This window comes from Lissotriton vulgaris, chromosome 2_1 (assembly GCF_964263255.1).
Source record: "Lissotriton vulgaris chromosome 2_1, aLisVul1.2, whole genome shotgun sequence".
Classification (NCBI taxonomy): Eukaryota; Metazoa; Chordata; class Amphibia; order Caudata; family Salamandridae; genus Lissotriton; species Lissotriton vulgaris.
In genome coordinates, this window is record NC_141687.1 from 963,666,143 (window position 1) to 963,738,231 (window position 72,089).

General features: G+C 44.0%; 1 protein-coding gene and 1 pseudogene across 1 annotated transcript; both read right to left on the minus strand.

Moving 5' to 3' along the window:
• Positions 1-18,386: 18,386 nt before the first annotated feature.
• LOC147731493 (28S ribosomal RNA) lies at positions 18,387-21,732 on the minus strand (annotated as a pseudogene).
• Positions 21,733-28,805: 7,073 nt separating this feature from the next.
• LOC147731494 (gap junction beta-5 protein-like) lies at positions 28,806-53,349 on the minus strand. Its single transcript, XM_086956545.1, has 2 exons — positions 53,214-53,349; positions 28,806-30,065 (listed from the first exon to the last, which is right to left on the minus strand). Exon 2 carries the CDS (start codon positions 30,041-30,043, stop codon positions 29,216-29,218), a length of 828 nt encoding a protein of 275 aa, XP_086812671.1. The 5' UTR covers positions 30,044-30,065; positions 53,214-53,349; the 3' UTR covers positions 28,806-29,215.
• Positions 53,350-72,089: the final 18,740 nt, after the last annotated feature.

Below are 72,089 nucleotides of genomic sequence, written 5' to 3' on the forward strand. Positions count from 1 at the left end.
AAACAACTCAACATAGTCAGAAAAACATGCAAGAAAAAAGCCTGCCGAGCTGAGGTATGTTTTTAAATGTCTTCCTCACCAGTGACACGGAGTGATGCTGCCTTGAGGTATATGCGGTTTCCAAGGAGTCCAACCTGGGCTGGTACAATGAGCTTGTGCAGAAGGACCAGCTCTGCATATGACCTTCACGGTCATGTTGTGTATTTCTATGCCGGCAGCATGCTCAGTGGAGCACTGCAACTGCTGGCAGCGATTTTAAAAGGGCCTATGAATAGTTAGTTCCTCGACTTGTGCAATGAGACAGAAAGCTGCACTCTTTAATAGTTGGGACACTTGTACCGACACTGAACATAGCTCCGCTACTAGACAACCACTGGCGAGCAATTTAAAGTCCACTGCAAACTTAAATTTTCAGGTCTTTATATAGAGAACTCCATAACACTCGGGCTGTTTCTAAGCTTTAAGAGTTTGGTGGCTATGACATATGATGAACAGGCCTTGTGTAGCGCTTCGAGGTAACGGGGCAACAGACAAAGAACAAGCATTGGCCAAGGGGTCTCGCCTTGGGACCTTATAAGTATTTAGTTATGCAGCACAATATCCTTGGTGCAACATCATCAACTGTAGAATGGCTAAACACTCATAAGGTCCCAAAGGCGAGACTTTTTGGCTATGCTAATGCTTGTTAGCTGGGTTCCGGTGGATCTCTCGCATTGGATCTGTCCTCGTTAGCCAGGTGGTGGAATCGGCACTGGCTTACCCTCCCCCTCCTCCATCCCCCCATCCCCGCCGTAGCCCAATGCTGGATCGGCTGTGCCGTGCACCGCTGGTAAACAGTGAGTGAGTGGAATTGGTAAATAAAGCAGGAGTTGATTGCACATTGTTTTCATGTTACCCTTTCGCTATTATTTCCTGTCATTCCTCCCCTCCTTTTCCTTGATCTGCAGCTGCTCCATTCTTCAAGTGTCAACAACACTTTATTAACAAAAAATTTATTTAAAAAAAACTTTTATTTAGCATACAAATAAGGCATAGAGAGTGGTATGAAAACTTTAAATATTATAATAACAATGTTTTTTTTTACATCAGCCACTTTCCTAGAAGAAGGGGTGTGCAAAACTTCAGACCCACAAAAAGGTCGACTGAGCGGTACACACAGATGCATTATCAGGTACTCAGAACTCTTATATTGCCACTAACATAGAAATTAGCGTAGAAATATAGACTTCGGCTACTAATGGTGACTACTTTTTATCAATAGGATAATTCCAGATTTTAACAGAGTGAACTAGATCAAGGCGGCAATTAGTCCCCGATGAACAAGCACCTTAGTAGGTATTTATGAGTCACAAAGGCAATTAGCTATATAATTGAATGGATATATGCACTTTGAGAAGCCTATTCATAATTAATATATGGAATGTTTTACAACTTACAGTGTAACATTTACCTCAGAAGTTTATAACGAGTGAACACTAGTAAAAGGATCCTCACCTATGTGCGAGTGTACAGGTGAGTTGTCATCTTTTTAAGTATAAAAGAGGAATGGCTGAACAATACAAGAGTGGTGTGAATGTGGACATGAGTGTAGTGAAATACTGTGAAACAATTGCAAACGTAAAAAGATGGGGATCGAGGGATGGGTCTACCTATTGTGGCAAAGGGATAAAAGACGGGCCGTTATTGTAGATTGTAAAGGAATGTGGAAAATACTATGAAATAGGGTGTTATCAAAGTTTATTGTTATAAATAATTATATATGTCAAGACCGAGTAGATCAATGAGTGTTTTCTGTGTATAGGAGATGCACTAATGGAAACCAAGATGGGCCAACATTGTCAGAATATCATAATTTCAGTTAAGAATGGGATTAGGAATATATATATTTTTAAAACTGAAATGAGAATCATAATGAAAGTGTATTTTTGATATGTTGTGTAAGCATGGGCGAATTTTGCGGATCTCGCGTTCGCGGATTTTGCGGATTTGCGAACTCGCAATCCGCAAAATCCGCGAATTCTCGCGAATTTGCGGATTTTTTTTTTTTATGTTCGCACGGGTTTCTACAAGTTCGCGAGGGTTTTGTACAATTTCGCAAATTGCGAAATTGTACAAAACGCGTGCGAACTTGCAGCAACCCGTGCGAACACGAAGAGAAAGAAGCTCCTGGTCACAGGAACAGCACGGGGATTGCGCTCATGAAAGTCAAGGATGCAAAGGCCTCTACCCAGCATCACAGCTGATTTTCCACGGTAGATTTGGGAAGAGGCACACCTGTCCAGCCTCGAAGACGCTCATGATTGTTTTTGGGCTAATGAATGAGTCACTGAATTTGAGCATTAACTAGTTCGAGCGACCATGATTTGCGGATTTTGTGGTGGGGGGGGGTGCTTCCATGCGAGTTCACATGCCTCTTGTATGTATAAAAGGTCAGAGAAAGATCGGTTCAGCAGATGAAGAAAAAGAAGCTCCTGGTCACAGGAACAGCACGGGTATTGCGCTCGTGAAAGTCAAGGATGCAAAGGCCTCTATCCAGCATCACAGCTGATTTTCCGCGGTACATTTGGGAAGAGGCACATGATTGTTTTTGGGCTAATGAATGAGTCACTGAATTTGAGCATTAACTAGTTCGAGCGACCATGTGTGTGTTACTATGCAATCGCCCTGAAGGGCGCCGGGGTCCCTTGAGTGACCTGTAAGGCTGTGCTGCCCTGTAACTATTTTACAATGGCGCCAGCAAGCTGCCAGCGCCGTTGTAAAATAGTTACAAAGTTAGCTTGCACAGGAAGCACCTGCTTCGTTTTATCTAGTGGTTCCTGTGCAAGCTAACTTTGTAACTATTTTACAACGGCGCTGGCAGCTTGTTGGCGCCATTGTAAAATAGTTAAATGAGTGTGGGTTCAACTTTTGAACCCGTTACGTTTGCGGATTTTTTTTTGCCGATTTTGCGGGAAATCCACAAAATTCGCGTATTGCGGATTTCCCGAAAATCCGCAAAATCCGCGAGCGTAACGGATTTCACGCTCATGCTTAATGTTGTGCCATTGGCATTGGATAAAAGACTGTTTTATCTCTAGATTAGGTGATGCTGACAATAAGGAGAAGTTAATTTGTATTGTCCTGACGAAGGTGGCTGTAATCAATTAATACCACCGAAACGCGTCGACTCTCCGATACAAGTTACATTTGGAGTGGTCAACATCAGTGAGGGCATTGGGAACTAAACCCAACTCAATGTTGTACCGAAGGAATCTAGATTAACAACTATAAAACAGAGTTGATTGTATTTGTTTGCTCTTTTCTCCTGTGTAGTTGTATGAACTCTAAAGTCTTTTTTTACAAAAAGTTTTTTTTATATATATATGTATATTTATTGTACATTCAGTGGGATGTTTTTTAACTTTGTAATAAACAGTCTGTTTTTTTTTATATAATTTATGTGGTATATAATTTTCCTGTGCAAGTGTTTCACTATTGATTGAGGCTGCTTCAAAGATTGAATGGGTGAATAATTTGAATGTTGGTTGTGTTTCATGGTATGTAAATAACCCTAAGGGAAAAATTCTGTTTTTACATACCGCAAATTTAAAAACCCTGAATGCGCTTTTGGCCATTTTAGCCCTTACATTGGTTACCTATTGAGTCCACATTCCGCTACCGGTAAAAGTTATATCCAGGTAACGGAACTTCTCTACTAGTGAGATTTTTTGGTGGCCTAAATAAAAGGATTTTGTTTTTCCTGCTCTATTGCCACAGATCATAGCATAGGTTTTAATTTTATTGATCTGCAGCTTTCTGCCCTTGATCCATAAGTCTCTGGAGGCCTAGAGGTGTCCTAGAGAGAAGTATTGCGTCGTCCGCGTATAGCAGTACCGGTACTTCAAGGCCCTCCACCTGTGGTGCATCACATTTAACCATTTTAAGATCAGCATTGATGGCATTAATAAAAAGGGTAAAGAGGGGATGCGCAAGAACACAGCCTTTTCTAATGCCTAGGTTGACCTTAAATTTAGCGGTTCATTCTCCGGCTTGTCCATAGCGCACACGAGCAGATAATTTAGTATATAGTCTAGCCAAAAAGAAAATAATTGGCTCTGGAGCACCTAGACCCAATAAAATCGGCCATAGTAGGCTGTGGTCTACTAGGTCGAATGCACTACTTAGATCTGCAAAGCAAAGGTATAGGGATCCTTGCTTTGCCCGTGTACATTTCCCTATTAAAAGTTAATGCATTGTTCCATGGTCCCTCGCCCTTTCCTGAACCCGTATTGTGACTGAGCCAGAATCTTATTATCCTCAGCCCATTCTTCTAGCCTGACTAGCAAGACCCTGCTCATGATCTTGACTGATGTGTCTAGAAGAGAAATAGGTCGGTAATTTTTGGCTACAGATCTGCTTCCCTTCTTAAATATGGGAATGATTGTGGACTCGCCCCAGGTTAACGGTGGATTTTCCATTATAGCAGCATTAAAAACTCTGGTCAGCACCGGTCCCCAGAGTGCCGGTTCGGCTTTGTATAGGTCGACTGGCACGCCATCCCGCCCTGTTGCTTTCCCTCCCTTACTACTGCTAATACCGTATTCTACCTCTGAGAGTGTGATGTTGATTGGGAGAGTTGTGCAGATGTATACGTCCCAAATAGTTTCCCCAGGGCCAAAGATGCTGGTAAAATGTGCAACCCATGCTTCCTCACTAAATCAGGGGCGTCCTCATTTTTTAAAAAGTGGGAATTAACAGTGTCCCAAAACAACTTGGTATTAGATATCTCAACTGCCATAGTCAATTTGTCCCAGGCTTCTTCCTGTAATTACTTCTTCCTTCGCTTTAACTGCTCTTTATATATAGATCTCAGGTTGGTAACAATTGTCCTGTCCCTTGGTCTACTTGACAGGGCTTGCTTTAGCAGCAACAGTGATTGCGTGCAGGCATGATCGAACCACCCTTTATTCTGGACTGACCTGTTCACCTTAGTTACAGTCCGGATTTTATGAATTTTAACATTAATCTTGCTAAAGCACTTTATAGTATGCAAGGAGTCAACATTGGAGTCCAGGCAGTCATATAACTCTGCTTGACATGCAGTGACAATACTTTTTAAAAACTTGTCAGAGTTTTCCCCTTTCCACTTAATCCTTGGGCCATTCGGTCTACATGAGGTAATATCATCTACAGTTATTTGGGGAGTCTGACTTCTAGAGCCCCAAATGCAAAGTGCTAGAACAATACAGTTATGGTCACTAACAGCTAAGTCTATTATCTCTGGAGTGGTACAGTATGCACTATTATTTGCAGAGATAAACAAGTGATCAATGATAGTGCAAGCATCCCTGCCTGTGAATGTCGGTAAAGGGTTACCATCCCCATCTTTGGCATACTGCAATACCTCCATATCAAATTTGGCCATAACAGAATTCAACACCTCTCCATAGGTGGTATGCAGAAAATGAGCACATTCATCGTCTAGATCGTTGTTAAACCATCAGACGTTGGTTAAAGAGAGGGGACACGTGGATATATTAAAATCCCCCCCCAAATAAAATCAAAATTAACATGATTATCAGAACACAATTTATCTAGTACATTCTCTAGTTCAGTAACCGCTTTGTGTCGCGTGGAATCAAACACGCTATATTAAAAATTAATTAACCGGACATTACGACCATTTTTGTGTTGTAGCCACATAACCTGGGAATGGCATCCAACCATTTTATACATTTTAACTTCCACCGGCAATTTAACAGACAGAAGAATTAATAGTCCTCCTTTTGCTCTCCCGGTGGCAGATTCCAGGGCAGGTAGATTAAATGAAACATACCCATCAAAGTTGATGTTCTCCATACACCATGTCTCCTGGTAGCATAGAATATCATGGCTATTGACAAAGTCCTTCCAGCCTAAAGAATCTATCTTCCTGCGCCACCCGGCAATATTCCAGGTAATAAGGCTAAACCCGCTACCATTACCATATACTCCTGCCCTCGGGTCAGCTACTTCACGCACCCGGGATTTTACAGCCCCAATTTCCTTTGATGTGCCAACCATTTAATTAGGTAGACAATTTGCAGGGCTATCAGGATCTAAATCTGGTGGATTGGATTGATCAGATCTCCTTATTAACCCAGTATCCCCTTTGCTGGGGTCAACCTGGATAGGGTTGTCCGACTGTCTAACATCCCCTAGGGAAATCATACTTTCTTGTTCCACCATACATATGCTATGGCGGTCGGGGTAATGTCAATCTATCTACTCTAATGATGTCAATGGGAGATATCTATTAGACGTCGGGATGGCGTGGTAGTGTACTACTGGGATATGAGGGTTTAATGTCTTCTGGTTACATTCTTGTGCCATAGAGCGATCTGCTTTTAGATGTCTATAAAAGTACACCAGCGGTAACAGAGACACTTCCACCATTAGGGGGCCGGGTAGGACCTTTCTCTAGAACTGTACGTGCGTAATGAGGATTTTTTAAATTAATGATTATGCAGTCCCCCTTAAAGGATTTATTTGATGGACCAATCCAATTAACTCTCCTGGTTGTAAGGATTTGATCCATGCAAGCTATGGGGAAGTCACAGTTGCGGTGGACCCAATCGACAACCTTGTTTTTGAGTGAGTCATGCGATTCTATGGCATCAGGAGTAAGTGGGGGGACATTCGCCAATACAGTTACGTAGGGGCAACATGCTGGAGGGAGGTCAATTGTCCTAGATCTTATCACCTTCTGCGGGTCTTTACCTGCTTTATTTATATCTACCTGTTTTGTCTTTTTATTTCTCCCCAGAAGACTGTTTCCTGTTGCTGCCTTGCGCTGTTCCTTAGTAATTTGGGCAATACTAATGATTTGTAAGTCTTGAGTTGGGCTATTAGATAGTCCCTCCCCTTCTGTAGGTATGCCGGTAACCTTCATTGCCTTGGGCAGCTATATGTCCTTGTTAGCAAACTGGGTTCTCTCTACTAACCACTACCTTGCTTTTTCCCAGCGTCCTAATTACATCCTGTAATCTACACACTTCTGTTTTAAGTTCCTCTATTCTATCCTCAAGGGGCTTAATATGTGTTACCAGGGAGCTTGTTACTTTATCAATGATCATATGGACCTGCTCACTGGTAATGGTACCTGGTATCATTTGTACTTCGCCTGGGGATGTATGCGTGGGTACATTGGGACCTTTTTTAGCAGGTCCCTGCTTTGGTAGTTTTGGCTGGGCCCTCCTACAATTTCGCTTTCTTTTGGGGGATGGGGAATCATTATTTAGAGGAGTACAGGGTGATCCATTTAGCTCAGAGTTACTAGTAACATCTGGGGGTAGTAGCTTAGTATTTAGTGTGGTTGCAATAGGCATATTAGTCATAGGGTCAGACTCAGCTTGGGTGGCAATAATGAGTAAAGGGTCAGGTAAAGTACCTAGGCCCAGCGAGAGTCTGCGTTCTGCCTTATCAATCTCCTGGTTAATAGCGCTAACCGCTTTCACCAGGTAGCAGTCTATTGTGTTTCCGGGTGTCTCGGAGACATCAGTGAACCCTATATTTAGCTTACGTTTTGTCATGGTTAGTAGTTACAACACTTGCCTTGTTATATCTATGTACTCTAATTAATGTAGAAGAGAAATGTACCTTAGATTAAAATCCTAATACAATGTTTGGAGTATAAAATGCTATTGAATTAAGCTTAGGAAACAGAAGCAGTACAGTACAGTTAAAATATGTGTTTAAAACATTTACCGAAGAGTAAATATATTGAAATATTACAATACTCGAGTCTAATGTCCCCAATAAGAAAATGTTCCAGATCTAGCCTTCTCGGGTCAGCAACAAGGGGGGTGGCCCATCCCAGCCGCCGTCGGCCCCGGATGGCCACAGATGGTCCCGCCCTTGTCCCTGGCTTCTCCCGGCGTCGCCCACACGCGACCCGAGACGTGGGAGGAGCAACTCTCTTTTAAGCGCCTCCGGGCGTGTGTGTGGGCGGAATTAGGCGTGCCAGCAGGGGAAGCTGGGATCTGTAGTCCCCCCTCTCAGCGGCCGCTTGATGGTTCCGGCGGCGAGGGAGACCAGCAGCAAGTGTTCCCCAGGCTCCTGTAGGGTGTATGGTAGGTAAAACGCCACGTCAGTGTCTGCCCCAAGATAATAATGCCCCCGCTCCACCCCAGGAGCAACTCTCTTTTAAGCGCCTCCGGGCGGTTGTGTGGGCGGAATTGGGTGTGCCAGAAGGGGAAGCTGGGATCTGTAGTCCCCCCTCTCAGCGGCCGCTTGATGGTTCCAGCGGTGGCGAGGGAGACCAGCAGCAAGTGTTCCCTGGGCTCCTGTAGGGCGAATGGTAGGTAAAACACTGCGGCAGTGTCTGCCCCAAGATAATAATGCCCCCGCTCCACCCCAGGAGCAACTCTCGTTTAAGGCCCTTTGGGCACTTGTGTGGGCGGAATTGGGCGTGCCAGCAGTGGAAGCTGGGATCTGTACTCCCCCCTCTCAGCGGCCGCTTGATGGTTCCAGCAGCGGCGAGGGAGACCAGCAGCAAGTGTTCCCCGGGCTCCTGTAGGGCGTATGGTAGGTAAAACGCTGCGTCACTGTCTGCCCCAAGATAATAATGCCTCGACTGCTCAGTCCAGGAAATACTTTTGGGTTTTATTAAATCACCCGTAGTGCTTTGTGTCACAGCTTCATAGCACGGGCCCTGACTAAACAGTACTCCTTTTACCTATGTTGGAAGATAAAAGGTCAAGTAGGAGTTACTGGGTTTAGTTTTCAATCCACCACCAACCACTTCACTCATTGCACTGCTTTCCTAAATTAAACATATTCTTTTGGTATTGGTTAACAGTTACAAGAAGTTGTGTTGTTGCTAATTAGGCATGGTTTTGTTGTTTTTCGTGCCTTGATAAAGTTGCCACTAAGCCACTAGAGTCAAGCTATCCTGGCTGAAGAAGGCTGATTGTCTGAACTGGGGTGGCTTTGTGGGTAAAATAACCATGGAAGTAAACCCAGATCTGTCACTGGGGGTGAATGTTTTGCCATTGTGGAACATTCCGTCCATCATCTTATGTGTTTTGCTGTTCACCCTATGTGGGAAGGGTATGCCCAGACGTGGGTCCTGTGCTCACTAAGCCACTGGAGTCAAGCAGTCAAGCTATTCTGGCTGAAGACAGCTGATAGGCAGAAACCGGTCCTAGGATGCGTGATTCCGGTCCAGGGAAGACATGGCTTGGTAGTTCGGTCTGGACTTTTCCCAAGAGGCACAGGGTCAAGACTGATTTGCATATGGCCATGTCTGAACTGGGGTGGCTTGGTGAGTAAAATAGCGATGGATTAAACCCAGATCTGTGACTGGGGGTGAATGTTTTGTAATTGTGCAACATTCCGTCCATCATCTTGTGTGTTTTGTTGTTTTTCCTGCATTGATAAAGTTGCCAGCGTTTGTAATCTATGTAACAATTTTAGCCATACCTGTTTCATTTTCACACTATTTGTACAAGAATTTTATAGTAGGAGAGGGTGGCTCCATTCTGCAAATGAGCACATAAATGAACAATAAGCAGACAGTTTTCATGGCAAAATAACCCAGTGAACTACTGTGTTGATGCCAGAGCATCGGTCTTTTGAAATGGTGAACCAGGTTTAAGGCCCAGCTTTGCCTCAGATTCCTGTAATTCTAGGCAAATCATTTAATCTCCCTCTGCCTAAAAAAACAGAATGCGACCTTGTAGAATGTAACCCGCTCTAATGCATCTGGTTCGAGTTTGTGTTATATAAACCTATAAGAAAATAAACACTACTTTAACCCTCTGTTTATATCAGAAAGGTAAGGCCTCGGTTGCAAAGTGGAAATGTTGTCATTTTTTGTTGTAATAAACCCCCTTTTTGCCAGTTTGATTCTTACATCTACAGCTAGACGGCGACTAGAGGCCCTAAACCCCTCTTTCACGTGCTTTCTTTTCTTGTTAGGTCGACAGGCTGAAGAATATATATTATTATAAAAAACACACAAAAACAATTAATCTGTTAAAATGTAGGGCTACATGGATGAAAGAGTTGTATCAGCCTAAAAGCAGCACTATAATGTGCCTATTAGTATAAATGTTTCTATGTTACCTGCAATGCTAAATACTTTTGCGGTCCCAAGGGCGAGACCGATTGCATTGCAAATGCTTGTTCAGGATTGTTGCCATTTGGGAAGCCAGTTAGATTAAGGTCTGATGAAGAAAATCAATGCAGAGAAGACCTTAGACTGTTCTGACAGGATTTCTTATTGTTGTCTGCATCTTCAACTAGGAAGGTGTTCCAACGCATTTTACTCCCCTCCCCCAAAACGTGCTCAGCCCTAGTAATTCATAACAGTTTCACGGCAAATAAACCATGGTATCAACCTAACCCGTGCCCAGGAGCCACCAGTAACAGCGGGAATGTTGTTGGTCCCTGAAAATCCCACGAGAAACATGAAATCACTGCAAAAATCGGGAATGCACACATTATTCCTGCAACTATTCCATATTTTGCCCCAGAGTTTCGCCCACACATTTCAGGCAGGAATCTGCTTGTAAATATGTATGCCTACATGTTATCTATGTAGAAAAGGCAGTAATGTTGCTGTAAATGCAGGCTGTGTTGTCCAGGAGTGAGGTGGCCATTTTAGATAATACTGCAGAAATCTCAATACCAATGAAAGCAGCCTGGTTTGTATGAATCAACAAGTCGGTGATTGTTTCAAATGTAGTTTTTTAGAGATCATGGTTCCTTCTATTCTAAAGGACTTAGTAGCTTTCATAACTTTAGTAGTCTCTCTGTGTTTGGTTTGTCTTCCGGCTCCTGCTGCCTGCTCTATTTGTATCCAACATTCTTCTACCTCCTGATACTAAACTGTGATAGTTACCTTTTCGTGTTCTCACCTCACATTGTGCAGATCTGAGGATTTGAAAACAGTTGTGCTTTTAAAACTGTTTTTTTACATATGAGAATCAATAAAGTTGAGGTGCCATACCAGTTGCTACTCTTTGCCTGCTTTCCAAGTAGAGAGATGGCTTTAATGTGCATTCGGTTGAATCAGGGAACCCGGTTCAAGTGGAATCAGTCAAGTCCCATAAGCTTTACAAAAAGGGTCTGCTGTATTTTATCTGGTCAAATGAGAGGGGGTTGTTTTCCTAAACTAGGTAGGTTAAATTAAAGCTTGAATGGTAGAAGAACTAGTAAGGATTATGGCACTGGGAAAGGAGTTTAGAGGAAAAGGTTACCTGAGCAAGGCCACATTGGCGGACGCATCCCCCATTTTTAACATTGTGGCGGGCGGTGCTCACTGCACCGCCTGCCACAATGTTAAAAATGAAAGCGCGCATTTGCATAAACAAAGCGGCAGGCACTGCGTGGTGCCTGCCGCTTTGTATGTTGCAAATGCTGGTGGGTACCACAGGTACCCCCCCCGTGTGCACCCCCCCACCCCTCCTTCACTCTGGGGGCTCGCAGGCTTTAATGTGCATTCGGTTGAATCAAGGAACCCGGTTCAAGTGGAATCAGTCAAGTCCCATAAGCTTTACAAAAAGGGTCTGCTGTATTTTATCTGGTCAAATGAGAGGGGGTTGTTTTCCTAAACTAGGTAGGTTAAATTAAAGCTTGAATGCTAGAAGAACTAGTAAGAATTATGGCACTGAGAAAGGAGTTTAGAGGAAAAGGTTAACTTACCTGAGCAAGGCCCTAGCAGCAACATTGACATAATTTGGCCAAAATGGTAATTCTGTCTGGTGATTTCTGATTGAAATAGCAGCATAGCTCAAATTCCCAGGTTTGCTACTGTGCTGTCAATGGTGTTCCTTCTATTAACTGTGCTTTTTTTTATCTGTAGTGTTTCTGTTACTATATCTCGAACACAAATTATGAACTTCAGTCATCTTCGTATCCTTTTCCCATGTATGGGCACAACTAGTCAACAGTCAATTTAGAAAAAACTTGCCTGAGTCAGTTTGCCTTTTGAGATTATTATACTCAGTTCCAATTAAGTTGTAATTGTTTCCCTTATGCTCTCAATTATTTCTGCTCTTTATTTACCAGCATCTTAAGTCTAGGGGCCCCATTAGGATGGCGGGCGGGCTTTGCATTCTCTCTGTTACCGAGATTATGTTTTCCCAATAGTGGTTCTAATGTATATTGACATTGTTGCCTTAACATTTACTCGGCCAGAGGGACATTTGATCAGATTTCTCACATTTGTTGAGAGTTTTATTGTGTCCATCCACTTTCGCCTTCTTTATTTCACACTGCAGGAGGTCGTGTTCCCTTGTACATCACATAACCCCATGCATTTTGGCAACATGTCTGTGATTAAGGGAGGGTCTATTTATTTAATGGCTGTAACCCTCTCCAGTTTAAGAACAGGGCATGGCATGATTTGATTGTTAGTGCTTTATTCAGTCAGCCACAGTCGGATTGATCTTTTTATTCTCTCTCACTCTCTGTTTTTGTTATCTTTTCAATTGTCGCAAATAACTCAATAGTAGAAGTCTATTTTTACACTCCCCATCTTTTTGTCTAGCGGATTCTGCTAATGGAGTCCATCTTATCTTCCTCTTTTGACCGCTATTGGTTCCTCTAAAAGGGTTCTTCCCCTTCGTCTGATGTGGTACTTGTTTATGCATATGAAGAAAAAACCCTTCCCAATCCTGCCTTTTTCTCGGCAGACCCTTGTCATATACTGTTGATGCTAAGTCACTGAGTAGGATTTTATGTATGTTAGGAAATATAATAATATTGTGTGCTGAGCATCCTGTGACTGGCTTTTGCTCATCCTATAGCTTTTGGTGTGTACATAGCCCTTCTCTGTTGTTCCTATAAAAAACTCTAATATTATAAATTTCTTGTGGAGTTTCCAGTATTTTACATTGGTGCTGAGTAAGTAACTGTTGGAGTCCATTTTGTCGAAGCTACCTAGAATTTTTGCTATGTGGGTGCTCTATTTGGGGTTCTTGTAGTCATTAAAATAGTTAAAAATGTCTGAATTGTAATGTACTCTGTGCTGAACCTTTGGGATGTGAAACAAGGTACCGTTTTTTGTTTCCATTGTCTATAAAATGTGGGAACAATGGTGGCTGGCATGGATCAGGAGCGGGAGGGGTGAGGGGTTTTAAAAGAAAATCCCTACCTGATTGCCATGTCCCTCTTTGTCTCCCCTCTGCCATCTCTTCAGGCAGGAACAGGGAAGTAGGAAGCACCCGGCGCCTAGGCTCTCCATAGCCAATCAGGTCTGAGTGACGTGGTGTGGCCCTCAGCCAGGGACTGGGGGCATGGGCATGTTCTCCACCCAGGCTGTAATGTAGCCTGCGTGGAGAACATTCAAAATGCGCATGAATATTTGGCTTGCCCAAGAAGGCCAACTAAGCATTCATGCGCACTTGGAGTGGGAAAACCACTCCTCCCCTGCACTGCTGTGAGAGGGGAGCAGCCTCCCGCCCTGCCCGCAGAGCTGCTGCAGCAAGGAAACATAAAATGATAATAATTAGTTATTATCATTTTATATTTCCTTTATTTACACTGCTAAAAGCGGTGGGAGATGCTCCTATTCTTGGCAATTTGTTCATTTGGGTTTGGTGTATGTTAAAGGTGAATCCAAGTGACTGCCATTGGATAAAACTTGGGGTTTGGATCCGCCAGGTCCATGTCATTCAGCCAAGTCTGAACTAGATGTGGCTTGTTGTTCTTAAATATTTGGAATACTGTCTTATTCAGGGTAGAGCTTCAGTTAAGGGTGTGCCATGTAAGTCTGGATGAGGTTCAGGCAGTGACTGAGTTGTAAGATATCTGGCATTATGGAGATTTTCTAGTCGAGCTGTGTATCATTGGAATATTGGCAAATGTTGATGCTGTTATCATTGTGTAGAGACCCATAGAGGTTGAAGATGATGGGAACCAAGATGTTACCCAATGGTTCTCCGTTCATGATAGTTGTCTTCTGGAACATTGAGGAGGCCATTTGAACAAACTAGTGAATAAGTAGGAGAAGAACCAGCAAGGGACATTGCCAGGGAATCCCATTAAAGACTTTAGACTGTGGTCAGAAGAGTGTTGTCTATATATCTGTAAGGTAGCTGTCTCCCTGCTTCAGCATGATCTGTACCCAGGTTATTAGTTATGTAGAGATGGTTGATGTTTATTTAATCTTAGAGTTGAGCGTAGACCGCTTTTCCGATGATCTTGCCTTTGAAGGGTAGGAGGGTAATGGCCTGGTAAATTGTGAGGTCATCAGTCTAGTGCAGGAATCTTCAGGCGTGGGAGAGACTGGTCAGTGATGACAGCTTTGGAGAATATACCTTGAGAGGTGGGGGCATTGGCAAGGGTGTGTAGGGAGGAGAGCTTCTCCAGGGAAGACTTTCATGAAGGACGCGGGTAAGACATTGTCTTCATTTTCTTTGAAGGAAATGAGTATGTCAGAGAGTTCTGTGAAAAATGAACACTGCAGGATGCTACTCGAAGATGTGGGTCTAAGGGGATAAGCAGGCTTGGTGTTGTTAAAGTACTGTCAGATCGTCTGTATTTTTTCACTGAAAAAAGCTTTATGGCATTGCATCTGTATGTGGATTGGGAGGTAAAGGGCCAAGCAGAGGGATGTAGCACTGTTGGAATGTTATGAAGAGTGTTCTGCTTCTGTTGGCAACTTTATTGATGCTGATGGTACGGTACTTGGCATTGACTGATGTGATCAAATGTGTGTGTGTTGTGTGGAGGGACTTCAGTTGCTTAAGGTCATCAGGGATTCTGTTCCTCTTCTATTTCATTTCCTGTTTCTGAATTGAATGATTGTTTTTGGTGAGGTCATTGGAATCTCAGGGTACTGACGATTTCAGCATGCACATGTGTATGTTAGGCGGATCGCGCATGGTTTTTCAGAAGAGGATTGAAGTCAGTTAGAAGGATGCTGCCATGCAATATGATAGAAACACATTGGTTTAAAAGGGGGTTGAAAAACAGGCATATTTATAAGTGATTGAAAGATCAAGTGCAGTTAAAGTCTGATCTGTGTAATATATATTTTTTTAGTTTACTTGAAAAAATGTATGATATGCACAAATAAATATGTTATTTTTCTATTAAAGAAATGGAGATATATAAATGTCTTTTTATAACACGACCATTAATATTTTGCAGCTAGTACGTAGTACAACTTTATGATGCTGTAAAAGATTTGTGAAGATTTATAATTTGTTCGGGATCTGTTCTTGGTTATGAGACTGGTTACATAAGAATATGAAAGCATGCTATATAAAATAATAATTGGAAAAGGTGACTCGCCCTCATTCCTGTAGAAAGAACACTAACTGATCCCTGCTCAGGAATCTATTTCACAAAAGAATGATCAGGTGTATGGTCTTGTGGGGAGAAGTAGAACAAATGCTTGTAGGTAGAGACATTTCTGGAGGTGTCCATCGTAGTCTTGGAAAGTTGAACAGTCATTGTCATATGATTTGTTTAAATCAAAGTTCATATCTTATTTATCATAAAAGCATTGGGTACCAATTGCAGACTAGGAAGATCTAAAGTTTATGTTAAAAAAAATGGAGTGATGAGAAAATAACTGAATAAATGTATTTATTTGACTAGACCACCCTGCTCTACTAACATGTAAAGTTGATGGCAGTCCTGAGTTCTGAATTGAGGTGAGCAGTCTCTAAACATAATGGTGCAATGGATAAATTCCAGGATGGATTTAGTGTCTATTCACTAATAATAAAATTGCACGCAGAAATAAGACACCTCATGACATTCATAACAATGGAAGGCGTATTCTAGTTGAAGAAGATGCCCTTTGAAATTCCATCTGCTTCATTAGTGTTTTAGCATGCCATACACTGTTTTTAGTGCCAGTGATTGGTTTTTTATATCAAGGAAAGTATATTTGTCCACAGTCAAGATGAGTTAAGTAATGCACAAGTTTTTAAAAGTGCATGAGCAATTGAAAAAATATGCCGTAACAGTAATGTGAGAGAAATGCAAGTTATTTATGAGGCAAATTACTTTGCTTGGTCATAGTGTTTTATCAAGGTGGCTTTACAGCATGGGAATATATAAGCAAGAAAACAGTAGAAGCATTCTAAAGATGTGTACACCTGATGTTTATTTTAGGGGATGTGCCAATATTATTCTAACTAAGTTCCTCGCTTTGATGATAAGACGGATGTGGTAAGAAAGCTCTTGCAGAAATGTATATACTAAATTTGAGGGAAAGCAACAAGTAAATGCAGGGGGAAAAAACAAAAACCATTTGATGTGATAAAAAACGAATACTATCAAAGCACCAACTCTATGATCAGTTGATGTAAGGAAAAAATGTAGTTGTTTTCATTGGGGTTAGCAGCTATTGTTTGAGGATAGTGCTGTGTCAAGGGAGAGAGCGCACCATATAGTGTGTGACATTTGCTTTTCATGTTGTGATGCAGGCAGATATGCTGCCAGCAAGCGTTAATTGTTGTCAAGGTTTGGGTTGTCCAGTCACAATTTATCGAATGTGGAATTCAACGTTTTAAGAGTTCTCAAACCTTTGATTTAAATAGCTGACTGCCTGGAGCGCCCAACTGACCTGTAAATTGCAAGTATACTGCATAACAGTGGATCAATTCAGTGGCAGGCCAAAATAAGGTGAAGGCTCACTGTTTAAGATGTTTTCCAGCAGACAGTGGTTCTGAAAATTCAAATTGTAGCTTCTCCGGCTGATATGCAAGGGTGTATTTTGACAGTCCCCAATGAATAGCAGCTGGAAGCTGATGATGATGATCATGCTGACGTTTTTTGCCTAAGTAATGGGGAATTTACAAATTGAGCGGTAAGGTTTCAATTTATTGGATAAGATAGAAGATTATTTGTAATACAGAAGCCAAAGGTCTATTCGACTTCTTGGAACACATAAAAGTTAATGGACGTGGAAATCGTTGGCATGCAGCTTTGTTTGGCTCATAATTGTTCGGACTAAGCTTAATTCAAGTTAGAAAGGCTGGGGTGAATATATGGTTCACTGAGTTGGCACACGCATCCTCTTCCATTGCCTGGACTGGCTTTGAGATTAAAAAGTCACTGGTGACGTTTTTGCCAACACAAACCTGACAAATAAACTGGTGGACATCTTGAAACCTGGCAAACCCTTGTGGGTAGGGCGCCACCCTGACCTGGATAGGGTAGGAGGCTCTGCCTCCTGCATGGCTTCACATATATGCAGGGACTGGGCTTTCCAGAGGAGCCAGCAGGAGCCCCATATTCACCTCTGGCCCAATGTCACCCTGCCCCAGTTTGGGAAGGTGCATCTGTCCAGGGCCTGGAGCCATGGCTTGCGGGGGCAAAGCCATGAATTAATCTGCCTCTTTCAGGGGATTATCAGGGGCTGTTCCACTCACAGGATCCCCAGACTCCTCGCTGGTCCACTATCACCCTGGCCCAAGTAAGGAAGGGGACCCTGCCTGGTACCTGGAGCCCTGACCACAAGGACCAGGCTCCCAGGTGAAAGCCATAGCTTTGCCTGCCTCTGTTCAGTCTGCAAGAGCCCCAAACTCCTCCCCGGTCTGCTGTCACCTAGGCTTCCGTAGGGATGGTGGCCCTGCCCAGTGTATAGAGCCTAGCTGGCAGGGACTGAGCCTCCCAAGCATGGCATTGCCCGGCTATCAAGGGGGAGTACGGGAACTGCTCAGCCCATAGGAGCCCCAGACTCCAACCCAGTCCAATGTCTGCCTGGTGGCTGGGCCTTCACACAAGAGGGAAAGGGGCCTGTCTCGGCTCCACACCATGGAGGATCATGAGTGCTCTCCCCAGTCTGCATCCACCATGCCCTAGTAAGAGACTATCACCCAGTCCATCAGTTAGGGTGCTCTGGGTCAGTGCCTTCCACCTTGCTGGTGCCTGAGGAGCTATGAAGGGTTAAACTACCAGCCAATCTCCTTTCCCATTGAGACTGCCTCAGAAGATTTCCTTGACTATTAACCCCCCAAAATGTGTTGGCTTACAGAACCCAGGGGGAGACACAAGTCTGAGTTATCCACGGCAGCCAATCCCACCAGTCATCTAGTAGTCCAGACACTTACTGTTTATCTGGCTGGCCAGCCTGTCAACCCGATGGCACTGGCTGACCTGGAAACCAGAGTGTCAAGATGGTAGCCAATGACAAGAATAGTGCTCAGGAGATTCCTTCCTAGAGCCAACAACTAGCTTTTTGCCTTCAGGTAACTCGGCTAATGCCTACTCTGGCCATGTGATTCTCCTGCTGACCTGGGAGGGAATTGCCCATCCCTGCACACACCGGCAAAGGGCAGGAGGGAGACATTCTTGTGTCTCACTGCTCATGTTGGAGGCATCCTCCGACAGCCCACACCCTTTCCCACTAACCTTACAGCACAGGAATTCTGAGGGGGCATGGGCTTCCACGGTGGGAGACAAAAGCTTGGTTTAGAGGATGACTTTCAATAGATGCAGTAAGGTATCTGCTCTGCGGCTTATGAAACCCTGACAGAGAATCAGGTAATCTACAAATGGTTTAGCACCTGGTGCCTCACAAACAAGCACTATGATAAGGGCAATGGAGGTGACCCCCTTACATCTGAAATTCCAGTCCATTTGCAAGTGGCTCTACTCACCCACCAAGAGGCCGGCTATCCAAGGCTAACCGAGGCCCCACAGCAATGTGGTATTGTTCAGGTTAAGCGGGGACTCTGACTTAGAGGCATTCACAGATTCCACAGACATAGCTTGGCCCCAGTGCCTGCTCAGCCATGCACATACACCATACACAAGGCACTCCACAAGACCGGCCCAGCCTACCTCAACAGACGGCTCTCCATCTACATCCCCAACTGACAGCTACGCTCCCCGACCTCTCACTCGCCACCGTCCCGCGCATCAGAAGAACAACCACTGGTGGGAGATCCTTCTCCCACCTCGCCGCCAAGACATGGAACACCCTCCCACTGATCCTACGACAGACCCAAGACCTGCTGACCTTCAGGAGGGTACTCAAGACCTGGCTGTTCGATCAGTAGCGCCCCCATGCCTTGAGACACTCGCGGGTATGTAGTGTGCTTGCCAAATGATTAATTGACTGATTGATTGAAATGTCTGAATGGGCATCTTCTCTCTCTTGTACAGAGCAGGATTACTATTTGCAACAACACATCATCAATAGGGCAACCTAATCTGTCACATGATGGTCTAAATTCAACTCACAGTCCCTATTAGAGGATGAACAATCCAGCACTTTGTGAATTCTGCTTCACTATGATAAGAGCCAATATTGAAGGACCAAAAACTTACATTGCTTGGCATGCTTGGCTGCCACAAGCCATTTATCCCTGTGGTAATACTTTCAACACCTCCAGCATGAAACCCAAAAAGTTAGAAGGATAATAAGGCCTTGCTTTCACACTCTGTGTTCATATTGAAAATCGAGATAAACAAGTTTATTAGATTTTGCTCCACAGAAGGGTCCTGTCCTTCCTGAGCTTGCCTTAAGACACCTGCATTATCAATGGAGAGGTGTACCTCCCCTGTCAAACTCTCCACCTGAAAGGTCCCCAGAGCATGTAGCTCCCCTACATGGCTTGCCCCGTCCCCCCACGCCTGACCGGGCAAGTAAAAAAACAATAAGACTAGAGGTATTTCACCGACAACCTTGGGCCTCTCACTTATCCTGCAACTCTCATGTCTCTTCCCAAAGCCAGATTAGAGTAAAACTCAACAGGGACTTCCTTTCCCACTAATTCTGCCAAGCCCATTCCCTTTGCTGTGGTTTAGCTACATAGTAGGTAGGGACAAATAGAATCTCATTTATCCATTCATGCGCATCACTAATTAGATAACAAGTAATTTGTCTACCCTAATAGTGTTATGATTATGTCTGCTGTTTACCTGCCCTTCATTGAATTTCTTCACTTAGAGATTAAGATCACTGGGAAGAAATCGCATTACATCACATCAACTCGCTTTGGGCTGATGTGATGCTTTGTTTTAATTAAACAGTCATATTCCCCTGGTCTGCACTGGTCATAAGTCAGCCACCTAGCGCTGGCCGAGGCAGAACACCTCCAAGCATCCCGGCCAGGGGCACAGGGGGGAGCCAACCTCCACAGCTGGGGTGATCCACAGAAAAGGCCCGGCTTGTGTCCAGAGTCACCGCTGTCCCCGAGGGTGATGCTTCATCCATCTGCGGTGCGACGCCAGCCCCATTTTTCACCCCACCCTGACTGATCCAGTCCTTAGAGTCAATCTTTATCCCAAAGTTACGGAACAGACTTGCCAACTTCCTTTACTTACATTGTTCCAACATACCAACAATTGTTCCCGTTGGTGACCTGCTGAGGATACAAGTATGGCTCAGACCAAGATGTACACCATCTCTCCAGGATTTTCAAGGAAAAGAGAGAGCTTATCAGATGCCACCAGAAGCCAAAGGCTGTAGCCCCTCTCTCTGGGTTAACCCATTCTAAGGCACCCTGCCCTTCAAAAATAAAATGAAATTTTGCTGGCTTCTCCGGGATAGTTTGTGTTACCATACTGGATGCTGCAAGGGCCCCCATCTCCACCCCGCTGGGTTTGGGGTTCTGAGCTCAACTCTCTTTTGGTTGGCCTACGGCAACAGAGGCCATCCCTTCCGAACACAGCTCATCCATCTCTTAGGACCGACTAATCTATGTTCAACTGCTGTTCACATTGAACCCTTCAACACTCCGACCTTCAAAATTCTCATTTGAATATTTGCTATTACCACCAACAAATGCACCTGTGGTAGCTCAGCCCAGGCTCTCCCCAAGGGCTTCTGTGTGCATTGCATCGGCCCCATATTCATATATTCATTGTGACTTAGCCCCTGCGGCTCTCAGAACCTGTGACAGTTGTGAATGAGCCTGATGCTCCAGCACCATCCATTTTCAGGTTTAATTGCTTCAGCAACACCTTTTCTGGTGTCTAATGAGCATTGGCATTGAATGCCTAAACCCACAGTCGATACCCGACTCCACAACATAGAATAGGTTGAGACCGTTTCGTCCCAAGACCTCTAATACATTCAGTTTCCCAGGTAAAACTGGGGCTTCCAAGGGCCAGCTATCATGAAGGAAACTTTGGAGGAGCCCACTACTAATAGTCTTTTGCCCATTTTCACAAGCTGGGTGACCAATTTGTAATTCAGGACCACCACGGAAATCCACCAGGTTTTACTCTCGCTTCACCCTGCCCAGACATTTTTCACTATCTTTCGAGGCCTATCCCACAAGCCCATGCTCCAACTCCCATAGAAAGAGGGTGAGATGGGCTGGTGGTGCATCTACTGCAGGGCAACAGTGGGATCCCACCCTAGCCAGCACACACCAGCCGGTTGTATGGCGTTTCAACGCATGCTTTTACCAGGAATGCATTTACAACACATGTATTACAATGCAAGTCGTTACAACGACTTGCGTTGGGGGGCGCTGGATAGTGGAATAGTTTAATTTTCTATTCCAACTCCAGTCCCCGTGGATAGTAGGGAAGGTGTTGGATAGAAAATTAAACTATTCCCTATCCAACAGCACCCTCCAGCGAAAGTCGTTGTAACAACTTTTGTTGTAATTCCTGCGTTGTAATGGTAGTGCGTGGTAAAATTTTCGTTGTAAACGATGTTCCCCCCTGCATCCACCCCAAGACAGGTATAATGTGCAGCAATCTTCCCTCTATACTCTGGTTAGTTTATTTTACTTGGTTTAGCAATATGCTTACATTTGGCACAGTGCTATGTCTGATCTGAGGTCATAGTCGGATGCCAAATTATGGGGGAGCAGGACCATTTCTCTGGGTTGCAAAAGGGGGGGCTATTTTGCACAGGTGAGTAACTGCATAACACCTTTTCCTAGGTCAGATAGTTAAGTCAGCATTGCCAGCATGGATGCCAGCCCCTCTGAATGTATTAGCTCTAGAATTACCACAATTATACAGGTAACAGATGAAGTGTTTGAAATAATCATAAGTTATGTAATGAGCCATTCACTGTTTCACTGTAACTGAACTTATACATGCATGATTTCATCTTTGAGACAAGCATAAGCTAGAGCAGGATCAACTAGATAGCTGTACCTGGATGGGAGGAGAAGCCACATGCCCAATCTGACTAACTCTCACACCCCTCCGGTGTTTGCTATGAGAGCCCCTGCCTGCCTGCAGGGGGCTGCGGGGTGGGGGCATTCACACGGGAAGTGGGGACCCAGCCTGCTCTACTTCAACAGAAGGTGAGGCAGGCCATGGCACAGCTTGAGCAAGACACAGTTGTGGTTTGTTTCGTCCTGGGCAACTGGGACCACCCCATAGAACGATCATTCGGATGTCCTGTAGAAATTTGCTGAGTAGAGAAGGGCAACAGGCCGGTGAGTGGGGCCGAGGCCACCAGGTGACATTCAATCAACCATTCAGAGGTTTATAGAGCACAGTTACTCACGCAAAGGTCTCAAGGCACGGGGGGGGCGCTGCTGATCCATCTGGGCACTGGGGTTCAGTCGAAGAGCCGGGTCTTGAGATCCTTTCTGAATTGGGTCACGGTTGTGTATTGCCTGAGGAGGAGGCGCAGGGTGTTCCAGGTCTAGGTGGCGAGGTAGGTGAAGGGTCTTCCTCTGGCTTTGGTCTTTTAGAACCGTGGGAAAGTGGCCAGGGCCAGTTTGGTGGAGCAAAGGTGTCTGCTGGGTACGTGGAATGCAAGGCGGTGGTTCATATCTGCTGGTCCTGCGTCGTGGAGGACATTGTGGAGCTTGAAGGTGATTCTTTTGTTGACTGGGAGCCAGAGGAATTCTCTTTTTTTTATTTCAGTACATTTGTATTGAATGAAAAGAGTTTTGTATATACAAGGTACAGTGTACGGGGGTACAGTCAAAAGATCGCATGGGGGGGTGGGGCATAAATAGTGGTTGCAATGACATTTTGGCCGGTGGGGTTACATATGGCCTCTGTGTGACATGGCTGCGGCGTTAGTTCTGTGATAGAATTTGTCTTTGGCCCATGCCTGTCTCCCCCGACGGCGAGAAAGAAAGGAAAAGTGGGAAAGGAGAAAAGAAGGGCTGTGGTGTTTTGAACATTCTGCTGTTTTCTCAGGAGTTTCTGGGTAATGCCAGCAGAGTGTGTCGTCGTAGTCGAGTCTGCTGGTGATGAGTGGGTGGGATTCATCTGAATGTCTTTTGAAGCAGGCAAAGCATGTGGAAGCATGATGAGGATACAGCATTGTTCTGACAGTTTATTGTGAGTGAGGAGTCCAGCATGATGCAGAGGTGACGTGCGTGGTCCGTGGGAGTCGGAGGGTTCCCAATGCGGCAGGCCACCAGGAGTCACCCAAAGCTCAGGGGATGGGTCTCAAGATGAGTACTTCGGTCTAGTCCGAATTGAGTCCGAGGCAACTGTCTTTAATCTATCCATATGGAAACAGCTTTTATAATGCTGTTGATGTTCACTCTGGTGGCTGTGGATTCGTTAGTAAGGGAGAGGAGCAGCTGGTGGTCATCGATATAGGAGAAGATGTTGAGTCCGTAGTTCTTAACAATGGAAGCGAGGGGGGCTATGTAGCTTTTGAAGAGGGTAGCACTCAGGGAGGAGCCCTGGGGCACTCTGTAGCTGATCTCTTTGGGTGCTGAGAGAAACTGAGGTAGTCTGACTTGCTGTGTTCAGCAGGTGAGGAAGGAGAGAATGCAGTCCAGGGCTTTGTCGCGGATGGAGTCTCGTGATTAGGGTGCAGTGGCAGACGGTGTCGAAGGCGGTCAAGAGGTCCAGCAGGATGAGTTCTGTGGTTTCGCCCTGATCGAGGAGGGATCGGATGTCGTATGTTGAGGCAAGGAGTGCAGTCTCTGTGCTGTGGTTGCTTCGGAAGCAGTATTAGGAGATGCCCACACATGGTTCATTTACACATGGTTCATTTTGATGAACATGGAGAGTTGGGCATTGATGGCCTTCTCCATGACCTTGGCTAGGAAGGGCAGCAGGGAGACAGGTCTGAAGTTTTTGAGGTCTGTCGGGTCGGTAGACAGCTTCTTCAACAGGGGTTGGTCTCAATGTGTTTCCAGTCATCTGGGAAGGTGACAGTCTCGATAGAGCAGTTGATGGTGCAGCGAAGCTTTGGGGTGATGGTGGTGGCTGCTCTATGGAAGATGTGTTGTGGGCAAGGGTGCAAGGGGGCTACTGAGTTGATCCTCTTCATTGCTTTGTGTGTCATCTATGGTGAGGGGGGTTTAGTTGAGCAGGATCTGTTGGGGTGTGCATCGTTGGGTGCAGTGGTGTCAGGCAAGATAGCAGGGTCTTGGGTGTTACATTTTCATAGATCTGCCAGATTTTGTGGTGGAAGAAGGTGCTGAGTTTATTGCAGAGGTATTGGAAGGGTAGGATGTTTATGGGCCTGTAGAACTCCTTGACGATGGCAAAGAGTTCTATGCTGTTGTGTGCATTGGTTTTGATTCTGTGTTGGACAGCTGTTTTTTGTGGTTTTCAGGAGGAGGTGGGTGGTGTGCAGTGACAGGAGTTTGAAGCTTGCATGTGTTTTAGGGTTTTGTTGTTTCTCCATCTCTTCTCAAGTCATCTATAGGTGCATCAGGACTTGTGTAGGGTGGGAGTGAACCAGCCGGCTTTCTTGGGAAGTTGCTTGCCCGGTGCCTGTTTAAGAGGAACCAGAGTGTTGGTGCAGTTGCAGATCCATCGGTGGAGGTTGCGTGCTGCGGTGTTGATGACCGTTGATGTTGGTAGTGTGGTAGTGCTGGGAAAAGTGGTGAGATTTTCTTCAATGACCTTTTTTTAGGTACGAACGCGGGCAGTGAGGGCGGTGGTGTTCAGTGGGTGTGGTGCAGGGAAAGTGCACGTTGAGGTGGTCCATCCAGAGGAGTTCGTGGTGAGGTTGTAGTTGTTGTTTCTGCTGGATGAGAAGACGAGGTTGAGTATGTGACCTGCTGCATCGGTCAGCAAAGTGACAAGCTGTTAGAGTCCGATGTTTGTGAGGTTCTCCAGAAGGGATGCAGTGTTCTGGTCACAGGGGTTGTCCAGGTTAAAGTTGAGGTTGCTGAGTAGGATGTCATTGGTGGATGTGAGAACCTGGGGTGGAATGAAGTCAACAATGGTGTTGGTGAAGGGCGGCTGGGGGCCTGAAGTCCTGTAGATGAGGGTGGCATGGAGGGTGGGTGGGTGGATGAGGTTGTTGCCAATTTAGGGTCTCTCCATGTTGTAGATGTTGTGAGGACTAAGTCTGGGAACCCAGAACTCCGCTCCGCCCGTGGAGTTGCAGAGATTTCTGCACTGCACGTAAGAGTTTTTTCCCTTACTAACATTTATCAACATCAATTTTGCAAGCATGAGCGAGGAAAATCTACCTCCCAGCGAGATTTTTCCTTGTTGGTGATTGTCAACATCAAGTTGGCGAGCTAGAGCGTGGAAAATCAACTTACCGGCGACATTTCTCAACATAGGCGGTCAGATTTCTCATTGCGAGTGGTCGCATATGCTCTTGGCCGCTCTCTTTGAGAAAGCTGCAGCTCGATTTAAAATCTACTTGAGTGGCAGAAAGGAAGCAGCTCTCGCTTGCGCTGTGAATGGTGCAGTTCGCGATGATTGCACAGTACAGACAAGCACCTAGCACTGAAAACCACAGCGAGCAGCATTTATGCTATGCACTTCGCCGCTTGCGGAGCTCCACATAGCGCGGCAGACTTTTTTTCCACTCCGTGTAGCACGGCAGAGTTGTTTTGCACTACACAGAGTTCCGCTTGGCAGAATTCCACAAACTCCCAGGCTTAGTGGGAACATGGGTCCCTTTGGGCCCCAGAGTGTACATTTTTCATGATTGCTGGGGTGTCTTCTTCGGTGAGAGATTTCCATTTAGTCAAGTGTCTGTCTTGGTTGATGATGGTAAGGTTGGTGATGAGATCTATGGGATCTGATTGTTGTTCAAAGTTACTTTGGATTGTTTCTATTTTGCTGTGGAAGAAGGTGTGCCGGGAAATGAAGTCCAGGGCTAGGTGTGTCCCCCCTAGAGCCCGCTCGTGCTCTGATCAGAGCTTCTTATCCCGGGCAGGCAGGGGAATCCTTCCCGAGCCTGTTGTTCCCTGTCCTGGAATCCAAGTAACACAGCAGGTCATGGAACGGATCCCAGGAAATTGAGCTTATCTCCAGGCCAGCTGGAGTACTGAGTCTGGGCCTGGTAAGAGGTTTTATCTCAGAAAGCAGGGTAGATTTTCTCGAACCTTTGGGCCTGTGCTGGGCATTTTGAAAATCGACGGGCTGAGGAATGAATCCAAAAAGGAGGGGAATTCCATCCACAGGCCAGCCAGATCTCTGATCCAAGGTCTGGTCACAGTTTCTGAACCCAGAAAAGCAGGGGAGACCTATCCCAGCCTGCGGGACCCTTTTTTGAACACTTTGAGACATGGTGGGCTGGAGAAGGAAGCCCAGGGCTGGGGGCTTCCATTCCAGTGTCAGCAGGAGCTCTGACTTAAAGCCCGGACAGAGCTTCTGAGGCTGGTCAAATGGGGGAGGTCTGCCCAGGCCTGCGGGACCCTGTCCCAGGGTCTTTCAGACATGGCAGGCTGGGGAACGGAGCCCAGGGCCAGGGGTTTCCAACCTAGTGCTTGCCTTTGGCCCAGTCAGATTTTGTTTTATCCTGAGCAAGGGAGACATTCTCTGGGCTGCAGGTCTCCATCCTTGGCAATTCAAGACCCGGCGGGCCAGAGAACTCAACCCAGAATGGGGATCGCCACCGCTTTAACCTGAGGCCTGATCATATCTCCTTTACATGGGCAAGATGAGGAGCGCTCCTCAGGCCTTCAGATGCCCGCTATGGCAACCATTTTGTTATGGCTGCCTCAGAAGAGGAATAAATGCTTTGGCAGTGCATGAGACCTGGGTTCACTATGTAAAGTTGTATAATATTATCGTATGATCAACAGAATGCAGAACAATGTCATACATTCACCCCAGTACAGAGATCTGGACCTAAATTCATAGTTTTTTAGCTCACCATGCCATTCCAGTTTGGACCCAGCCATATGCAAATGGTCTTGACCCTGCACCCAATGGGAACAGTCCAGCCCGACATGCCAGGCCAGATCCTCCCTGGACTGGAAACAAGCATCCTAGGATCAGTTTCAGGTTTTTAGCCCTCATCAGCCAGGATAGCTTGACTCCAGTGCATGGAGAACACGGGACCCACGTATGGGTATACCCATCCCACTCGGGGTGACAAATGCAAAAATGCAATAGTTTATTTTGCATAATATTATCTTATAGCAAAGTATAACTTTGACAGGTGGGTGCAAAAGTTACAAAAGAGAGGCAATATGGCTGAGCCTTGTCATAAATTATGGGTCATATATTGAATCGTAGGCAAATATAATGCAAATGTCACTGATCATGGTTAAGACATCAAAAAGATTTGCATCATGATAGCACTGAACCAGACTGGCTTTCCTGAGCAAGCCAGGTTAGCACAGTGCTATTACCCACTGTGTGAAAGGCTACTGAGAAGTCCTATACTAAAATGGCTTATAGTCTCAAATGACAGAATGTTGTCATTGACAATCCATTACTATGCCTCTACTAGGGCATATACTAGTGTGTGAAATGTAAAAGGATGTCTTGAACCTGACCCACTAAGAGTGCCTGCAGATAAGCCAACATTTTTGACTTGGATACATGATATGTGTTAGATGGCTAACTTTTTTTAGGTCCCTAGTTTCCAGAGGTCTTCTTAGTAGTGGTGTGATAACAACACATTTAAAGATAGAGGAACACGTTTAGAAACATGGGAGGAGTTGGATGTAGGCAAGACCATCTTTGACACTTAGGAAATAGCAAATGAGAACTATAGCATTTGTCTCAGAAGAGGTCAGTGGGGACCCAGAACATGTTCTCTTCATAACTAATGTCTGAAAGTCGTATGTTGCAAGAGGCTTAACTGAATTATAAGACCATGTGTGGATTGGTCTACATGTTTAGAGGTAAATAGCCAACGTTCTGAGAGTTGCCCATGAGGCTGTCTATGTTTCATAAGGCGACTCATAAATGATTTGGATTTTCTCAGCCAATAATTTCAGTGAGGCTCCACATTAAAATTGAGAAGGAATGATGGCTCGAAGCAGAGCACTAGGGTTATTCAATTTGTTTATGTGTGGTAAACGCGCATATATTACAATCTGTTTATTCATATTTTTTTTAGTAGATTTACACTGTTTTAAATGGTTCACTGTTGTTATTCCTGAGTACATGACTTCTCCATCTTCTGTCAGAGGTTCTCAGATCCCTGTTTTGCTCTTAATGGGTGGTAGAGTACCACTCTGCTTATAATTTGGCAAATCTGGGACAAAGTAAGTGGGAACCAGATTGATTGCAACATCGGAAAAAAACAATATGGCTGGTGGTTACAGGCATTTCATATTGTTTCTGAAGGTGCCTACAACAGAGATAATGTCATGACATTTTCAAATAAAAGTGCACGGAAAAGCCATGCTATTTGCCAACATACCTTTTGCATGGCTGAGTTTAGGTTGGCTTTCATTTGAGTTGGTGGGGGGGAGTGAATAATAAGAATGTATTATCAAACTAAGTGAAGAGATGACTACCATGTCCTGTATACAAGGTTCTGTGAAATAGACGATGACAAGAGTACAACTGGCCCAGAGAGGACGGTGGATAAGGACATGCTAGAAGTCTTTTTAGCATTATTCAGAGGATAATATTCTACCCAATCTGGATCACTTCATAATGAACCAAAAATCGTTTCATCTCACCGAGGTCTCTCCAACATATAATAAGCAATAAAAACAAGTGAAGTAGACACATTCAAATTGTGTACTGTATACAATGTTCTAAAGAAATTTTTGCAAAAGTAAAAAAAACATTTTATATATTGACTGCTTTGAGTCACATCACATTATTCATTTATGACATGAAACGTACAGTACAAGGACAGACTACATGCTCTTATCTGCTAAAATATACACAAGGATTATACTGTGTGAGGCCTTTGTCGCTGGTATGAAGGAAGCAAATACAGCTGGCTTCCTCAGAGTTCTCTTACAGAGGGCTCATGCTCAGATCCTAAGGTCTTAAATGCCTCTGGCTTCACCATTTCCATTACATTGTGTATTATTTTAATCTGAAATGAACAGCAATGTGTCTGTCAGGTTCCCCTCAGAACTGGGGCAGAGTCAAAAACAACCACCTTTTATTCTGAGGAGTAGCATAGAGGTAAATGTACGTGCATGCTTAGAACTTCAGTCTCGCACTAAATTGCTTGCCATGGGCCGACCGGTGTAACTTTAATTTGTGGTATTTGGCATTGAACTGCATGATTGTCCTTATTGTTGGCTTTACAAATCTCATTGTGTTTGGGATTGTAAGGTAAATCATTGGACATGATCATGATGGGAATACTGCGGCCCCTTGCTTTTTTACTTTGTACTATGCATTCTCTGCATTTCTTGCAGATCAGGTAGGACATTTCACACAGGTTCAAGAAGACACAAACCACCGACGTGCCCACCATGAAGAGAGTGAAGATGTTCTTCTCAGCCGGCCTTGAAATGTAACAGTCTACAATGTTTGGACATGGGTCGATGAAGCATTTCACAACTCTGGGAAGAGTGTAACTTGGGTAGAGTCTGTGGAAAACATAGAGGAAAATAATGTCCACTGCAGCTTTGACTAGAAGGCTGATAAGGTAGGTCCACCAGAGGCCCCCTCTCTTCTTCCCTGTGTGCAGATAGAGCTTACCACAGTTTTCTCCCATTTTTTCACGATTTTTTCTCTCTTTATCTTCCCTATATGCTACATGCATAAGGACAAGGAGTGATGGGCAAGTGACAAAGATGAGTTGAAGTGCCCACAAACGAATATGGGAAACAGGAAAGTAATAGTCGTAGCAGACATTGCGGCAACCTGGCTGGTGGGTGTTGCAGTCAAATTCTCCTTGCTCATCTCCCCAGACCCTCTCTGCAGCAACTACATAAACCAGCAAACGGAAGATGAAGACCACAGACAGCCAGATGCGCCCAAAAGCAGTTGAGAATTCACTGACTCCGCTCACAAGTCCTTGGAAGAATGCCCAATTCATGGCAACTCCTTTTCTGCTTCACCTGGAAAAAGAAAGAAAGAGCACATTATGTTGTGAAACACAATCCAGGTATCATGTCAATCGTGGCATGGCAAGCAGCAAAACAGGCTGGCATTAGGATGGTTCAGAGAAAGAATAACATAATTTTGTATTGCATAAAACTTTATCTCTTTCCAAGTCAATTTCACTCATCTACATAATTGTTTAAAACATTTCCTCTATAGTCAACCATCACCACACCCATTCATCTATGTTTCCATCTATCCATTCAGTCATCCTTTCTCCATCCTTCTATACACTCCTACTTCTCCACATCCTCCCCTCCATTCTTCCCTCGCTGCACCTCTCGCTTTCTTCCAATACTAGAACAGGTGTTCATGAGCTTCTGACCAAAGTCAAAGGAGCAATAAACAACAGTTTAAATGTTCCATGTTACACAAAACAACCCTTCGGCACCCAAGTCCTACTCTGAGGGCAAAAGTTGGGAGGGGGTGGCGTTGTGGTTCATGACACCTATGCACCAAGCTTTTTCGAACAACAGAGGCACTACGATTATAACAGATGCCCTCCCCTACTTGGTGACAGATTGGCAATGGTACTGGCAAAATCTAGAGTGGCCTGCATGAGAGTTTGGATGCTCAAGATCTTACCCTGGATAGCATAAGTGGCTGCTCCAGTGAAGCATCTACGCACCTAACCTGGCTGTGGCTGAAGCTGCATTTGTTATATATTTGGGAAATGTGGAGGGAACAGCACATACTTTGAATGATTGAAGCGCCAATTCAGAAATGTGCAAATGCAGTTAAACGGACGTTTAAGGACATTCTCTGGCCTAAAGATGGAATCTAGTTCCAAAATACAAACTGGTTCTTAACTGCCCGAAGAATTTGAGAAAATGATTTGAACTGGAAGTTGGAATTGCCATTTAGTGGAGCAGGATAATGGAGGAGGATCCCATTCGTATGATGTCATTGTTTTAGTGCCTCACCCACATTTAGTGCCACACCCTATAAGTTGATTTTTGTTTTGAATTATCCCAATATGTCTTGGAGAACAACTGGAAAGTGAAATGGAAGGGATTCTGTATAAAGGCTCTAAATGACACCAGGTCTCCTTGTCCACTCTCACTTTGTCCACATGACCCAAACTGAGAATTCACCAAAGGATTACTTCTACTGCTCACACCACTCCTAGGAAGCCACAGACTTTCAGATGTGCGACCAGCATAGTGCCGTCACATACTTCCATAGTGTTGTTCCTATTCCTAAGACAGTACGTCTTATGACACCTGGGGTGTTTTAATGTAGCTCTACCCTGGGGTTAATAACTCACAAAATACAGAAAAAGTCATATTTAAACAGACACCAGAAATCTTCAATGCAACAATCTGTGCGTTTTTAACGTTGAATTAATGGCGATGGTCCAATCTATTACCCTGTGAATTATTGCCCTGCTACCCCAAAGAAAGTATCAACTGATATAGAATACTACCCTTCCCTTTTAACAATGGAAAGGTTATGATTCATTGAAGGCAAAGTAACCTTTTTAGTCTTTGATTGCCTGTTCAACAAACTAACGTCCCTTATTGCAGCAGTGCTTTCTGGGGAATCCTCAGCCTCACCTACTGGCCACTGACAGCTTAATAATGATCCTTTTATGATGTTCATGCCCTCTTCTATATATATGCCCAACTCAACTCGTGATGTGACACTCACCAGCCTCCCGGCGCACCCCACTGGAGGATATAGCCTGGGATGCACAAGGCCTGATTGTTAAAGGTTACTGCCTTAATAGCCAAGCAATTCTTGATTATTCACCTATAAAGCAAATTGACATGGGGCAAGATATATTGTTAATCTCTTTAGATTAAATTGTATGAATGAGTTTTAGATTGAGGGAGACCTGTTGGCCTATGTAATGGCAATGCCTTGAAACGCTGGTGGGTAAACAGAATTTAAAAGGGTTCTACTGTAATAGCTAACTACAGTCATGGTAAGGCCGCCCCTGTTCAGAATATGAAAAGAGCGAGCAGGGATGGGGAGTGGAGACACTGAATGAATTCTTGTGACAGAGCCGTGAACACAGTAGATGTTTGATTCAAACATTCTGTCTCAAAGACAGAATTATCAAAACAATTGTGTTCTCTTGATGTGCTTATGTGGGGATATATGCAGCTCCCTTTAGGTACGATTTATCTTTTGTCCTTTTATAGCCTTTCTTTCTCCACGCATAATTCCAAACATTTCACTGAGTGCTGAATATGAATATGGATTTCAGTATAACGGCAATGCCACTGCTTCCATTGTGTCCTTTCTTGGTCATGTCAGGAATATTAAAGTGAACACAGTAAATGACAGATTTAAGAACAGACAGGAAAGACACAAACATAGAATGAAAGAAACGAGGAACTGAAAAAGTGACATTCTGGAATGCATAAAACATAACTTGAGGCACTGTTAGCCGATGTAGTCATAACCCTATCATAGATTCAAACTTTGTAATAAGTGACAAAGAGTTTAGAAAGTGTCCAGTGGGCTGAAAAGGTGGGTCAAACTAGATGACAAAAATCTGAGGGAGAATAAAGTGACTATGACATAAACTAGCAAGATTCTTTTTATCACACAAATGTCAAAATAGACAGGTGTGGAGAAGTGTGGCTCAATGGTTAGAGTGGCATACCCTGACGCAGAGGTCTGGCCCGGGACCAGGGTTCAATTCGCAGCTCTTGGACTCAATCTCCCCAGACCTGATAATTCTCGCCATAGTGCCTAGTCTAATCATGGGTCCCACTCTGTGACTCTGGGCAATAGCTTGCTTAATCCCCACAATGGCCCCAGCAGCGCTTGGATGCCTGACTTCACCTTGGGGGTGGTACAAAAGGGGGTGGCAATGGACGTATCATCTGAACCAATCAAACACTCACACCCAGTCAAAACATCTGGGTTTAATCCATCACCGTTCTTTAGCCCACTCTGCCACCCCAGTTCAGGCATTGCTATATGCAAATCAGTCTGACCCTGTGCCTCATGGGAACAGTCCAGCCCGAACTGCCGAGCCATGCCTTCCCTGGACCGGAAACAAGCTTCCGAGGACCGGTTTCTTGGCTTTCCAGCCGTCCTCAGCCCGGCTTCTTGAATCCAGTGGCAAAGTGAGCAAGGGACTCACGTCTGAGCATACCCTGCCACACTTATGGCGGCCAAAAGCAGTACAAAAGGGGGTGGTAATGGACGGAGCATCTGAACCAATCAAACACTCACACCCAGTCAAAAGATCTGGGTTTAACCCATCACCGTTCTTTAGCCCACTCTGCCACCCCAGTTCAAGCATGGCTATATGCAAATCAGTCTGACCCTGTGCCTCATGGGAACAGTCCAGCCCGACCTGCCAAGCCATGCCTTCCCTGGACCGGAAACAAGCTTCCGAGGACCGGTTTCTGGCATTCCAGCCGTCTTCAGCCCGGCTTGCTTGAATCCAGTTGCAAAGTGAGCAAGGGACTCACGTCTGAGCATACCCTGCCACACTTATGGCGGCCAAAAGCGGTACAAAAAGGGGGTGGTAATGGACGGAGCATCTGAACCAATCAAACACTCACACCCAGTCAAAAGATCTGGGTTTAATCCATCACCGTTCTTTAGCCCACTCTGCCACCCCAGTTCAGGCATGGCTATATGCAAATCAGTCTGACCCTGTGCCTCATGGGAACAGTTCAGCCCGAACTGCCAAGCCATACCTTCCCTGGACCGGAAACAAGCTTCCAAGGACCGGTTTCTTGGGGGTGCCCTGGAGTGGACATCTCACAAGAAAGCCAGGAAGGGTTCCACAGCGGTATGAATACAGCGCTACGAGACCTCTGGGTAGAAGGCGCTATATAAATACAAACACATCTATATAAATACAAACACTTCACTACACTATACTGGGCCAAATTATCAAGCTGGGAAATAGACCCAAAATTTTTTAATCTATTAATTTTAATCCAGTCAGAGACATGGATTCAAACAAAGCTGGGGACAGGCAACTGCTTATCAAGGGAAATACCAACTACAATGGACGTGAAGCAGGATTGCATCCTTGCCCCAACTCTGTTCAACCTCTTCCTGTCAGACCTCTCAGCAGAGCTTGATAACTGCAACCATCATGCCCCAAATCTAGGGGGCCTTACTCTGTCTAATCTTCTGTACGCGGACGACTTAATACTGATCAACCGAACCTCAGTAGGCCTTCAACACCTTATAAACACAACAAGCAACTTTTCCGAAAGGAACGGGCTAAGCATAAACCTAGAAAAATCAAAGGTGATGATATTAAATTAAAAATGCAAAAAACAACAACTTCAGTAGTCTCTACGGGACCAGAAGATGGAGGTTGTCAAAGAATCTAAATACTTCTGTATAATCTTCGACAGGAAAGGAACGTTTGGGCAACAAAAAAACATCGATCAGAAATAGAAGGATATCTCTGGCCGTCGCATTACAGAGTATCAAGCACAAAATAACGGGCCCTAACTCAATCCCTTTGCTAGAAGTATTACAAGCAAGATTACTGCCATCGATAACTTATGGCAGTGAATGTTTGAGAGGGAGAGACGAGACCACCTTAGATAAGGTGGTGTCCAGAGGAATGCGAATACTATTCAACCTCCCACAGTACACTTCGCCAGCACAACTAAGACTTGAGTTCGGTCTCCACAAACAACAAATAGCACACAAGGGTGCCTACGCCAAATGTTGGCACAAACTAAAGGGAGCTGAGACAGGTACTTTGAACTCACATCTATGGAAAGGGCTGGAAAGGAATAAAGACAGCAATAAGCTCTCTCGCATTACAAAAACTCTGGGAAGCGAATGGGACTCATAAATGTTTCAAGCAGCTCGTAAACAAAACAGTGAAGACACTATCTCTGGAAAAGACAAATCCACACTTACCAGGAGGGCCCATGGGTGGTTTATCATCCAGAGCTATACCAGGTCTCTACCACAAGCATACCTGGGAACAGGGTTTTCACGGGCTGCGAAGGAATCCTTCTTGCAGTTGAGGATGGGAGTTATACCAGCAAAACAACATCTTCCCCATGGACATGGTCGGAAAATACTACAAAATGGAGACTTTGCGGTGACCAAAAAGAGGATATTTTGCATTCACTCTGTAGTTGCAAAGGTCTATAGAAAGAGCAAAGGTTATTACTAAAACAACTCTGGAACCACGACTGCGAACTCGCTGTCAAGCATTAAAAGCCTGTTTTGCAGGAGGAGATATTCAATTAGCTTGCAGACTGGTACGTTTCATGAAAATAGCAAACACCGCACTAAATCCTCCACCCAGAACATGAATTAACTAAAAACACCAAAATTCACAATTCAAACCCCAGAATCAGAATCCTTATCTGTTAAGCAGTCTTCTTGTCAGATTCGTTGTGATCTCTTAGGGTACAATAAGAAGAAAAAGTAGACATTCATCTGTTAAATTGAAACTCTTGGCTTTCAAATTTTAATCTAAGTTCGCTTAAAGAGATTTGACAATTTTCATTTCTAGTAAATAGTACTAACATAAATGGTTTTTAAACTAACTTCATTGTAATGAAATGAGTTGTTTTATATGCTTTGTAGAGGTGCTTTTTTTGTATTCTTAGCTCAAGTGCAAAGATTTTTATTAATCACGCAATAAAGAATTTCTCTCTCCCTACACTATACAATACCGTTGGCAAGTAAAGACATGAGACCCATCAGGTTGTCGCTGTTTCTGCCTGTTGCAGCCATGTAAGAAGTAATTAGTCTACAGCCTTATCTTTACTCTCATATTAAGTGTTATGTTTGCCACTTCCTTCCCCACTGTGTTAAGGAATATAGTGCTGATATCAGCAACCCTGTCCTACAAAATGGTAAATGACTACTTAGCACACAATGAATCAAATAAATAACACAACAAACAGTACATGGCTACTTAGCACACAATGAATCAAATAAATCATAAGACGCACGATTTGGTGGAAAACAGTTTGCTGCAGGTTTATTTCATTAATGAAATATGCCAACGTGGTGGGTTAACTTACGGGCGATCCTAGGACAGGCAGTAATGAGTAACCTAAGCTGCCTCCCTGTCTGATGAGCCAAACAGCACCATGAGCCAACCCATTCGGTGCTACAATTTTATTTGGAGAGTCTAGGATTATTACTCATGGCGTTTTAGGTGCGTATCCTCACCAGGCAAGTCACCAGATGGTCAGGCTTGCAACAGCCCAAGGGACTAACAGGGCCGTTGCTTATTTCCCAGGGTCCTGCCGTAAAGTCTCCTGAAGCTGTGCTTCATGAGATGACACTCATCGGATTGCCCTGTGACTCCATCAATGCCTTGGAAGTGGTCACCGTCAAATGCCAGGCTCCCCCACCAAGTCAAGCTTGCTAATTACCTGCAACCAGCCGTTACCAGTGCCTCTTGCGGGACCAAGTCCATATCATCCTCTGACAGGTGTACCCCATCCCTATTAAAGTACTCCATGGTACTTGCATTGATTAGGCCATACCTTATGAAAACTGTGTCCCTCTGCTCAGTGAAAATGCACATGGCACTATTTACCCTCCTATGGGAATGTGCAATGGAATCCCCAGATCTGGCCCCATGCCACACCCTTCACAGGAATACTTGGACAACCCTAACTCACACCCATCCCCTGCTAGTCTCTGCTGCAGCGTTGAGACCAAACTGTACTGATGTGTGCCAGGGAAACCCACTCATGGTATTCAAGTGAGGCACAACGCTTCAAAGTGACATAAGTATATTTGTTAATAAGTTATTGCTTGCGGTCATCCAATTCAGTTATCTTTACACACAACCGCTGTTTCATCCACTTGGTCAGTGGACCCCCAGGGACCGATTAGAAGCTACTGGTCTCTTTCTTAAACACAATGTGATATACTCTATTGTGCACTGTGAGCAAATTTATGCCTTTACATTTAGGGATTGACTATGCTCTGTGTTTACCCCCACACTTTGTAATTTATCATTTGTAAGGGAATTTATAGAGTGCTGGAATCACCCCTGAAGGGGTATCTATGTGATGCAGAAGGACAAAGTACAGGTCAGGCACAAATCAGTCCCGGAATAATTCAGTCTTCATGCATTTCCTGAATCGAAAAAGACTGGGCCATTTGCACAGGTCCTCAGACAGAGTGTTCCAATATTTAGGAGCAAGGTATGCGAAAGTCCTTCCTCTTGCTTGTAGTTTCATGTTTTGGGGAACGACAAGCAGCCCTTTCCCTTTGGATCTTAGAAGCCTGCTCGGACGGTAAGATTTACTTTTGTCTATTAAATAGCTAGGACACCTACCATAGAGAGATTTATGTGTGAGGCAGAAAAGTTCTAATTTGATTCGCTGGCAAATAGAAAGCCATTGAAGCTGTCTCAGCAGAGGTCTATAAGGGGTGTGTGGGGGCATTTTAAGAGCCAGACGTGCAGCAACATTCTGAACTATCTGCAATCTACTCAGAAGAGATTCATTTGCAGATGCTAAAAGAGCATTGCAGTAATCAAGTCGGCCAATAACCAGAGTTTGAATCAGGGTACGCAGTACTGATAAGGGCAGCCACTGAAACACTCAGCACAGGAGACTCAGAGTGTGGTAGCAGGTCCCTGATATGGCCATGACTTGATCTTTCAAAGTCAGAGAGTTATCCAGACGGACCCCTACATTTTTAGCCACAAAAGAGGGGGTAGGAGCGGGGCCTAACATAGTGGCCCACCATTTAGGGTTGAGCAGAGCCAAACAAAAGGATCTCAGTCTTAGACGTATTAAGCTGAAGAAAGTTTTCCGACATCCATCCAGATATGGCCTGCATGCCCTCTGGAAGGCGTTGGTCTACTAACGCTGTATCCTTATCAAAGGACAAAAGTAGTTGAGTCTCGTCAGCAAATGGTTAGGGAGTGAAACCATATTCCCTAATAATCCTAGCAAGGGGGCCCACATAAACATTAAACAATGTGGGACAAGAGCCCTGCGGCAGCCCCTCATTAAGCTTTAGAGTTTGGGAATGAAATGGACCTAAATAAATCGTCTGTGTACGTTGATCCAGAAAACTGGCAAGCCACTTGAGTGCCTGTCCCTGCAGACCAGATTCTCCCAAACGATTATTCAGTTCCTGGTGAGAGACAGTATCAAAGGCTGCTGTCAGATCTAATAACACCAGCAGCACTGCCTTGTTGTTATCCAGAGCCATTCTAATACAATCTGTGACACCAATGAGAGTGGTTTCTGTCGAGTTTTGGGGTCTGAATCCAGACTTGGAGGGGTTGAGGGTACCTTTAGATTCAAGGTACCCATCAGCTGGGTATTGACATACCCTTCCACTATTTTGCTCATAAGTGGCAAGAGCGAGATAGGGCGATAATTAGCAATCACCTGAGCAGGTAACTGTGCTTTTATTTTAATAGGTAACACCTGAGCAGTCTTCCATTCAAGAAGGAATACCCCCTCACTCAGAGAAGTGTAAAGGATGTCACAGATAGCAGGTGCCAGGAGGGGGGCAAGTAAAGCAAACACATACGCTGGCATAAAATCAAGGGGAGAACCGGATTTCGACGTTCTCAACATGGCCTCTACCTGAGATATCTGTATCGCATTAAAGTGTTGAAAGCCCATCACAGACAATCTCAAAGTAGAGGGCAGCAGATTTGAAAAATCCAGGGAATTAGAAACCTGAGGGAATTGATAATAGATTAAGTTTATTTTTGCATCAAAGTAATTAGCTATGTTGTCATATAGTATTTGGGAAGGAGGAATTTATAAGTTACAAGCAGTAGTGTTGGAGAAAGTGTTAAGAATTTTGTTAAGTTCTTCAGTTGAGTTGCCTGGTTGATTGAGCTTTAGAATAATATGGGCTTTCCATGCCTTTCTTAAATTCTTATGGTAAGAAGTAAGAGCTTCTTTAAAGGTAAGTTTCTCCATTTCCGTATGGGTTCTGAGCCAAAGTTTTTCCAGTGTTTTACATTTTAATTTTTCATTACGTAAATCCTGTGTGTACCAAGCTGCGCTTTTTTTGTGACTTTTGGTTTGTTATAATTTCAGGGGGGCAGGAGTATCTATCACCATAATTACAGCCTCATTAAGACCTAAGAAGAAATACTAGAGCGTCTCCTTACTAAGATGGCTGCCGGAAAGTGGCCCAAAGGGGAAGTAGAGTAAAAAGTGAACCAGTTCACCCTCCACTCAAACAGCCAATAATTGCTGGGGTGGACCTGGGAGAAGTGGACAAAAGCACAAGTAAGAGGCAAAAATGGCAATGTTAAAATACACAAGTTAAAAAAAAATACACAAGCACACAGTAATCATCAATATTAAAACAGCATTCGCTGGATGTTAAGTGCACAAACGCGAAAGGGTGCAGTTTGAACAAAATGAGGTCTCCTTCGGCAAAGAACTACCGCTTAAGACACCCATAGTACCTTGTCAAGCACTTGACGAAGCCCAAAGTTCAGCATTCAAACTGATAACCATATTCAGCACCAGCAAGTAAAATAGGGACCCACTGGTGAGGTTAAATGGGATGGGACAGGGTAGAGTCCTGAAACAGATAGTAGCCGCATTGCTCGAGCTGCCACCTTAGGCATAGCCCTCCCAATCATGGGAATTTGATCATGTCTCAGAGAAATTAAACTGTGTCATGTCCTTTAGTGGATGTCAGGTGTGCCTCTTTCACCTAAACCAAGGCATGGGTGGAACTAAAACAGGGGGTGTGGCCTGAGGTCCCCCTAAATGTACCCCTAGTATTCTGCTTCATTTCATGTCCTTATTGGCTGCAAAGCCATTACAGTCTTACTGCGATCTTTAGATGGTGTGTTGCCCTGCTGATGCCCCCACACTCGCTTAGTTACCAAGTACTAAACTTCTGATAAAGGTAAACCAGAATGCTGACAAGTGGATGGAAAAGGTTAGAAATGGTGAAAATGTGAAAATGTGGAATGAAACATATATACAGATTCACCTGCACTTTCTTAAGTTATGAAAATGCCAAATGTGTTCTGACAAATTGTCAGCATTTGTGCTCTAAACCAGTGTTTCAAAAAACGTTTAGAACCACAGCACACTTTTTAGAATGACAAACTTATGCAACCCACCTTGCTTTAATGTGATGGGGTGGTTGATTTATAGATTAACTGAAGCATCCTGTGACACGCACTCTCGTTTACGCAGAGCACATTTTCTGTTGAAATGACCACTACATTAAGCTTAGACAGTTTTGTTGATAAAACTAAAGTGAACAAATTAATATTGTATTAAATCGGGCTTCAGTGAATATTTCTTTTTTGTGGTTGTATTAAAATTGCTGCTTCCATCACACTTCAGAATTAGAAGAAATGCGCTTCATTTTTGCTTTCATGACTGCTGAGTTTGACCAGTCTATTCACAGCTATTTCTTTAAATTTTCTTTTCTTTCCCCAACTGCAAAATGGAAGGTGTTTGTACGCAGCAATCTCAGTGTTAAAATAAATAAAATGTAAGCAGATTCTGTCAGGAGACATAGCCTTACATTCGCCCTCTGTCTTTGAGGCTCAGCACACCTGACAAGTCAAATACAGAGTCTAAAGGCATTTTTGTTTAACTAGGACTTTCATGCCCCATACCTAAACTAATCCTGTTACCTGGAAGGTTGTGGTGCACCCCACAGCTGGCACACTTATGGGTCTGCACAGAAAAATGCTTCGTAGCATGTCAGGCCCAAACTGTTTTAACAATCCCCTCTTGCAAATTCACCCAGACAAGTTATTCACTGCCATTAATGTATTTGTGTCCCTTGGAACTGGTTATGAATAGCCCTGCCACTTCCTGATAATCAAGAGTCATCTCTGTTTCTCTGAACCTAAACCTCCCTAGTATGCCAATTCTTGAAAATGTGTTTCATGACCTTCTTATTAACCTACATTTTGTAGCTTTAATTATTATGTTACATCCATCCTAACTCATGACAGGTCAACCTGCATTCAACCGGCCTTCAGTTAACCACCAGCAAGGTACTTTTCCAGTTGTTCGCAACTTCCCTTGCATCTATGATTGCTTTTATGTGGTCTCCACTTTGTGTGAAATGCACCTTATTCTAGATCACAGGTCTCAAACGGGTAATGCGTGAAGTACTGGTGGCTTGCAAGTGCCCTTGAAGTGGCTCTCCAAATTGAATCCCAACCCTGTTGATCATTCAGAGGGATTATGCACATTAAAGAAGACAGAACTGTTCACATCGGGACCCTTAAAGTAGAAACCAGCGACCCACTGGCAGGCCCTCATTCTAAGACACAAACCCTATAAGGCAAGTAGTGTGACCATCCGTATGCACAATGAGCTTGAACATGTTAAAGTCTCTACTAAATCAGTCAGACCAAGAGTTGGAGTCAAAGCAGAGTCATTTTAATGTGAACCAGAAAGGTAGAGGTATTTGAATGGAAACGACGCAGGCCCATGGGTCTGTGAAAATTGCTGCAGCATCACATAATGCCACTGGCACTGGGCATAAAAGAAGATGGTGATGCTGTGATACAACTTATGTAAATGTGTGCAGTATTGACACCTGTCAATTAATTATTACAACAGCAGCCTGTGCATGTAAGGGCGGTGGGGCCGGGTTGGGGGGAAGGGGGGAATTTCACAGACGACCACAAGGGAAAATTAAATAATTTCCCTTCTTCGTCTGTCGAAATCCCCCGCACCTGGCCCCAGCGCTCTTACCTTCACGGGCCGCGGCTGTCCAACACATGTATAATTTCACTATTGACCTATGAGGGTAAGTAATTAATATAACAATGAAAATTGGATGGGTTTCCATTCATGTCCTCATCATTGTCAGAGGATGCAACTGTGCATGACATTTGACATATTTAACCAGATGTTTCTACTCCTGTGTGTGGATTGCTGGTCTTTATTAGGCTATAGTTCCACATAAACTTTGATCTGTCCAACTGCTGGTTGGACCACACGGTTCCCGCTGTTTAGCTTCTGAAAGCAAGAGTTGTGGCCTGTGAGTTGAATTAATGCTTATCGCACTACAGGAGGTGCTTTATTTGTTTAACTAAAGATGTATCCCACCCAAGTTGGCTGCTTTCCAATAAATAACAATGGGTGCTTGTTGTTACCAAAAGCAGTTGACAATCATGCCTAGGCCTGTAATGTTTGACAAGTAAACAGAAAACTAATGGGTGGGTTTTTCATACTGACCCCTTGAAATTGTATTGCCTGTGGTGTTCGAAAGCAGGAGTGTCTCCAAACGTTTCCCCCTTGCCGTAAAGGGAGCAGCATTGTATGCCTACCTCAGAAATATTCTGATAGAATCAACATTTTACTTCAATAGGCTATCCTTCAAAAATAAAAACAAGGGCTGTCTAAAGAATGTATGTAAAGGCAAGAAACTGAAGTGGATGCCATCTGTTATGAAAATGAATATCTTGAATGTGAATCAACTACTGAGTCGATGGAACATGCACTATATGAAATCATTAAAGCATAATAAGTCAATATGATGCTAGTCCATTTAAAAAGGAAGCTGGGCTGCATCATTGATGGCACTGGGTCAGAGGTGTCCTAGAAGGGTGTCCACAAGAAAAGGTAGGTAGGTATGAGTCACTTTCCGTGGGTCTGCATGGCAGCCTCACTGCCGTCGGCATTAAGTTGTGGTGTTGGATATCTGGAGTGATGTGCAGGTCACAATATCGAATACCACGGAACCCAACTTAGCCTTTCATACTTAAAGTGGCCTTACATTAGGTAATCGAAGCACTTATTATTTACAACACTTAGACACAGCAAAACTTGTGGCATGTGGCACTTTAGTAAAACAAGAAACACGAGGGCATGGTGTTATTACTGCTAGAGAAGGATCCCTTTAAACATATACTTTCTTACTCCCATATCATGCATAAGCACAGTTGGAGTCTCCAATGAGTGAGCGGGAGTCCTCATCAGTTAGGTGCTTTGTAGCTATGTCAGGAGTACCGCTACCACTCTATGCCATAAAACACATAGGACTTGAGATTTCACCAACCTCGTTCAGCAAGTACTTATTCCAAGTACAGATATCAAAATCAAAGGCCTACAGCATTGTTTACAAGGCATTAACATCAAATATCAGCCTGCATGCTAATGCTCCTTTTGCTGACCACACATATTCCATCCCTGCTGTTCCCTGAAAGTAGTGTAGCTAGATCACTCCATGTATGCTTAAAACATGTTTCAATTCAAGGCTTACATTTAGCAAACCTGTTGTGCATTTTGGAATTGTAGCTTGACTTAGTGCCACTGGACAAGTACACTCATTTGGAATGATTACATGAAAATGAAAATCATTGGACTTGACAATGGGTGATGGGTGCATATGGAAATACTAGGATACTTCAGGTGGAAATGATCTATGCATTTATTTAATCATCTCATTTTACATAGCTGATCCATGTTTCATTTTTAGCCACTAAAAGTGCTGTCTGACAGGTACAAATGGGGATGCACAGAATACTAAAGAAGTGGGACTGGGCAACAAGGGCGTCCAATGTGCGTCCTGTAATAGTTATGTCCACATTTCAATAAAGTGTTTCTTTATTACACACTGTTGTTGAACGTTTTGAGTTTCAAACTTTTAGATGAATTTATAGTGTATTTGTGTGCTATGAGCTCTGATGTTCAGATGAATATATTCTGTTCAATGCTGAAGGAACTTGGGGTAGTGGTTGAGGGGGGTGAAAAGCTACCCAAGCCACAACCACAATTCCTGCCAGGGTGAAATCACAAGCAAATCCCAAATTAACCTGTGCTTAACCATCTTGTAGTTTGGAACAAAGCAGTCAAGCTTAATTGAGAAGCGATGTGAAACGTATGAATTCAGAATCTCAAACAGTAATAAAGTGAAAACACCACATAAGAAAACCCCCAAACTATTTAGAAAAATAGAGGACATTTGATTAATTATTTGAGTCAAAAGAAGAAAAATTCAATCAGTATAACTGGAGCTATGCAATTTAAAAGATTTAAGTGAAAATAGTGCCTAAAAGCACAAAGTCCCAACTGTGGTTATTTAATTGCGCTGGACTGGCGCAAAGTAACAAGCTCAGGCTGACAGCGATGGATCGAGGACAGGATACAGGGACCAAGTTAGGCCCGCTGAAGAAAGTACCATAAATACTGAAGGCCAGCCAAGTAGCCCTGGAATCACTCTGGTGTTCCTGGGTTCAAGATGTAGGACCAGTTCTTCTTCCTCGGGCAGCCGGGTAGCAGTCTTACTTGCAGAGCATCACAGCATTCCTGCTAAGTCTTCAACAGGCCCTGAGGTAAACTAAAAAGTTGGGTTGGGTGGTCCAATATTTATACCTGGTGCCAGCATTAAAGTAGGAGAAGGATCTGGATGTTTCACTGACCAGAGGTGTTTGAAAATTCTTGCCTCCCAGCCCTGGCTCCAGCTTGTCTGGCATCACAAAATACTAGTGTAAAACCCTTTGTGAGATGGCAAGTGTGGTAAGTGGCAGGTCCTTCCCCTCATCTAGTCCCGTAATCCAGGACAAAGGCTTCAGGCACCAAATGGTTGGAACAAAAAAATGGGAAATTCCTAAAGGTTAAATTTTCAAAATGATGACTTAAATCCAACTTTACCATTAAAAAGGGTTTCAAGTTACAATTCTTTAGACACCAAATGCTACATTCCTACTTGCTACCAATAGAAAGTTGACACATATTAAATGTAATAATGTAATCCAATGTTATCCTATGCAGTAGTGGAAAGCAAATTTAAGAGTTTTCACTACCAGGACATGTAAAAGTTAAAAGTACATGCCCAACTTTTTCAATATACTGCACCCTGTCCTATGGGCTTTTTAGGGCCTACCATAAGGCTGACATGTTTACAAAAGAAAGTTTAGGCCTAGCAAAAGGTTTGTTTTGTCGGGTCAACTGAACATACGGGCAGCAATGGCAGGCCTGCGATATGTTTAAAAAGGCTAGTTGATTGGGGGGCACAATTAGTCGCTGTAGGAAACTGCCTCACTCTACAGTGTTTCAAAATGAAGTACACTATGTAAAGAGTCAGAGAAATACACACAAGGCAGGTAGAGGTAAAAGTAGATAATACTAACTCTCTTTTTGTGGTAGTGTGGGCAAGCAGTTAGACTTATCAGAGGGTAGTGTTAAGCATGTGTTGTGCACATAGAGGCAATAAATGAGGCACAGACTCAAGAATAAATCCAAGACCAATTTGTAAAAATAATGTTGGCTTTTATATAATTTTAAAGACAATAAACACAGTTCTAAGGTAAGTACTTTCAGAGTCATGATTTATCAAAGTTCGTAAAATATATCACTTTTGTGTGCAATTATGCACCTTAGGAAGCATTTGAGAAAAAGTTGAAAAATGAATATAAGTTCAGACAATGCTTTTACAAAGTTCACCTTCTCGTTTTAGGTTGATGTCTGGACCAGGTTCAAAGTTCCAGCAGGAGAAGTTCGGGAGTGTCCTGGATCGCCAAGAACAGCGGTGCTGAGGTCTTGGAAGCTGGTGAGCAAAGACGAAGGAGGACACTTTTAAAAAGCACTGCATAGAGGGACTTACAAGTAGGTCCGGTGAGTCTCCTAGGAAGGAGGAGGTCGCAAGGGCCTGGGGACCACAGGAGCAGGACTTGATAGTTGCTGCTGGGGCCAGTGGGGCCTGGTGCAGAGTGAACAGGTCAGCCTGGAATTGTGCACCTTGAGGACCTCGCAGTCAGGAGTGAGCAACTTGGATAGGCGATCTCAGGACAGCTGGACCATTCTGAAAGAGGTTCTCGGGTGTCTTCTTGATGGGTGCTTGCTTCTGGTGCTCCAGGGGTCCAGAGTGGACTCTGCTTCTCAGTATTAACCTTTGGGTGTCAGGTGCCACAGGTATTGGTATGCCGTGGCTGAGGAAGATCATGGTGCCTCCAAACTTGGCGGAGAGGCAGTTTGGACCCTTCGATGCGGTTGTACCTTTACTTGCCTCAGTGTTGCGTCAGAAAGCAACAAGTCAACAAACCCGACTTCACAGGATTGGTGCCTGAGGTGTTCAGAGGAGTGGTACATTCACTCCAAGGGAGCTTCACCGTGATTTCTTGAAGGCTGTAGGTGCGCCAGGGTTCTTGGAGTGGTTTCAGGACGACAAAACAGCAGCAACTCTCAAGTCTTGGGAGCAGCATGCAGGGTTTGGCACCTTTTTCTTCTGCAGCAGGGCTTCAGTTCTTAAGTAACGGGTCTTGTTTGTCCTGGTCTTCTCTTGTTGGTTAAATATGATGTTCAGGTCTCGGGTGCCACCCAAATACCGAATTTAGGGATGGTACAAGGTGAGGAAGGTAGTAGCCATTGGCTACTTACCTTAAGGGTGCCTGCACCCTTTAGTGACCATGTCCTGTTGGATGAGGTACTACCCTAGCCCTGATAGGAGGTTTTCTACCCATCCAAAGATGGTGGAACTTCAGGATAGGTGCTCACCTTGCCTACCCTGTCCTAGGGTTGATTTTGGCTAAGAGGAGGCCCTCTTCCTAATCTAACTAATATTCCCCCCTTTTCTTAGCCAAAAGTGGAGGAGGAAAAGGGGCGTGGCCTTTCCCACTATCTGGAGGCCCCTGTGTTGGAATTCACAGGTGGCATTGCCTTTGAAGCTTCCCACCAAGGAATGTCATCCTGTCCTGGAGGAGGTGTGAAGCCACTTCGCCTAGGACAGGCTATGTCTTTGTGCTCTGAGAGTGCTGGCTCTCACCCTAGGAGACACTGGAGCATGTCTGGTAGTGGCAGGCTGGTGAAAACAAGTCAGGAACCACACCAGTGCTTGGTAGGTTTTCAGAGGACCCTCTAAAAGGGTCTCCTCTGTGAATTTATCAATATATCGGACACTGGCATCAAAGAGTATCAATTAAGACAAGATGTTTGAGACCAAACACCTTACAAATCAGTGAAGCTATCATGGAGCTAGGAAACGCGAGTTAACAAGTATCCAGCTGATGTACTCTTTATGGCTTCGCTGTGCACTTATAACATCTCAGAATGGACTGGACATTGTAGGGGCATGTCTGCTCATGCTGATAGTTCCACAAATAGGATATAGTGCACCCTGCCTGCCTTATAGGTAAAGGCCTGCAGGGCTGACTTACCTACATCCCATGAAGTGTGTTGGAGGCATGGAACACAGGGCTGTGTGCCATGTCAACTCTTCAGATTTCTCTGCACCAAGACAATCAGCCTGCATTGACAGAGTGTAACTGCCATGGTAAGGGGTCCCTGGGGTGGCACAACCTGTGCTGTAGCCCCAGAGTACCCTTTGCAGTACCCATGCCCTAGGTACCAGGGGTACCACTTACTAGGGACTCACAGGGGTAACTGAAGTTGTGCCAATCATGGAATCATTTTTGGGAAAGATATCTGGCCCTGGGAACCTGGTTAGCAGGGACACAGTGCACTTACAGTTCGAAATCACATCAGACATCAGGCAAAAAGTGAGGGCTAACCATTTCAAAAGAGGCTCCTTCCTAAAGTGGTGCAGGCCCACTCGTTGCATTTAATTTAAAGGCCCTGATTACGTATAAGATCACTTAGTTAGATACTTGCAAGAAAATTAAATATGGCAATGGTGTGTAAGCAAATGTTAACATATTTTACGGAGTGAGTACACAAGGTTTAGCACTTGTTAGCAGTGGTAAATGTCACAGAGTCTTAGGGCCCAAAACACATTAGATCAGCAAAAAGGGAGAAGTAAGGCAAACATTTGGAGAAAGACCACCGTAAGGCTGACAAGTCTAACAAATGTCAAGACATGTTTCACCCCTTAGATTATACAGCACCGGCTTTTCCAAAGCCAAAAGATGGTGGGTTGATCTGCTTGATAGTAAAAACTCAAGTTACATAGTGGTCCACGCACATCTAGTGGCCTGTATTGGTCCATTTTGGAGGGCTGGTAAACGTACATCATAGCTTTCATTAAAAGTCATTATTTTATTACTGATAACTGTGATAATATTTTTTCCTTGTTTTCCTCTCTGTGCACAAGTTGTAACAGGGAGATCCAAAGGCATTTGGTGCACCTAATAGCCACAACAACAATCAGAATAGGGTCTGCAATGCATTAACTGAGAGGTCTCTATGGTGGGCCATCAGGATCAAAACAACGCCTCACTACTACAGCAGCAACGTTGAAATGCAGATCAACTTTGGGCTTGACCTGGTATTGCTCATCCATGAGCCGGAGCAAGACTTCCCTCGACTATGGGGTACAGATGCTGGACTAACGCTGAGAATTAACCCCTAGAGGCTAAACAATACCTGGTAGATACTGTCAACTGATGTGGGCAGTCACCTTAGGCCATCTCATCACTGACTGACCAGTGTTGCCCACAAATTAACCCAAATCTGGGTTTAATAAACCTGCAACACGATTCATGCTCCCAACAAAACCTCTGATGTACCACTTATTTCATGCAATCCATTTATATAGAGGCAGAAATAAAGGTGCGTTGGTTAAAGTATAGCAACACTATTTCATGTGGAGATGACATAGAACAATTCACCCATGTTACTTCCTGTTAAGATATTTGCATGGCAGGAGGGGCGAGTCGAAGCTAGAAGAAACAGGAGTCTGTTTTGTCTTAAGGACTTATTTAAATCGGGGAGCGTTTTGTTTTAAGCTGTATTTATTTTATTATGTGTACTGACTCGTTGGTGAGTAGTTATTTTGCTACAATTCCCTCCCCAGTAGCTAAGTGACAACTTGTGTGTATTGTGATAACAAACCTGCGCCTAAGTGGAGTTTAAACATAAACACAGGCCTGCTTCTTTCCAGTCTCACCCGGCACCGAGTTATCACAGTGCAGCTAAGAGTAAAGGCCCGCCCACGTGCTGACATCACTGCACCAATGATCTACCACTGCGATTGGGCAGCATGTGCTTGCAAGAGGGTATGGGCGAGTGAAATAGACGGATTGCCAATTCCTAATCAGCCTTAAAGGGGTTCTACATTTCTAACTTTACATTTCTGAAAATAAATCTATTGAGACGATAGATGCCTGACTCTGAATAATTTCCTTATAAACAGATGCAACCCACCCAGAATTATGCTTGTATGGTAAAGGAATGCTTGATTTAGCATCACTATGGGGCCTAATTAACTTGGGTTGTCATTAAACATTATCTTTATGTGGAATATGTCTGCACTTTTGTCTGCTTGTGTGTACATACAGATTTACTAAACAATTATTCCTTAAAGATATGCAGTTTTTTTCTACTAAAATCGCACATTAAATTACAGTCTAAAAATGTTCAGGGAAAATTTTCAGTTGAGTATAAATTGCTTACAGCGTATAACCCACTGACGGGCACAACTCGTGGATAAATACAAACACAAAACTCTTTTCTCCACCCCCTCCAGTTCACTGCTCTGGGTCCCATACATGATTTCACGAATGACGTTCCATGTTTCACACCGTGAACTTAGTCCAGACAATGTGGCCTGTAGTAATACACAAGGCATGGCCTTTGCACATGTCTTTTGCCTGTCACATCATTATGTAGCACACATTATGCACAAAGGATCACAGAAAATACAGAATGAGATCTGTGTCTTAGCCCTCTGCTACGTTGAGCAGCTGGACGTGGAAGCGCCGCTGGAGCTGCACCGGGAGGAGCAGGAGAGCAGCGCAGCCGCCATCAACTGCAGACACCAAGAACAGTGTCAATCCCTGATGAAGGGCATACCATCTGAATGCCCGAAATGCATTGGATATGCTTTTCGATATTGCCTGATGTATGAATGATCAAAAGAGATAAAAATGGATAAAAAATGATGATGAATACAAAATAAAGAAGATACTATGAAATACAGCCTGAAAGTGTTTTCTTCACCAAAGGAAACACGAACCAGTGTGTGCCGATAAGGGATGACACCAGAGTCTCTCTGGTTTCACGGATTAAATTAGCCCTCTGCTGCACACACAGGGCCATAGGGGATACCAGCATGAAAGGACACAGGGTTTTAAAGGGCCATTCAGCAAACCAGCATGCAGCATACATTTGGCAGTCTCCAGCCACATTCTGTGTGCACTATGCTCAGGGGCATAGACAACACTGGGCCTGACATGGCCAATTCATATGCTGTTGGGATGTCTGTGATGAAACCTTAGAACCTGAGCAGGCTGTCTGGGGATGTCATTGTTGTGTAGCAGATTAGAACTGGGAATATTCTGTACTTTTTTTGGATCACGAACACAAAGTATCTTCAACTGAACCTTACTTTAAATATCAAATAAAATATTTGTTAGAATGTTTTGAGTAACAATAACACACATCATTACTATTGAACAATAATGCACCTTATCCAAACTATTTCTGTGACTTTCTTTCATTTTAATGATACGATTTAACTTCTGCTCAGGGCAATCACAATGTGGCCTTAAACATTTTTCCGAGGGTAGTGTGCAAAGACGTGGTCTGTGTGAAACTGTGAGATATGTGTTTGATAAAATGTACACTATTAAAAAAATGGTGAAATTACACAAAATTGTTCTGTAATCATAGGAAAATATTTCACGTTCATAAGTTACACCAAGGTACTTGTAAGGCATCTGATTAAAGTATTAAATGGCCCCTTCCTTAACCAGTGTCCTGCAAGACATGTTTGGCTGAAATAGTCACCATAGTAAAAAACTGTGCGCAGTTTATTTAACTGCTTTGACATTCGCAGAATTTTACTAAATTCTCTTAACACAAATTTTGGAAACTCACAAATTTTGTAAGCAGAATGACCAGGCCCAGTGGACAAAAGGCATGACTTTTGTCACGGGTTTCTTGCGATTGCCCCATCGCTAGTACCAGTAGTGTAAGGTCTATGGGCGAAGGGGAAGGACATCAGAGAATATTTGGATCTCCTATTCTATTTGACTGCTCATTTTTTGTGGTTCACAGATGAATGTGCCTGTTTTATGTGCATATGGAAACTTTTTGGACACCTTAAAAAAACAGACACTGTAACAGAAAATGTGCATATCGATGCACGAATCTGGGCTAAAGTTTCAAAACCATGCAGCTGAAAATTAAGTGTTTTATTTAATTTGTATATGGGCACTTTCCACCAAACTAGGGTATGCATGCCCTTGTTCCTCCAGGGCTGCGGTGTGGTCTTCATGGCCACACACTCTACCACCTTTTTTAGCAGTGAGGCTCGTGGACTGGAATCTCTGTGAACCTCAAAATGGCAGCAGGAACAACATTGTTAGACTCTTGACAGACAATCAAAAGGCAAGGTAAAATAAAATGGTGTTTAGTGAATCCATCAGATAATTAGTAAAACATTATTTTGGTCCTTTCGTTTGCTAACTTCTAGACAGATTTCCACAAGACTCCAAAAGGAGCACCTTACCTCTATATTTTCAAGCTGGCTACTGGGCCATATTTATGCTCCTTTTCATGAATAGGAAATTAATTTTTGAAGGCCCTGAAAATCACCCTCCTTGATGCCAAATCTGCACAAAGCTTTCCATGATTACATTTGGTACAAATCATACTTTTTTGTAAAACGTACAGCGTGTTTTTTTTAAACCAGGCCAAAATGTCTAAGCAGTCCAAAGAAGCTTTTACTACAGACTAAGGTCAGGGCCATAGCGAGAAAGACACTATTGACGACTCTAATACATATCTATTCAGTACTTAATTTGAGGGTGGTTGCTGGTAGGGGCCACCTGCACTTATTTTGGAGACAGGCACTTGTTTTTCCCATCGTACATTTCCTGAGACCATGAGAGGGGAATACACAAGTTGTAAAGATGGAGGAATCCTGCACGAGTGAGTTAAAAGGGCAGGATGTGCCTGGTAGTCGATGAAAGAGGCATGAGGTAGTTCTAAGCGTGTGTGACCATGACCAGACGCCACACCGTATTATCCACTCATTAGCATATCATTGCATATGATAACACATAACCACTATAAGATGAAATTCCAGTTTTTGTGCTTAACCAATAGATACTCTAATTACTTAACCTACCCGTGCTAATTTTATAGTCCTTCAAAGGTTTCAAGGCTGAAGAGTCCATTCCAGGATGTGAAACTACGAACTGGAGATTTCACCGTGTTTTTTTTCTTAAAAAACTGTGACCTTCTGAGTTCTAGAACTGTACAACTTTGCACAACACAATTACAAATGCAAGCCCATTCCCTTCAGGCCTGTTGATAATGGCCAGGAACGCTTGATTGATGTGAAGGAAATTAATGGAAGTCAGTTAGGACCGCCTGCCATTCCCCCTTTTGTGCTCTTTGCTACTCTTTGTGTAGATTTGGGGCCCAGACTAATATTAACAATGAGAAATGCATAAAAACACAGTATAATCTACTTAGAGAGGGAAATGAGGCTGTAGCATCCTTTTACCATTGAAAGTAAGATGTCATGCAGAAAATGGTAAACACTCATTGTACAGTGCAGTATTCTATGTCTCTAAATGCTCTCTGTTTGTCCTGTTGTCCTAGAGTGCTACACGGAGCGCATTATGGGATAGCAGCTATCAACGCTTGGCAGTATTCAAATAGGAATTCTATAGAGTCAAAACAAACAACACTTCATAGGACTAATACTAAGGATACATAACTATGTAGATTACGACACAAAGTGAATTGTCTGCATTTTGAATTCTATATTCTGCCTATTGAGAGCTCATTCAGTAAGCAGCCTGAACGGAAGTGCACGGAGGAGTTTCAATAGGGGTCATTGGCATCTCATTCAGTGCCACTTGTTTATCGGCCTTGAATTGATGGACGTATCTAACGGCCGCCATGATTAGTGCCTTCACCCCGACTTACACGACACCCACGTCTCTATAGAGAGTTGGTAGGTCGCCGAGCAATCACATGTGCCATGTGAAACTAAGCTGACAGTAAAAATTGTGCTTTCCTTTTTAAAACTAAGGTGCTCTTTTCTCTTTTTCAGAGCGAAAGTGCAAATTGAGCTGCCCACGTAGTGAGGCAGAATGCCCCCACATTTAGAGACTACCCTACCCCAAGACCTGTAGATCCAAACTGACACACAGGAGGGCACATTTTGTTTTGGTTAGTATGTGGCAGCAAAGAAGAGACACTTCAGCCACGTCTATCCGCCTGTACATAACTATAGCACTCTGTAGCGCCAAGAGAGGTTCGCTGCTGTGCCACATCACAGCGAGGGGCGCTGCTTACCTGGCAGGAAAGAGGCCGACAGGGGACCGCCCGGTCCCTTGGGTGGCTTCGCCGGGGCCTGAGTCGTCCTCACGCCGCGGTATCCATTTCCTCGCCGGTGGGCCGCGGCTGTCTCTCCGTGACCGCTGCCGCTCTTTGAAAGGTGCACCCGAGGTACGGCTCGGGTGTGCCTCGCTCCCTCCTTGTTTCCGAGAAACTTTCTCTCGGGCCGTCCTTCCCAGGGCTGCGTTACAGCTGTGGAACTGTAGACGGGTTCTTTCTTCCGAGTTGGGGAGCTGGCAGCTGCCCAAGACCTCAGCCAGCCGCAGGCACAGACAAGGAGCTGAGATTACAGCAGAGACGCACGGCTGGCTCCGCGTCTCTCAAAAGTCCAGTCCTCACGTGCCGAAGTGGCTGACAAAAACAAATCACAATAAACAAGGCGGTCGACGTGTTCCTTCCTTATCACCGCAGCTTCAGTGCGCTCTCCATTCCTTAGCAAGTCCCTGGGTGTGTTGTACATGCTTTGGCACGTCTGTCTTCTTGTTACACAAAGATTTTTCCATGTTCAGACACAAATGCCCCCCTGGCGGAAGAAGGCTCGGCTGAGTAACTCTCAATGGCACAGCAAGGGATAACAATATAAATCACTGCTTTATCAAGAATTGTGCAACACGGTGCGCCTTGCGCGAAAAGCACAAACTGCAGTGCCGCATTTATTATCTTCACTCTCTGATGATGTCATCATCAGCCCTGTTCGCTCCAAAAAAGGCTACGCTGAGAGCGAAAATAAAATCAAGATTTAGCATTGCGCTACGACGCATTGCACAGAGCAAATAACCTTTTGCATGCAAGAGTGGATCGATGCTGATTTGTGGGTCTCTTTGCAGAACAAATCACCACTTACAGTCGTGTGAGTGCTGGAGCTAATGCTTAGTGAATCATGCGCATCCTGTGTTTACAGGGCACAAGTCCTAAAAAAAAGAAGAGGGAAGACTAACCAAGTTAGGAAGTATGCAAGTGACATCATGGCACGTGACATCACAGTCTGTGACATCGCACATGGCATCATAGGAAGTGGCATCACAAGTTCACAACCCATGTCCTCACAAGAAGTGACTTTAAAAGAAGTGACATCAGATCCTAAGACCTCACACACATGTTTAGCAGGTCTAATATGACCATATTTGAATGCATTACAATTTTTAACAAACTAGATTTTGCTCTGGGGTTTGAGCCCCCAAAAAATGGATTGAATGATGTTACTTAGCATGCATTTACATATCAGGCTTTTACTACGCGGTTTTTACTTCGCAAACGCATTTACTTTGCATTTTTTATTTCGCATGTCATTACTTCGCAAAATTAGTAATAACATTAGAATTGGTTTTCTTAGCGGTACCTTACTTCGCATGCTTTAACTACGCGGTTTTTACTTCGCAAAAGCATTTACTTTGCATTTTTTTATTTCGCATGTCATTACTTCGCAAAATTAGTAATAACATTAGAATTGGCTTTTCTTAGCGGTACCTTACTTCGCATGTTTTTACTACGCGTACAAAGTGTTTTCATTTTTTTATTTTTTTATTTGTAACCTAACCACTGGGACAGGATGCCAGGGAAATAGTGAATTTGGGTGGGTAATTAATTTTAAAAATATCGGTTAACTACAGCACTACCCTAAAACCCTTTACAAACTACTCCCTACACTACACATACACTACAACACTACCCTAAACCCTAAAACACTACCCCCTACACTACACATACACTACAACACTACCCGTAACCCTAAAACACTACCCTACACTACACATACACTACCACACTACCCTAAACCCCAAAAGACTACCCCCTACACTACACATACACTACAACACTACCCTAAACCCTAAAACACTACCCTCTACACTACATATATGCTACAACACTACCCTAAACCCTAAAACACTACCCCCTACACTACACATACCCTACAACACTACCCTAAACCCCCTATGTTATAAAAAAAACAGCGATAGTATTAAGCATTAGCTGAAGACATGCTATCATGTATTCGTTTTAGTTTTCCCGCTCGTACTTTAAATACGGCCAGACTCCATTTTGTTTTCTGGCGTCCATCTTGTGTGCCATACATTGCCATGTGCTCGCCACGAGGCGAGTCCTACCTCACTGATTGTCACCCCTGGAGTTTACCCAGCAACAGGCTATAAATAGTTCCTTGTGCGTCTAGCGCATGCTCAGTAGGAGTCGCATCTGTCTCTGATTAGCGTAGATTGGAATGTGCATTTCGGCGGGTCTCAAGAACCGTTAACTCCACCCATGTATCGATCATGTTCAAGAAATGTCCATATATGGTCGTAAATCATGTTTTGAGCTGTAACCACCTACTTATGAGCCCCTTCTTTTGTGTATGAAAGGGGACCGCATGTCTGAGTTCTTTGTACCTCCTTGTACAATACTGTAGAGTGTTGTGTGGGCTGTAGTACCACCTTTAAAGGTTTATTAAACAATGTCTTTGTATTTCCAGTTTACATGCCAATTTCTTTGTGTGGTCTGAGGACTCCGTGCACAGAAGGGCGAACCCTTTGCATTTGCAGGCCTGGCTGAGGCCTGTAATCATCAATTGGCGCCCGTCACGTGGGACTCATCGGCGACTCGGATGCTCGAAGGATTGGTCATGACGAAGGATTGGAACCTTGCCGGGGGCGTGATCACTGCCAGCGGCGCCTTTAGTCCTGGCATCCCGAGGTATTCTTCCCTTCCGATCTGACCATTTGGGTGGCGCCGGTCCTCGACTGAGAACTCTTCTGTCGGTTTGCCGCGTAGTGGCCGTTTGGGTGAATTTGGAACTTGGCAGTTGGAATCTGGACGCTCTTGATTGGTAAGAATCGTTGTGCGGTAATTGCCGTGAGTCTTTGGTAGTCTTGATTGGCAAGGCAGTTTTAGGATACGCTTGCCGCGACTAATTTGTTTGTTTGTTTGAGGTGACTAGTCATATTGTTTGGTTTGAATTTGTACATAAATGCGTTGCAACACATATAGGCAGGCAATGTGGAGATATTTCTCCTGCACTTTGGATTTGAGCGGCGCAACGTTTTAAGTGCCATTTTAATTATAATATTGCATAGTTTGCACTATTTTTGACATGCCTGTTTTTAGCGCACTTCGTAAGTGGTGCTGCTGTTTTTGAAATAACCGGTTGATACTTGAAGAATCGCAGCCGGCTCCCCCGGAAGGGACGCCGAATAGGGACATGTATGTGAAGTTTGGTCTTTCCCCTATAATGTACAGCACGTTATGGAGGAAATATACCAAAAATATCCTGAGTTACGATGGCCCCTGTATGGATCGTTCGATTTGCGGAAAATTGAGTATATAGAGCAGTGTATGTGTAAGCGGCGAGTGAGGCAAGACATGTTCGAGTGTATACGTATGTGGGTGAAAGAGGTGCGAGAGCGTGAGAAGCTTGAGCAGGTACTGATTGAGAAAGAGCAACGAAAGAGTGAGCGTGAGAAAGCACAAGAGTCGAAAAAGCGCAAAGCAAAGGAATTAGAAGAGAAGCAGGAGAAAGAATGCCGGTTACAAGTATCTGGCCAGTATCCTGTTCGACAGCCTCTTTATCCTGTCCTTAATAAACATGATGATGATTTTTCGTTATTAGATCGCTCTCTGCCCCCGTACGCTGGCCCGTCTGCTCCGAGAGTAGGAGATCAGGATTCTGGACTGCCCTCACAGAAAGTGGATACGCGGTCCATGTTATCGGCCGATCGTATGGCTGATCAACGAAAGATTGCTTATCGGGTCAACCAGGAAACTGTCCCTCTTGCAGAGTTATTGAAAGAGCTTGAACTATGGCTGGATAGGGAGAAATTATGCTTTACTGAGTTTGTTTCTAATGAAGTAGTGACAGCTTTTCGGAAATACTCTGATGTTCTTGAACCTGACGATGTGGTGGCTGATTCCAAAGATCTGCGAAAAGATTTTCTTCTTCCTTCTCAGGTGCCTGATGCGGTTCGACGGCTGTTTGCGTTACGGGATGAGATGTTTCGGCTACGGGATGAAGCGCGGAAAAGGAAAGCGGATGAGGAGAAAAAGAATCAGAATGGCGACGGGAAGCAGTCATCCATCTTTCATTCAGATAAGATCGATGCAGTGCATGTTAAACCGATGCGGGAGGCAGCACCTTTGTACATTCCGCCTCAAGGAGCGGGTACTAGTCCGGATACAGCGTCTGCTGATGCTAGAGGGTATTTCATCTATAACTGGGTTTACACTCCTTGGAATAGAGCAGATGTTATGGCATTGAAAGCTGCATTACCTGATCTACGAAAGAATGCTGCCGCCTTTTATGAGGAAGTTGAGGGGGCCCTAATTCCTGTACTATGACCCTGGCCGATATTGATTTATTTTTCGGGCTTATATTACCCCCAGATATGTAGAGATCTGTACAGAGGGTGGACGATCTTGTAACATTTAAGGCTAGATGGGTGGATCTTGAGGATGAGGATAGAGACAGGAAGCCTGCACAGAAACCACCCCAGTCGATTCTTGATCTCCCTGCTGCCATTTTGACTAAATTAAAAACAATCATTCCTCCTAAAAAGATTGATTGGACTATGTTAGCGTCTTGTAAACAGAAAGCAGATGAATCAGTCTCAGACTTCTATAACACGATTTGAGGAAACTTTCCATGATTTCAGCGGCCAGTTGCTTACAGACGACACGGGTCGGCATCTTTTCGTTGATAAATATGTTTCGAATTTATTGCCGGGAGTAGCAGCTCGATTGAAAGCGAGTGAAAGCTCCTGGACGACTTCGTCGCCAGCATCCCTCCTGACGATGGCTCAGTATTATGAGCGTCAGGAATTAGAAGCGAAGGGTAATGATGAAAAGAAATCTAAAGATTTAAAAACGAAGGTTATGTTAGCACAAGTGTATGGACCACCTCGTAGAGGTAATGAAAGGGGCGGTCGGAATTTCCCTGGTTTTTCCTCGGGCCTCACTGATTTGGCCCGGGATCAATGTGCATATTGTAGGCAGAGAGGCCATTGGGCAAATGAGTGTCCATTGCTGCGCGCACAGCGGCAAGAGCGTGGGCAGGGACCGATGAGGACTAGGGGAGGTTCTTCAGGCCCTAGGGGCAATACGAATGATTGAGCTAGGTTTGACTCTGGTTTGCGACCTCAAGATGGGTCCAATGTCTTTGATCGATGGAATCAATATCAAATGTCTGAGTATGTACCTCCTGAACAGCACGATTCACAGTATGCATAGGATTGCGTAGGATGGGGTAAGGAATCAGTCGAAGTGCCAGTAGATCAGAGGGGTCCTTATGTTACAGCACATGTTTTGGGTTCTACTGATTGGTTCCTGGTTGATACAGGAGCTACTCGTAGCGCTTTGTCTAAAGAATTGGTTCCAAGGGCTCCCCTGTCTGGCTTAACAATTACATCTATAGAGTTCAATGGAACGCATTCTCTTAGCCCACTATCACAACCTCTTGCACTTCATGTAGATAAGTTTGTTGCACCATGTCCATTTTTGCTCTCCCCGAACACGCCTTATAAAATTTTGTGGGCCTGGATATGCTCAAGCATTTTCAGGCTACGATACGATGCTCCCCTGAAGGAGTACGTGTTATCTTGAATGACAACTATCCGATAATGGAGAGGGAGTGTACGATTAAAGAAGATACTGCATTGGTCTCTTTACCTCATACCCTGTGGGCTACTTCGGATACTGATGTGGGACAGATGATCATTCCCACGGTACACATTAGTGTAAAGGAGGGAGCTGTGTTGCCGCGCCTGCCTCAGCATCGAATCTCACAGGAGGGGGAGGAGGCGCTAATACAGATAGTGCAGGATCTGATTAAAGTAGGGGTTGTTGAAGTAGTTCCATACAATGTGTGTAACAGTCCTATACTACTGATTTTGAAAAAAGACACTGACACTCGGATTTATCGATTTATTAGCGATTTGAGGGAGGTCAATAAGATAGTGATTCCTCAATACCCTGTGGTTTCTGACATTATGACACTTCTTACTCTGGTCCCGCCAACTGCAACAACGTTCTCGGTTATAGACTTGAAGAACGCTTTCTTTTCGATCCCTTTTCATCCTGACAGCCGATATCTTTTCGGATTCACTTTGAATAATAGATCGTACAGATTTTGTAGAGTTCCTCAAGGCTATATTGAGAGTCCCAGCATTTATAGTCAAGCATTGAAAAAACAATTGGATTCTTTTATTCTACCCGAAGGTGTGGCGCTAATGCAATATGTCGATGATATCTTGTTGGCAGCCGACACCCCCCCGAACATTGTGAGGAGTGTACATTGTCTTTACTTACTTTCTTGGCATCACACAATCACAAGGTTTCGAAAAAGAAATTGCAATATTGTCTAAGGAGGGGCGTGCACTTCCACCAGATCGCATCCAAGCAATTTTGGATACACCAGCACCCTCCACGCAGAAAGATGTTCGAGCTTTCCTGGGTCTCACTTCCTTTTGTAGACAGTGGATATTAGGGTTTTCATATATAGTTAAACCACTGTTAGCACTTTTGACAAAGGATACTCCAGTTCCCCTTCCATGGACAGATGAATGTGAGAATGCTTTTCAACAATTACATCAGGCCCTTTGTTCAGCACCAGTGTTAGGCACCCCTGATTACATGAAGCCTTTTACATTGTATGTACATGAGAGGGATGGGTTTGCATTATCAGTGTTAGTACAGATGCACGGTGACAAACAGTGACCTTGTGCATACTTTTCGGCAATGCTTGATCCTGTTGCTCGAGCACTGCCTGGTTGTCTTCGCTCAGTTGCAGCAACAGCTGTGTCAATACGCCAGAGTGAAGGGATTGTGTTATCTCATAAGTTGTTGGTGTTGGCCCCCCATGCTGTCGATGCCCTGTTGAATCAAACGAAGACACAGCATCTAACTAGTGCTCGTCTAACAGGATATGAGCTAACACTGTTGGCTCCTCATATTACATTGAAGAGATGTGCAACGCTAAACCCAGCCACGTTGTTGCCCTTTCCGGTGACTCGGCCTGAGGCACTAGAGACATATGACTGTGTCTTTGTGACTGAGGTACAGACAAAGGGTCGTATTGACTTGCAAGATACGCCCTTTACAGACGTGGATGGAGAGTTGTGGGTGGATGGGTCTTGTTTGAAGTTACCAGATGGAACTACTTCAGCAGCATATGCATTTACTACGCTACACACGATAGTGGAGACAGCACCCATACCGCAGAAATCAGCACAAGCAGCAGAACTGATAGTGTTGACACGAGCGTGTGAGCTTAGTGCAGGGTTATGCGTGAATGTCTATACGGACAGCCGCTATGCTTTCGGAGTAGCACGCGATTTCGTCCTGCTCTGGAAGGATAGGGGCTTTTTGACTTCACATGGAGCACAGATAATGTATGGAGAATTAGTACATAACCTCTTGACTGCATTGACCTATCCGAAGAAGATAGCTATAGTGAAATGTAGCGCACACAAGAAAGTGACAGATAAAGGGGGACAAGGAAATGCTTTTGTAGATCGAGTGGCATGCAAAACTCCAACGTATGTTGTGAAGTCACAAGCTGAGCGGTGGCACAATGCTAGGGAAGAGGTGTTAGAGATACAAAAGACCGCTACTGACAAAGAACGAGAGCAATGGTCCAAAGATGGAGAATTGGATGATGAAGGTTGTTGGAGGAATAAGCAGATGGATAGGTGGAAGTTACCCTCAGCCTTTGTACAACCTATGGTTCAGATGGCACATGGGCTAGCACATGTTGGAGCTTCGGCAATTGTGAAATTGCTTACACAAGTTTGGGAGCATCCAGAAATTGCTAGCACGGCTAGGAGAGTAGTACAGACCTGCATGATTTGTCTTAAATACAATCCAGGAAAAGGGACACGAACTCCAGCAGGAGGATTTGCAACACCTACTGCACCTTTTGAAATATTGCAAATGGATTATATTCAGCTGGAATACTGCAATAATCTAAAGTATGTTCTGGTTGTGGTTTGTGCATTCAGCAAATGGATTGAAGCATACCCTACGAAGGACAATACTGCAATGACTTACTGCTAAGGTGCTGTTGAAGGAATTTTTTCCTCGCTATGGTGTTTGTAGATTGTTGTGGAGTGACAACGGGCCCCATTTTGTGGCGGACGTCGTTAAGTATGTCCTAAAAGGATTAGGAATAACGCAAAAGTTCCATGCAGTGTTCCACCCGCAGTCAGCAGGATTGGTGGAAAAGTATAATGGCACGTTGAAGCTCAAAATAGCGAAAATACAGGCTTCTACTTCTCTGAGTTGGCCAGATGCTTTGCCTTTGGCATTATTGTCTATCAGATCAGTACCGCATTCTCGGAAGGGCCTAATGCCCTATGAGATTGTTTTCGGGGGCCCCATGAACATATGGGGGTGCCCAAACCAAGTTCAGTGTACGATGTACCTTGTGTTTTAATGAATGACTATTTGGCACAATTAACTGATAGCTTGGTTTCCATTCATCAACAGGTATGAGAAGCACTCCCGGACTGGTCCACAGGAGAAGGCCATAATCTCCGGCCTGGTGACTTCGTCCTTGTGAAGTCCTTTGAGAGGTCGAGCAGTCTGGAGCCAAGGTGGTGTAGTCTCGAGCAGGTTCTTCTCGCCACAAGAACAGCTGTCCGAGTCACCAACCGGAAGAACTGGATACATTCCATCCATTGCCGGAAGGTGCAACCTGACCGGGTGGAGCCTGCTGTATTAACCGACCATCGAGATATCTTGACTGCTGAAAGAGGCCGTGCTGTGGTACCTGACGAATCTGAGGAGTTCTTCCCGGACCCGACAAATCCTGGATCAAGAAGATATAATCTGTGACCAAGAAAAGAATCTACAATTGTGTGAGAAGTTGTCAGAACGGCCCCTATGTCAGTGAAACGGAGAGCCGATGAGGCAAGGGGGAGGGATCAGCCCTACATTAGTGTAGTGACACCCGTCTTGGCCCGCTGGTGAAGAAAACAACGGCTACCTAGGGGTAAGAGTTCTGACAACACTTTAGTTTCAGGAAGATACTGTGTGTACATTTGTTCGAATGGATAAGAAGAAGATTTTTGGTTCTGTAGGTTTCATTGCTGTTGTAGCAGTTGTTGCTACAGTCACGTGGTTTGTAGAGGATAAAGCTCCTGCCCGTGAGCTATATGTTGTTTCTACTCCAGTCCCAGATGAGCATTTCTTCTATACACTTCCATATCAAGAGTTGAAACATCGACAGTCGTATTTGAATAACACTTTTATCCAAATGCTGCATCATACCCACGTTTGCTACGAATGCCACGAACTGTTGGATATTTGGGATGATGCCGGCACTTCAAAAGAAAGGGGGAACACCGTTCATACCTCTCCCTTTCTCTCATAATGGCTCTTGTAGAGCGTTGTATACTTTGCTTCTTGCTACGAGAAAACCCACAGTGGGTAGACTACTTTTCAGACAGAATAAAGAATGCCATTAAGACAAGAAGGCTATCCACAAGCCAATGGAACTATATGGGAGTGGGAAGAATATCGACCGGACAATGAATTAACGCCTTATATCTTTACGAACACTAGAGACACTGTTGGAAAAGAGAAGTTTGTGATTTCAGTGGCCCAAGCACAAGCAGATTTATGTGTACAGAGTGTAGGCCATATTCCTGTAGGTGTTAGTGATTGTATTGTTGTATTGAATATTGATGGTCTTAATAATAGCACATTCCTCGCCTCTCATAATACTTACTTTGTATGTGAAAACAACGGCTATTATTGATTACCAGCCGGATGGTCTGGAATATGTTATGTATCATTTTTACTGCCACCTGTATTTTTGGCACCTGCATCATATCATAAAGATTTGAAATTACTGAACAATGTGACTATAAACAGATATAAGCGAACTTTGTCTGTCGATGACGTTGATCAAACTGATACCAGTCTGCAGCAGTATATAGATTTCAACCTAGGACTGTTTTTCTTTGTGGGAGCTGCTCTGAATAGTAGAAAGATACGACGATTGACAAGAGTAGTGGAAGCTGTTACTAATCAAACTGCTGCAGCCCTTGGAAATCTTACCGAAGAGCTGCAAATTACTAGGATTGCTGCATTACAGAACCGAATGGTTTTGGATATAATGTTAGCAGACAGAGGCGGGGCTTGTAGAATTATTGTAAGTAGTTGTTGTGTCTTTATCCCAGACCATACTCCTTCTGTGTACAAAGCCATTTCCAAATTACATACAATTGCAGCTGATATACATGTTGAAAATTGGTCTTGGACCTTTCCAAGTTGGTTCTGGACCTTGATCTCTACATGGGGTTGGAAAGTTCTCACTGGACTTTGTATAGTTGTTGCCATATTATTCACGTGCTGTGTATGTATTCAATGTAGTCCAATGATATGTTCTTTATATGTTTCGTTTTGTGTGCCCAATAAACAATCCGTTGCAGAGACTGTCCATCAGAAAACTATAACTAGAGAGATAGCCGAAATGATGAGCATCGATATAAACGATGAGTACTTAGATTATTCAAGAAAACCGAATGTCTTCAGCAAATGCTGAAAGGGTCGTCTGTTGTAAATAAAATAGCAATATTATTAAGCATTCGCTGAAGACATGCTATCATGTCTTCGTTTTAGTTTTCCCGCTCGTACTTTAAATACGGTCAGACTCCATTTTGTTTTCTGGCGTCCATCTTGTGTGCCATACATTGCCATGTGCTCGCCACGAGGCGAGTCCTACCTCACTGATTGTCACCCCTGGAGTTTGCCCAGCAGCAGGCTATAAATAGTTCCTTGTGCGTCTAGCGCATGCTCAGTAGGAGTCACATCTGTCTCTGATTAGCGTAGATTGGAATGTGCATTTCGGCGGGTCTCAAGAACCGTTAACTCCACCCATGTATCGATCATGTTCAAGAAATGTCCATATATGGTCGTAAATCATGTTTTGAGCTGTAACCGCCTACTTATGAGCCCCTTCTTTTGTGTATAAAAGGGGACCGCATGTCTGAGTTCTTTGTGCTACCTTATACAATACTGTAGAGTGTTGTGTGGGCTGTAGTACCACCTTTAAAGGCTTATTAAACCATGTGTTTGTATTTCCAGTTTCCGTGCCAATTTCTTTGTGTGGTCTGAGGACTCCGTGCACAGAAGGGCGAACCCTTTGCATTCGCAGGCCTGCTGAGGCCTGTAATCATCACCTACACTACACATACACTACTACACTACCCTAAACCCTTAAACACTACCCTACACTACACATGCACTACAACACTACCCTAAACCCTATAACACTACCCCCTACACTACACAACACTACCCTAAACCCTGTAGCACTACCCCCTACAAAATTTCGGATAACTACAGCACTACCCTAAAACCCTTTACAAACTACCCCGTACCCCCAAAACACTACCCTACACTACATGTACACTACAACACTACCCTAAACCTTACTACACTACCCCCTACACTCCCCATACACTACAACACTACCCTAAACCCTAATACACTACCCTACACTACACATACACTACAACACTACCCTAAACCCTAAAACACTTCCCCCTACACTACACATACACTACAACACTACCGTAAACCCTAAAATACTACCTCCTACACTACACATACACTACAACACTACACTAAACCCTAAAACACTACCCTACACTACATGTACACTATAACACTACCCTAAACCCTATAACACTACCCCCTACAATAAAAATACACTACTACACTCCCCTAAACCCTAATACACTACCCTACACTACACACACACTACAACACTACCCTAAACCCTTAAACACTTCCCCCTACACTACAACACTACCCTAAAGCACTACCCTCTACACTACTCATACACTACAACACTACACTAAATCCCAAAACACTACCCTACACTACACGTACACTACAACACTACCCTAAACCCTAATACATTACTCCCTATACTACACATACACTACAACACTACCCTAAACCCTAAAACACTACCCCTTACACTACACATACACTACAACACAAGCCCCTACACTACACATACACTACAACACTACCCTAAACCCTAAAACACTACCCTACACTACACATACACTACAACACCACCCTAACAACACTACCCCACTTACTTCTCTCTCCTCGTGGTCCCTCTCTTCACCTTCAACCATAATTAATTTTACATCTTTAACATTATTTTAACCCCTTAAGTGCTGCCTCGGTGCATTGGCCGACGGCAGCACTACCTCCCTAGTGCTGCGCACGACCATTGGACGTCCATTCAGCACTAGTTCCAATGGACAGCGCAGCACTGGGGAGGAATGTGTAATAGCATCTATGAGGTTAAAAAAACGAAAAACGAAGTAAAATAACGCGTAGTAAACAACAATGAGAAGTAAAGGCATGCTAATTAAAAGCATGCGAAGTAAAAGACAATGCGTACTAATAAATGCTAAGTAAAACACCTGCGAAGTAAAAGATGCGAAGTATACGTTGCTTCCCAAAAAATTGACCCAATCCCAGCACAAAAGCTGGGCCTCAATTTATACATTTAGAATTGAAAACCCTTCCAGAAAGAAATTGGCAACAAGGAGAAACAGGGCAGTAAATCTGTTGTGCTTAATTGGATATGTTATGAAGTTTGCATTTTAAAATATCTTATTGGGTCAAGGTGCCTGCTGAAGAGACTTTTGTGTCCTAACTGCATTTCAGGGAATATTGATACTGGTAGGATAACTCTGGAGGTTAATGCATTTGCTGGAGAATTCTGTGATTTGTCTAGTCCCAGTTTTGAATCAAAGTAGCATTGATAGTTTATATGACTCCTACAAAGCAAACTATGTTACACACAGTTGACAGATGTTCATCTTATGTAATTGGGTAAGTGAGTTACTGCTATTAACACATACACTTTTGTTACTTGCAGTTCATAAATTGTAATCCTAATATATCACAGTGAGCTATTAAGGACATGTGTCTCCTACACCTTGTAACTCTCACTGTCTTATGGAACACATCCTGTACATTGATTTACACACATATGATTTATTTTCAACGCATAATGTGTACATGTGACACCCTGCATTGGGATAAGTAGCACAATAACGCCATGAAAGAAATAAAACAAAATAGGTGTATTTAAATTGTTGTTAATATAAATACTGGGACAGACCAACACAAATGACATTCTTACAGTGCTCACATATCTCTTATATACAGGGACTGAACGAAGTCAAAAACATGCCTCTCTTAAGTACCTGTTAAGTGATAAGGTTTGGGACTTTGTTATCCCTCCATTAAGGTGTGGATCCTGATAGCTCCAACCCAGGATATTCCAACAAATGGAGGCATTATGACCCCTTACCTTCGGCCTATGTTATGGGCCCAGCTGGAATCTTATAAGCCCCTTCTCCACCCGCACTTTGCTGCTCTGAACGAAAGCAGACAACATTCACTTCTCTGCCACCACTGTGCTTTCACAATGACCTAACTGGATGCCATTTTAGGTTCTTCCCTAAGGTATACCGACACCTCTGAATGAATACTAGTTTGGCTGTCACTGTGTGAGAGTGAAACATTTGCTCTGATACTGTTGATCCTGGTTGTCAGTTCGCTGCATCCGATCCGATCCACAGAAGCCACTTCCAGAGCGGCAGAGGGCCTATACAGGTGCCTTTCGACTTTGTGGCCTCCGCTACAAAAAAAAATACCTTACCTCTGGCCGCGGCTCCTCTCCGCCTGTGCCCGCCGCCTGCTGCCGACATAGCAGCTGCTCGCTCCTCATGCTGGTCTGGCCTTGGAGTTGAAGCATTGGCTCACCTCGACCCCTGTTGTGCCTGCCCCTACACTGCCCATTGGGCTGCTCTGGCACCCTCCTCCATGTCATTGTTTTTGTGCATGCACCAGGCCCAGCTTTGGTGTCCTTTCCCCGGCTCTGCACATCTTCCTTGAATGCAGTCCCGATTGCTTCAAGGTAAAAAAAAGTATAAATCAAAGTGCAGATCAGTGCAGCCAAGGAACAACACTGCACCAACCATTCAGCATTAACCCCTTGCATGCTGGTGATGGCTCCCGTCCGTCATGGCACATAGTGCTCGTGTGCTGATGACGTCCGGGAGCCGTCACGACCACGCCCGCGATCAGAATGTGCCGCACAGGAGTGGAATTCCGACTGCAGGCAAGGGGTTAAGAGACAGGTGAGAGGGGTGAGAGAGGAGAGAAGCGAGAGGAGGAGTGTGGTGGACCTTGTCTCACTGGTTGTCGTCATTTGGGATAGGTGCATTTGCATTTTATAAATATTAGGCCAGCACTAGTTCTCTGGGGTGCAGGAAGAGCTACTAGTGTTTTGTTCAAAGGGTAGAGCCGGCGGAGTACAGAAGCAGCCCAGCTAGGTCTGTGGTGGGGCTTTCTGTCCGCTGTGTGTGCCCCCACCCCAGACTTACATATGCGAACAGGTCCAGAATATAAAATCTGCTGTGCTCTTCTGCAAACTTATGATGACAACCCGGAGGCTATGCTCAGGAAGAATGATCCTTATGAGAGCCTGTAAAAAGACAAGATCCAATCCACTCAGAAATAAGGGAGCACATTCACATTTAATGAAAGGTTCAAACTCAATCTTCTCCTTCTTTCAAAAAGAGAATGTCCCACATGTCTCTACGTATGACGACCCTTCCCCTAATATGGAGGCCCTTACTACTCCTGCAGCAGCAGGGTCAAATTTAAATTCTACTACTTCCTACGCTCTGCACTCACCTGCATCAGGCATTGCAAACTCAGTGTCTGGGAAGCCCAATAATCCTCACATTGAGGATTTTACTTTACTAGATGTGGACATTATCTTGAGAAGCCACACTTCAATGGCGAGCAGCACCACTAGGACCCCACCCGGCTCTTTGCAGGTCACCCATTTAAAGCTACTTAGTAGTTCTCCCTCAGAACAATCATCAGTAGTACTACGGACTTCTGTTGCACCCAACTAGAAATGCTTGGAGAGTTATCCTGAGAACTCCATGTGCAAATCTTTGAATCTCTTAAGTGTTTCGAAAGAATCCTGTCATCCTTTTTAGCACTCCTAGAAAGAACTGTAAATAACATCCAAGTTGTCTTACTGGTAATCCTGAAGTGCTGATGGGTTCAAAGCAAGAGGGGTGCTCCCCATTCAGGCACAGCAAACATCAACAAATGAGGCTGGTGGAAAGCTGGGTCTCATGGATAATGGCCTGCTCGTTAGGGTCCCAATTGTCAGGAGACTGACAGCACCCACCAATCACCACAAACTCTTGACCGGGGTGGACAACCTGGTAAACCCCAAGTTACGTCAGTGGCGGTTTAGAGTAACAAGCTGCAGAATGTAGAAAGTCTCACCTATTTATTAACAAGCATTTGCAAAGTAATCGATCTTGCATTTGTAAAAGTTAGAGCTATTGACGTTATAAATTGTAATGTTTTTCATGTATGAGTTATGACATATGTAAAGAGTTGTGTGAGCTACTACGCTGAAGAAAAGAAAGGCGTGCTGCCACCATTGTTTAAGATCATGTGGGTTGTGCATCATATTTATAAACTCTGACATACATGTATTATCATACTAAGAAAAGATGATGTGGTCTGACAGCTAGATTGCTAACTTTGGTGCTGGAAACCAAGGTTCGAGCCTCGGGGTCACTTCCACATCTTGTGATTCTGGGCAAATCACTTAATCTCCCCATGCCTGAATTTGTCCTTGTGTAACGTAACCGGCGCTCAAGTAAAGCACTCCAATACCTTCGGGTCGAGTTCGCGCTATATAAATCTGCATAAAAAAAAAGAAGCATAAACCCAAATACAGACTCATGTACATATGTTATGTACATACTATGACACGCATATATATATATAAACATAAATTTGTCATATCCATAACAGATGCTTTTTTCTGTACTTTTTTTATCCATACATAATGCCTAATAAGATGTTGTCATGAAACACGATTTAAAACATTGGAAGAGGAAGACTTAGATAAAGAAAGAGGGAGGCACACAAAGAAAGATAAGACAAAAAGAGAAAGAGAGGGAACAAGAAAAAATAGAGAAGGGTTTATAGAGAAATAAAGATGTAGAAAGAGGAGGTGGTGTGATAGAGAAAGAACATGAGGGAGAAACAAGATAAAGAAAGGGAGAAAGAATGAGAGAAGAACAACAAATATAGAAACAAAGATAAAGAATGAAAGTTTGGAACAGAGAAAGGAGAAAGAAACAGAGAAAGTTAAATACAAAGAGGAAAGAGTATAGGATACAAAAAATGAAAGGAGTAGGCGAAACAGAGATACAAAAACAAATATCATGAGAAAGGAAAAAGGAGATGGCGAAAAAGAGGGTAAGAGCAAAGGAAGGACAAAAGTATATGGTGATTTAGAGGGCCAAAGGAAGGGGTAGAGAGAGAGAGAGAGAGAGAGAGAGAGAGAGAGAGAGAGAGAGAGAGTGAGACAGAAAGACAGGACAAGAATGAAAGCAAGAGTGGAAATTGAGTGTACATGTTGGGCTGGTTGACCATAGACATTGGTTATAGCCCCTAACACATTGAGAGAGGAAAATCCACATTTTGCATCGATGCAATCATCTAGTGCACAAATGGGAATGTTTTCAGGAGGATCACTCTCCCAAAGAGTCACTGCCAGCAGATGGGTAAGGACTTTAAACCCCAGAAGTGGCTTCCACAGCACCATTATCAGCCCTTGACAATGCACCATCTGGCTGTGCTGGAACAAAGGGGACTGAAAGATCTATTCACCTGCGTCCAGGGGCAGTCACTTCTTGAGGAAATTCGAGCCATTCGACCATATATGGAGGAAACAAATAAACGTCTTCAAAAACTAGAAGATAAGCGGTCGCATATGGAGAATAAAGTGACATAAATGGAACAACGTGTAGACTCTTTTCAAGCCGTGGCGATCAAGGTTCCCCCTATGCAATCGGAAATTGCTCATCCCAAAAACAAGTGGAAAATCTTTAAAATCATAACATATATATAGTTTGGCAGAAGGTTTGGGAAGTCTGTATCCTATCTCATTTTTTAAATCTTTCCTTCCAAAGATTCTTTACGTCCCAGATAATCCAGTTCTAAATATTCAAAGAGCTCATCGCCTGGGTCGTGATTCCTGTGATTCAACGTCATCTACCAAATCAAGAGATGTTATCTACTATTTATTGAAAGTTATTCAAAAAGCCAAACTCAAGGGTGGAGTTTTTTGGCAGAGGTCTACTCTTTTCTTCTCCCATGATTATGCTAAATAAACAGCACATATGGGGAAGACATTTTTGGACATGAGACCTGCACTTCGCAATATCAATTCCCGCTTTGGACTCTTTCATCCCTGTCTGTTTAAAGTAACTTATAAAAATAAAACTACGACTTTGAGGATCCTGCTTTTTTTTGGACAATTGCAATGAAGAAGATATTGATATTACTAGGCTTTCCAATGTTTGATTATGTTGTAACTTGTTATCACTGTTTGTTACCTCATTTTCCATGTTGTCTCTTTTACTAGGTGGGGTTCTGGTATTTGTTCACTTTACTTTTCAAATTGTTTGGTTGGTATGTCCCTCTGAGGTTCCGTGACGATTTGAACCCGTGTTTTCAATATTGTCGGAAATACATAATATTAGTATCAGCGAACCGCAAATGATCCATTTAGCATATCCTGGTGTTTTCGCTACGATACGAGCAAGAGCACTCCTGTTATGAACACATTTCTGATCTACCCACGGCATCCATCTTAGATCATGTCCGCCATTTTGTGTTTCTTGCCCTCACATACGCAATAATCTCTGATCACTTCATTTCGATTAAGGACACGTAGCCTTAGCCGGAGATTCACCTCTTTCATGACACGTGTACCTTAAACCAGATCACGCTGTAGCTGCATGACTCAACAAAGGCTGCCTCCTCTGCCCGAGGTCAGCCCACCTGAACTGGTTCTCGTGTCCATTGTCCCGATCATGATTAGGCGGCCGAAGCCGGTAGCCTTGCCCATTTACAACCCACAAACATCTCTTATCCCGCTTTCCTATCTTCTGCACCTGGCTCTGCTCCTTTCCTTCTGGGCCTTTATTAGGGGGAGGTAACAAAATTTACGATGAGGCGGTCCGGCTCTTGAATGCAATATTGACAAGGGATTGTGATGGACTAGTGGGAACCCCTCTTCGTGATGTTTGACATCAGATATTATCGACAGTTCCTGTGTAACGCCAAATATTTATTGTTTAAGACACAAAGGTTTAGGAATGTACTAACATGTGAAATATTTGCCTGAAGCACAATTTTTAGTATATAAGGAGCAACCCTCAATGTACAAATCGAACAGGCTCCTAGACACTGCCCATGCGTAGTTTCTGTGACTTCTGTGTCCCTGCAGTAATAAACCTTTGGTCTTTGACGCCACCATCGAGAAGCCCGTGTTTCTGTTCATTTGCGCACCAAGGCAGGTGGAACTCCGGGGTCTTTGGGTGTTGTTCCCTGACACCACTGGACGGAACCAAAAAGTCCAGAACTCCAATTGGCGCCCAACGTGGGGCGACGTCATTCGGTACCGGTCCAAAAGCCTGAAGAGTTCGAGAAGCTTCGTGTGAAGATTCCTGAGGGAGGCGCCCCACTTCATCGATCCCGGCATATCGCAAAAGTGGCCCGAAGTTCTCTTCCACGAGGGTTCCCGTTCAGGACGGCTGCAGTGGGCCGTTGCCTTGACCGTCGCCCTGTCTTGGACCCGAGGTGCAGCCCTTAGTACAGCGAAACGTGACGGGTTTCTCCTTGGTGACGTCTTCAGTGCCTCAGTTAAGTATTTAGTGATAGCTAGCTGGTTACTTTGTGAGGATTGTTAAAATCCTT

Coding starts and splice junctions, on each gene's coding strand:
- LOC147731494 (XM_086956545.1), bottom strand. CDS start 30,043: ATGAATTGGGCATTCTTCCAAGGACTTGTGAGCGGAGTCAGTGAATTC.